The following is a 69,796-nucleotide window of genomic DNA, read 5'->3' as shown; positions in this document are numbered from 1 at the left end:
GTCAAGTGAGCCTACCTTAAGAGAGTTAGAGTTACTCCCGCCGTTCGGCCGCTTAAAGTGCCACGGGAGGCGTAGCAACGCGAGAGTGTGCGCTAAGTGCGAGAGGTGGTGTTTTTACTCGCCGCGTCCGCATGAGCGAGGCAAATACCCGCCACGGCGGCACCGGCAGCTTCCGAGCGTCTCCCCGAGCGCTCGGAAGTCCGTGCGGGGGGAAGATGAGAGCCGTGCGAGGTACCAGGTGGAGCCGGACGGTCACCGGCGCCGCTCGCCGTGCGCACCGGCCGCCAGAAGTCGAATGCGGCCCCGCGATCTCATACGCGGTGCTTGTAAAGTGCTGAACCGCTGGGCCGGGGCTATTTTTGGCCACTTGGCGCATGCGCACGGCCTTTCGGCGGTGCCGGGCGGCGTGTGCAAGTGCACCGGCCGCTGGAAGTCCAATGCAGCCCCGCGATCTCATCCGCTGTGCTTGTAAAGTGCCGAACCGCTGGGCCGGGGCCATTTTCGGCCACTTGGCGCCTGCGCACGGACTTTCGGCGGTGCCGGGCGGCGTGCGCGAGTGCACCGGCCGCTGGAAGTCGGATGCGGCCCCGCGATCTCATCCGCGGTGCTTGTAAAGTGCCGAACCGCTGGGCCGGGACTTTTTTCGGCCACTTGGCGCATGCCCACGGCCTTTCGGCGGTGCCGGGCGGCGTGCGCGAGTGCACCGGCCGCTGGAAGTCGAATGAACCTCCGCGATCTCATCCGCGGTGCTTACAAACAGCCGATCCGCTCGTCTTGGAGCTATTTCCGGCTACCCGGCGCGCGCTCACGGCCTCCCGGTGGTCCCGGTCGCCTCCACGAACCGTTAAAAAAAAATGTCAAGTGAGCCTACCTTAAGAGAGTTAGAGTTACTCCCGCCGTTCGGCCGCTTAAAGTGCCACGGGAGGCGTAGCAACGCGAGAGTGTGCGCTAAGTGCGAGAGGTGGTGTTTTTACTCGCCGCGTCCGCATGAGCGAGGCAATTACCCGCCACGGCGGCACCGGCAGCTTCCGAGCGTCTCCCCGAACGCTCGGAAGTCCGTTCGGGGGGAAGATGAGAGCCGTGCGAGGTACCAGGTGGAGCCGGACGGTCACCGGCGCCGCTCGCCGTGCGCGCCGGCCGCCAGAAGTCGAATGCGGCCCCGCGATCTCATACGCGGTGCTTGTAAAGTGCCGAACCGCTGGGCCGGGGCTATTTTCGGCCACTTGGCGCATGCGCACGGCCTTTCGGCGGTGCCGGGCGGCGTGTGCGAGTGCACCGGCCGCTGGAAGTCCAATGCGGCCCCGCAATCTCATCCGCTGTGCTTGTAAAGTGCCGAACCGCTGGGCCGGGGCCATTGTCGGCCACTTGGCGCATGCGCACGGACTTTCGGCGGTGCTGGGCGGCGTGCGCGAGTGCACCGGCCGCTGGAAGTCGGATGCGGCCCCGCGATCTCATCCGCGGTGCTTGTAAAGTGCCGAACCGCTGGGCCGGGACTTTTTTCGGCCACTTGGCGCATGCCCACGGCCTTTCGGCGGTGCCGGGCGGCGTGCGCGAGTGCACCGGCCGCTGGAAGTCGAATGAACCTCCGCGATCTCATCCGCGGTGCTTACAAACAGCCGATCCGCTCGTCTTGGAGCTATTTCCGGCTACCCGGCGCGCGCTCACGGCTTCCCGGTGGTCCCGGTCGCCTCCACGAACCGTTAAAAAAAATGTCAAGTGAGCCTACCTTAAGAGAGTTAGAGTTACTCCCGCCGTTCGGCCGCTTAAAGTGCCACGGGAGGCGTAGCAACGCGAGAGTGTGCGCTAAGTGCGAGAGGTGGTGTTTTTACTCGCCGCGTCCGCATGAGCGAGGCAATTACCCGCCACGGCGGCACCGGCAGCTTCCGAGCGTCTCCCCGAGCGCTCGGAAGTCCGTGCGGGGGGAAGATGAGAGCCGTGCGAGGTACCAGGTGGAGCCGGACGGTCACCGGCGCCGCTCGCCGTGCGCGCCGGCCGCCAGAAGTCGAATGCGGCCCCGCGATCTCATACGCGGTGCTTGTAAAGTGTCGAACCGCTGGGCCGGGGCCATTGTCGGCCACTTGGCGCATGCGCACGGACTTTCGGCGGTGCCGGGCGGCGTGCGCGAGTGCACCGGCCGCTGGAAGTGGGATGCGGCCCCGCGATCTCATCCGCGGTGCTTGTAAAGTGCCGAACCGCTGGGCCGGGACTTTTTTCGGCCACTTGGCGCATGCCCACGGCCTTTCGGCGGTGCCGGGCGGCGTGCGCGAGTGCACCGGCCGCTGGAAGTCGAATGAACCTCCGCGATCTCATCCGCGGTGCTTACAAACAGCCGATCCGCTCGTCTTGGAGCTATTTCCGGCTAATCGGCGCGCGCTCACGGCCTCCCGGTGGTCCCGGTCGCCTCCACGAACCGTTAAAAAAATGTCAAGTGAGCCTACCTTAAGAGAGTTAGAGTTACTCCCGCCGTTCGGCCGCTTAAAGTGCCACGGGAGGCGTAGCAACGCGAGAGTGTGCGCTAAGTGCGAGAGGTGGTGTTTTTACTCGCCGCGTCTGCATGAGCGAGGCAATTACCCGCCACGGCGGCACCGGCAGCTTCCGAGCGTCTCCCCGAGCGCTCGGAAGTCCGTGCGGGGGGAAGATGAGAGCCGTGCGAGGTACCAGGTGGAGCCGGACGGTCACCGGCGCCGCTCGCCGTGCGCGCCGGCCGCCAGAAGTCGAATGCGGCCCCGCGATCTCATACGCGGTGCTTGTAAAGTGCCGAACCGCTGGGCCGGGGCTATTTTCGGCCACTTGGCGCATGCGCACGGCCTTTCGGCGGTGCCGGGCGGCGTGTGCGAGTGCACCGGCCGCTGGAAGTCCAATGCGGCCCCGCGATCTCATCCGCTGTGCTTGTAAAGTGCCGAACCGCTGGGCCGGGGCCATTGTCGGCCACTTGGCGCCTGCGCACGGACTTTCGGCGGTGCCGGGCGGCGTGCGCGAGTGCACCGGCCGCTGGAAGTCGGATGCGGCCCCGCGATTTCATCCGCGGTGCTTGTAAAGTGCCGAACCGCTGGGCCGGGACTTTTTTCGGCCACTTAGCGCATGCCCACGGCCTTTCGGCGGTGCCGTGCGACGTGCGCGAGTGCACCGGCCGCTGGAAGTCGAATGAACCTCCGCGATCTCATCCGCGGTGCTTACAAACAGCCGATCCGCTCGTCTTGGAGCTATTTCCGGCTACCCGGCGCGCGCTCACGGCCTCCCGGTGGTCCCGGTCGCCTCCACGAACCGTTAAAAAAATGTCAAGTGAGCCTACCTTAAGAGAGTTAGAGTTACTCCCGCCGTTCGGCCGCTTAAAGTGCCACGGGAGGCGTAGCAACGCGAGAGTGTGCGCTAAGTGCGAGAGGTGGTGTTTTTACTCGCCGCGTCCGCATGAGCGAGGCAATTACCCGCCACGGCGGCACCGGCAGCTTCCGAGCGTCTCCCCGAGCGCTCGGAAGTCCGTGCGGGGGGAAGATGAGAGCCGTGCGAGGTACCAGGTGGAGCCGGACGGTCACCGGCGCCGCTCGCCGTGCGCGCCGGCCGCCAGAAGTCGAATGCGGCCCCGCGATCTCATACGCGGTGCTTGTAAAGTGCCGAACCGCTAGGCCGGGGCTATTTTCGGCCACTTGGCGCATGCGCACGGCCTTTCGGCGGTGCCGTGCGGCGTGTGCGAGTGCACCGGCCGCTGGAAGTCCAATGCGGCCCCGCGATCTCATCCGCTGTGGTTGTAAAGTGCCGAACCGCTGGGCCGGGGCCATTGTCGGCCACTTGGCGCATGCGCACGGACTTTCGGCGGTGCCGGGCGGCGTGCGCGAGTGCACCGGCCGCTGGAAGTCGGATGCGGCCCCGCGATCTCATCCGCGGTGCTTGTAAAGTGCCGAACAGCTGGGCCGGGACTTTTTTCGGCCACTTGGCGCATGCCCACGGCCTTTCGGCGGTTCCGGGCGGCGTGCGCGAGTGCACCGGCCGCTGGAAGTCGAATGAGCCTCCGCGATCTCATCCGCGGTGCTTACAAACAGCCGATCCGCTCGTCTTGGAGCTATTTCCGGCTACCCGGCGCGCGCTCACGGCCTCCCGGTGGTCCCGGTCGCCTCCACGAACCGTTAAAAAAATGTCAAGTGAGCCTACCTTAAGAGAGTTAGAGTTACTCCCGCCGTTCGGCCGCTTAAAGTGCCACGGGAGGCGTAGCAACGCGAGAGTGTGCGCTAAGTGCGAGAGGTGGTGTTTTTACTCGCTGCGTCCGCATGAGCGAGGCAATTACCCGCCACGGCGGCACCGGCAGCTTCCGAGCGTCTCCCCGAGCGCTCGGAAGTCCGTGCGGGGGGAAGATGAGAGCCGTGCGAGGTACCAGGTGGAGCCGGACGGTCACCGGCGCCGCTCGCCGTGCGCGCCGGCCGCCAAAAGTCGAATGCGGCCCCGCGATCTCATACGCAGTGCTTGTAAAGTGCCGAACCGCTGGGCCGGGGCTATTTTCGGCCACTTGGCGCATGCGCACGGCCTTTCGGCGGTGCCGGGCGGCGTGTGCGAGTGCACCGGCCGCTGGAAGTCCAATGCGGCCCCGCGATCTCATCCGCTGTGCTTGTAAAGTGCCGAACCGCTGGGCCGGGGCCATTTTCGGCCACTTGACGCATGCGCACGGACTTTCGGCGGTGCCGGGCGGCGTGCGCGAGTGCACCGGCCGCTGGAAGTCGGATGCGGCCCCGCGATCTCATCCGCGGTGCTTGTAAAGTGCCGAACCGCTGGGCCGGGACTTTTTTCGGCCACTTGGCGCATGCCCACGGCCTTTCGGCGGTGCCGGGCGGCGTGCGCGAGTGCACCGACCGCTGGAAGTCGAATGAGCCTCCGCGATCTCATCCGCGGTGCTTACAAACAGCCGATCCGCTCGTCTTGGAGCTATTTCCGGCTACCCGGCGCGCGCTCACGGCCTCCCGGTGGTCCCGGTCGCCTCCACGAACCGTTAAAAAAATGTCAAGTGAGCCTACCTTAAGAGAGTTAGAGTTACTCCCGCCGTTCGGCCGCTTAAAGTGCCACGGGAGGCGTAGCAACGCGAGAGTGTGCGCTATGTGCGAGAGGTGGTGTTTTTACTCGCCGCGTCCGCATGAGCGAGGCAATTACCCGCCACGGCGGCACCGGCAGCTTCCGAGCGTCTCCCCGAGCGCTCGGAAGTCCGTGCGGGGGGAAGATGAGAGCCGTGCGAGGTACCAGGTGGAGCCGGACGGTCACCGGCGCCGCTCGCCGTGCGCGCCGGCCGCCAGAAGTCGAATGCGGCCCCGCGATCTCATACGCGGTGCTTGTAAAGTGCCGAACCGCTGGGCCGGGGCTATTTTCGGCAACTTGGCGCATGCGCACGGCCTTTCGGCGGTGCCGGGCGGCGTGTGCGAGTGCACCGGCCGCTGGAAGTCCAATGCGGCCCCGCGATCTCATCCGCTGTGGTTGTAAAGTGCCGAACCGCTGGGCCGGGGCCATTGTCGGCCACTTGGCGCATGCGCACGGACTTTCGGCGGTGCCGGGCGGCGTGCACGAGTGCACCGGCCGCTGGAAGTCGGATGCGGCCCCGCGATCTCATCCGCGGTGCTTGTAAAGTGCCGAACAGCTGGGCCGGGACTTTTTTCGGCCACTTGGCGCATGCCCACGGCCTTTCGGCGGTTCCGGGCGGCGTGCGCGAGTGCACCGGCCGCTGGAAGTCGAATGAACCTCCGCGATCTCATCCGCGGTGCTTACAAACAGCCGATCCGCTCGTCTTGGAGCTATTTCCGGCTACCCGGCGCGCGCTCACGGCCTCCCGGTGGTCCCGGTCGCCTCCACGAACCGTTAAAAAAAATGTCAAGTGAGCCTACCTTAAGAGAGTTAGAGTTACTCCCGCCGTTCGGCCGCTTAAAGTGCCACGGGAGGCGTAGCAACGCGAGAGTGTGCGCTAAGTGCGAGAGGTGGTGTTTTTACTCGCCGCGTCCGCATGAGCGAGGCAATTACCCGCCACGGCGGCACCGGCAGCTTCCGAGCGTCTCCCCGAGCGCTCGGAAGTCCGTGCGGGGGGAAGATGAGAGCCGTGCGAGGTACCAGGTGGAGCCGGACGGTCACCGGCGCCGCTCGCCGTGCGCGCCGGCCGCCAGAAGTCGAATGCGGCCCCGCGATCTCATACGCGGTGCTTGTAAAGTGCCGAACCGCTGGGCCGGGGCTATTTTTGGCCACTTGGCGCATGCGCACGGCCTTTCGGCGGTGCCGGGCGGCGTGTGCGAGTGCACCGGCCGCTGGAAGTCCAATGCGGCCCCGCGATCTCATCCGCTGTGGTTGTAAAGTGCCGAACCGCTGGGCCGGGGCCATTGTCGGCCACTTGGCGCATGCGCACGGACTTTCGGCGGTGCCGGGCGGCGTGCGCGAGTGCACCGGCCGCTGGAAGTCGGATGCGGCCCCGCGATCTCATCCGCGGTGCTTGTAAAGTGCCGAACAGCTGGGCCGGGACTTTTTTCGGCCACTTGGCGCATGCCCACGGCCTTTCGGCGGTTCCGGGCGGCGTGCGCGAGTGCACCGGCCGCTGGAAGTCGAATGAACCTCCGCGATCTCATCCGCGGTGCTTACAAACAGCCGATCCGCTCGTCTTGGAGCTATTTCCGGCTACCCGGCGCGCGCTCACGGCCTCCCGGTGGTCCCGGTCGCCTCCACGAACCGTTAAAAAAAATGTCAAGTGAGCCTACCTTAAGAGAGTTAGAGTTACTCCCGCCGTTCGGCCGCTTAAAGTGCCACGGGAGGCGTAGCAACGCGAGAGTGTGCGCTAAGTGCGAGAGGTGGTGTTTTTACTCGCCGCGTCCGCATGAGCGAGGCAATTACCCGCCACGGCGGCACCGGCAGCTTCCGAGCGTCTCCCCGAGCGAAGAAGGCGTTCTCGTGCAAGGTCTCCACCCACTTCAAGGACAGCAAGGACGCACGTAGCCTTTGGCGGGGCATTCAGACCATCACGGACTACAAGCCCGCGCCGAGGAGCTGTGAGGGCGACGTCCGTCTGCTGAACGATCTGAACCGCTTCTTTGCTCGCTTCGACGCCCAGAACAGCACTTGCCCGCTGAAGACCACTCCCCCCCCCACACGAGCAGCCCCTGCGCCTCTCTGCCGACGGTGTGAGGAGGGCGCTTGCCGCTATTGACACCCGTAAGGCGGCGGGCCCTGACAACATCCCGGGTCGAGCGCTGAAGGACTGCGCTGGGGAGCTGTCGGGTGTCTTCACGGACATCTTTAACGTTTCCCTGCAGCAGGCCATCGTCCCCTCGTGTTTCAAGGCTGCCACCATCGTTCCTGTGCCGAAGAAACCTGCACCGTCCTGCTTCAATGACTACCGCCCTGTGGCACTGACGCCCATCATCATGAAGTGCTTTGAGCGGCTGGTCATGGAGCACATCAAGTCCGTTCTCCCCCCCACCATTGACCCTTTCCAGTTTGCGTACCGTGCCAAGCGGTCCTCTGAGGATGCCATCTGCTCTGCCCTCCACTCGGCCCTCACCCATCTGGAGAGAAAGGACTCATATGTGAGGTTGCTGTTTGTGGACTTCAGCTCTGCCTTCAACACCATTGTGCCGCAGCGACTCATCTGCAAACTCGACGAGCTGGGCCTCAGCACCTCCCTCTGCAACTGGATACTGGACTTCCTCTGTCAGAGGCCTCAGGTGGTGCGTGTTGGCGACAAAATCTCCGCCAGCATCACGCTGAGCACGGGGGCCCCCCAGGGCTGCGTGCTCAGTCCATTACTCTTCACCCTGCTGACGCATGACTGCACTGCGACCTACAGCGACAACCGCATAGTGAAGTTTGCTGACGACACGACTCTGGTGGGTCTCATCACAAAGGGCGACGAGACTCGGTACAGGTCGGAGGTTGACCTTCTGACCACGTGGTGCAGGGACAACAACCTCCTGCTAAACGTTAATAAGACCAAGGAAATCATTGTTGACTTCCGGAAGGGTCACACAACACACCTGCCGCTGATCATCGATGGTGCTGTGGTGGAGAGGGTGAGCTGCACCAAGTTCCTGGGGGTGCACATCAGTGAGGACCTCTCCTGGTCCGCAAACACCTCGTCACTGGCAAAGAAAGCTCAGCGCCGCCTGTACTTCCTGCGGAAGCTCAGGCGTGCATGTGCTCCTCAGGCAGTCCTGTCTACATTCTACCGTGGCACTATTGAGAGCGTCATCACCAGTTGCATCGCTGTCTGGGGTGGTAACTGCACTGAACAGAACTTGAAGGCCCTGCAGCGCATAGTGAATACGGCTGGTAAGATTATTGGTGCTTCGCTCCCCTCCCTGAAGGACATTTACACCTCCCATCTCGCCCGCAAGGCAACCTCGATTGCCAGAGATGTGAGTCACCCGGCTCACCCTTTGTTTGACCTCCTGCCCTCAGGGAAGAGGTACAGGAGCCTGCGCTCCCGCACCACCAGACTTGCCAACAGCTTCTTTCCCCAGGCTGTTAGGGCCCTGAACTCGCTACCCCCTTCTGCGTAGCGTGTGGCACTGTTGCGCTATTTTCAGGAATGTCTGCTGTACGCGCACTTGATCCTTTTTTTTCTGCTCCTCTTATTTATTTATTTATTGTTGTGTTATTTATTCATTATTTATTCAGCACGCTTTTGTTATACTTGTTACTTGTTTGTCTGTTGTGAGCCATGTCTTGTCACCGTGGGATAGGGGGGAACGAAATTTCGGTTTCTTTGTGTGTCTTTGGCATGTGGAGAAATTGACAATAAAGCTGACTTTGACTTTGACTTTGACTTTTTGGAAGTCCGTGCGGGGGGAAGATGAGAGCCGTGCGAGGTACCAGGTGGAGCCGGACGGTCACCGGCGCCGCTCGCCGTGCGCGCCGGCCGCCAGAAGTCGAATGCGGCCCCGCGATCTCATACGCGGTGCTTGTAAAGTGCCAAACCGCTGGGCCGGGGCTATTTTCGGCCACTTGGCGCATGCGCACGGCCTTTCGGCGGTGCCGGGCGGCGTGTGCGAGTGCACCGGCCGCTGGAAGTCCAATGCGGCCCCGCGATCTCATCCGCTGTGCTTGTAAAGTGCCGAACCGCTGGGCCGGGGCCATTTTCGGCCACTTGACGCATGCGCACGGACTTTCGGCGGTGCCGGGCGGCGTGCGCGAGTGCACCGGCCGCTGGAAGTCGGATGCGGCCCCGCGATCTCATCCGCGGTGCTTGTAAAGTGCCGAACCGCTGGGCCGGGACTTTTTTCGGCCACTTGGCGCATGCCCACGGCCTTTCGGCGGTGCCGGGCGGCGTGCGCGAGTGCACCGGCCGCTGGAAGTCGAATGAGCCTCCGCGATCTCATCCGCGGTGCTTACAAACAGCCGATCCGCTCGTCTTGGAGCTATTTCCGGCTACCCGGCGCGCGCTCACGGCCTCCCGGTGGTCCCGGTCGCCTCCACGAACCGTTAAAAAAATGTCAAGTGAGCCTACCTTAAGAGAGTTAGAGTTACTCCCGCCGTTCGGCCGCTTAAAGTGCCACGGGAGGCGTAGCAACGCGAGAGTGTGCGCTAAGTGCGAGAGGTGGTGTTTTTACTCGCCGCGTCCGCATGAGCGAGGCAATTACCCGCCACGGCGGCACCGGCAGCTTCCGAGCGTCTCCCCGAGCGCTCGGAAGTCCGTGCGGGGGGAAGATGAGAGCCGTGCGAGGTACCAGGTGGAGCCGGACGGTCACCGGCGCCGCTCGCCGTGCGCGCCGGCCGCCAGAAGTCGAATGCGGCCCCGCGATCTCATCCGCTGTGCTTGTAAAGTGCCGAACCGCTGGGCCGGGGCTATTTTTGGCCACTTGGCGCATGCGCACGGCCTTTCGGCGGTGCCGGGCGGCGTGTGCGAGTGCACCGGCCGCTGGAAGTCCAATGCAGCCCCGCGATCTCATCCGCTGTGCTTGTAAAGCGCCGAACCGCTGGGCCGGGGCCATTTTCGGCCACTTGGCGCCTGCGCACGGACTTTCGGCGGTGCTGGGCGGCGTGCGCGAGTGCACCGGCCGCTGGAAGTCGGATGCGGCCCCGCGATCTCATCCGCGGTGCTTGTAAAGTGCCGAACCGCTGGGCCGGGACTTTTTTCGGCCACTTGGCGCATGCCCACAACCTTTCGGCGGTGCCGGGCGGCGTGCGCGAGTGCACCGGCCGCTGGAAGTCCAATGCGGCCCCGCTATCTCATCCGCTGTGCCTGTAAAGTGCCGAACCGCTGGGCCGGGGCCATTTTCGGCCACTTGACGCATGCGCACGGACTTTCGGCGGTGCCGGGCGGCGTGCGCGAGTGCACCGGCCGCTGGAAGTCGGATGCGGCCCCGCGATCTCATCCGCGGTGCTTGTAAAGTGCCGAACCGCTGGGCCGGGACTTTTTTCGGCCACTTGGCGCATGCCCACGGCCTTTCGGCGGTGCCGGGCGGCGTGCGCGAGTGCACCGGCCGCTGGAAGTCGAATGAGCCTCCGCGATCTCATCCGCGGTGCTTACAAACAGCCGATCCGCTCGTCTTGGAGCTATTTCCGGCTAATCGGCGCGCGCTCACGGCCTCCCGGTGGTCCCGGTCGCCTCCACGAACCGTTAAAAAAATGTCAAGTGAGCCTACCTTAAGAGAGTTAGAGTTACTCCCGCCGTTCGGCCGCTTAAAGTGCCACGGGAGGCGTAGCAACGCGAGAGTGTGCGCTAAGTGCGAGAGGTGGTGTTTTTACTCGCCGCGTCCGCATGAGCGAGGCAATTACCCGCCACGGCGGCACCGGCAGCTTCCGAGCGTCTCCCCGAGCGCTCGGAAGTCCGTGCGGGGGGAAGATGAGAGCCGTGCGAGGTACCAGGTGGAGCCGGACGGTCACCGGCGCCGCTCGCCGTGCGCGCCGGCCGCCAAAAGTCGAATGCGGCCCCGCGATCTCATACGCAGTGCTTGTAAAGTGCCGAACCGCTGGGCCGGGGCTATTTTCGGCCACTTGGCGCATGCGCACGGCCTTTCGGCGGTGCCGGGCGGAGTGTGCGAGTGCACCGGCCGCTGGAAGTCCAATGCGGCCCCGCGATCTCATCCGCGGTGCTTACAAACAGCCGATCCGCTCGTCTTGGAGTTATTTCCGGCTACCCGGCGGGCGCTCACGGCCTCCCGGTGGTCCCGGTGTTTTGCTTGATTTGGTTCCCCCGTGAGATTTTGTTCCCCCTGCCGCGGGAGCGCGCACGCCTTGTTTGGAAAGCGAAAAACCGATGCCGTACGGCGTCGTACGGCGTGAGCACTATGTTGTTTTCAATAAAAACGTGAAGCATACAGTATACTTTGTCGGGATTTAAGTGACACAACAAAGACATCAATGTTGCACTTGGAGTGTGTGTTTAAGGAATGTGCTTGCAATGTGCTTGCTTTGCCTTCTCGGCATGATCCCGGTTTGACCTTTACCTTTGTCTTGCTACTGTGTTTTGTACGTAAACAGTCGGGAAAAAAAGCACCAAGTCCAGTTCACGTGTCTTTTTTTTTTTTTTTTTTTTTGCTTTCCGCTCATCGCTGCATGCAGACGCTCACGTAATTCTTGGATTGGATTTGTAAGACAATGACCTGGATAAATGCGCATTACGTTGGCCGTGATGTGATTTCCTGCCTGTATCGGTCTGGTGCGAACCGGTGTTGTGCTCGATTTTGGTTCCCCCGTGAGATTTTGTTCCTCCTGCCGCGGGAGCGCGCACGCCTTGTTTGGAAAGCGAAAAACCGATGCCGTACGGCGTCAGCACTATGTTGTTTTCAATAAAAACATGAAGAATTCACGTTTGCGTCAGTCAATTTTAATTTTTATAAAGGATTGTTCTCATTTGATGTCTTTAAATTCATCCGCGTTCTGCCATTGAAGCGGGGTGCATTCAAAGACCAGTCGTACAGACGGAACACTCCATCACTTACCAAAAAGTAACGATATAATTACGTGAGCTCTTTGCATAAACCTCGATGCAAAGAAACTCCTCCTTTTTGGTACCGTTACATGCTACAATGAGTATATATTACAAATGAGACTTTATTCTTAATTGTGATCATCATTCATCCATCCATTTTATTACTCAGGTCTTTTCAAAGCAAATTAATATTGTCTCATTTATTAATTTGCTTTAAAATGACAGCGCAATATAATTAAAAGCTGACACTCTAGCAATGTCAAACGTGTTCATTTAAGAAAAAGCCACACACGTTTTGTGATCAAATCTTTCATAACGAGAATGATTTCAGTGAATTGATTTGAATGAATAATTGAAGAAATTTCAGTTCTGAAGGCTCCTTTTATCCCAAGCAAAGTGAAAGGTGGTAGGATAAAAATTGTAACAGGAACGCTATAAAAAATGTCAAGCCGTGAATATTTGTGCCCCCCTCCCATTTTGAGAACGGTGAGTCCTGGACATCGACTGGCTTTTTTTTCGTCTTCCTGGGGGTCTGCTCAGGTAGTGTGGCAAATTTGAACAGGTTCTCTCATTCCTAGCCCAAGTTACAGGGGGGGGAACATATCCTCACGAGTGCCCCGTGAGGATATGTCCCCCCCTTATTTTGAGAACGGTGAATCCTAGACTCCGACTGTTTTTTTTTTTCTGTCTTCCTGGGGGTCTGCTCAGGTAGTGTGGCAAATTTGAACAGGTTCCCTCATTCCTAGCCCAAGTTACAGGGGGGGGACCTATCCTCACGGGTGCCCCGTGAGCATATGTTCCCCCCTTATTTTGAGAATGGTGAGTCCTCGACTCCAACTGTTTTTTTCTTACTATTTCTTTACTTTTTCTTACCGCGGCAGTGATACTGTTATTACTGGACTTTATCAATGTCTTTGGCCTTATTTTCGTCCAACAACTTTGTTTCTTTATCATATAACATACATAAAAAATAATGACTTTAAACTTTATTAAGAAAAAAAATGTTTTTTAAATAATAAAATAAAAAAATAAAAAAATGTAATTAAAAAAAAGCAAAATGGTCTTCAAGAAAGCTCCAAATATTTAGAATTTAATTTCTGTACATGCTGTACACAAAAAAGAGCCTTCGGTTGGAGGCTCCCCGACACATACAAGATGGAACCACCTGCATCACTTGTCACACTGAATCTGGTAAAGAAAAAAGCAAGATCATACAATGCAGCACAATTACAATAATTTACAACGCATGTGTAATTCAATATATTTCTTAATCATCACATGCATTAGTTAACAAGACCTGACATAATTACCCATCTGTTGTCTGTGTCATGTGTAGCTTCCCCACAAACAAAGCACAAGTCAGATAAACCATCTGTGAAAACAAAGACAGAAGAATTGCTATCGTACTTCCCTGTGTAAAACTTAACTGAGTTGTATATAGCATTGATAGCACAGTCAGGACCATTCTTTGGGTGGCAATAACATCTCTTGGGTGCATATTACTTACCAGTCTCTAATAGAAGTGTGGTGGCAATTTGCAGCCTGTACCTATTTATATCGTGTGCCTTTGCTGAGAAGTCTATTTCTTCATTTGAAAGAAGATGTTCTGCAAACTGAAAAAGACAATGTCAGGTGTTGACAGTGCATAAAGAATGCCTTAAATGTTTGCCATCTTTAGCCTATATATCGTACAAAAAATTCTACTGTCAGACAATAATTTGTTTTAGTCTTTTGTTGTATGAACTCTAAATTAGTTTTTTTGTTTTGAGTAATGTTTGTTTAAGTTTTTGCATAATTGAGTGATATGAGTTTTGTAAATATAGTCTGTAAATCAAATGCATACTTTCAAAGCAAAGGCACCACAAGAGGTTGAATCTTGTTGCCTGGGATGGGGACAGTGAACACAAGTCCACCTGGAAACATTGCACCCTTTGTTGCGCATGAACGCCCTGAAATATAAGAGCCAGCACATAAACACAAATTTCAAGTTTTATCCGTCAATTACATAATTTGTATTGATAAAAACAAAAACCTAGTCCACTTTCAAAAGAAAGCGCACATCTTCAGTTAAATGTTGATATCACAATAGAACTCTGACTTTTAGAAGCTGTGCTTACCGGGTTGATTCCAGGCATTTTTTAATGTCCATTTGAGACTCACCAAGAGGATCAAGCAATAAGGACGTTTTTTCTCCTGGCATGATTGCCTATATTTTAAACACAAACTATAAGGTTTTATTATTCATATGCATGAATTATCAAACATTTTGCACATAACTATATATTTTTTGCTGTAATGTTACTCCCTCTTGTGGTATTAAAAAATTTCTTTACCGCCAGCTTCCAATGATTATGCTCATTGACAATGCCAACAATAAGTTTGTATTCCACCGGGTTGATCTAAAAATAAACAGAAGAAAAAAATACGTCTGTCAATAATTTAAATAAAATGTGTAAAGAACAAAATTAATGCCAATTGAGTTTTTTAATAAAATTGTTATAATGTCTTAATAACGTTGTTGGGCCACTAATTGGCCCGGCAACAATATTACGACGTTTAACTTCTTAACTTCATTGATAATTTTGCAAGATATAATTCAATAAACAGTACTAATACAGACAAACCTTGAGTCTCTGACTCTGTCAGGAATGAGTTGAGCCAGGGCGACCAAATGCAGCTTGAACCAGGATTTATTGCAGGGAAAAGGAGTTGGAAGGGAGGCAGGTGGGGAACCGACGACACAGACGGGAGGGAGACTCACTGCCAGCAAAACAGACAGACTGACCGACATGAAGTCCCCTTGGACAAGGTTAAAATTCTGACCGTGAGCCTTCAGACAGACCGAGGGAAAACCAGATGACAAGAACAGGAACACTGGGCACGAACAGGAATGGACACAACAGTGTTAAGGATCGGACAGTACAGCCAAGTGCGTAACGACGGACTTTATTTGAAGGGGATGATGGGAACAGCTGGCGCTGGAGCGGCGATCGGGCTGGAGAGGACAACGGTTCTGCGAGGGTTTCGAGTAGTCAAGTGAGTCAATTCTCTCCGGGATTGATGAGCGAAGCAGCATCAAGGGACAGACTGGCACTCGGGTCTGCGCTGGCGGCGCTGATATAGCGCTGTCCATGAACCCGTGGCAGGTGACGGTGATCCCACTGACAGGGGGGCGTGGTCCCGTCGCAGGTGGCACCAGCACGTGACAGAACCCCCCCCACAAGGGACGGCTCCCGACGTCCCCAGGAACCGAAAATAACAAAACAAAAAAAACTAAAAGGAAGGCAATACCCCGGGTGGCCAGGTGGAGGGGTCAGCACACCGCTGAAACGTCCGACACCTCGCCAGACGCAGGATCGACGGGCGCGGGGGCAGAAGACCCCGGTACCAGTGGGCAAGACCACCCTGGACCCTCACCCCTGGTCCCCCCCGTCCCTCCTCGGGCGCCCGCGCCGAGGACCCGGTTGGTCCGGATGACAGCGATGGAACTCCGTGATGAGCGAACGGTCGAGTATCCAGCGGCTCGGAATCCAGGAGCGGTGCGCGTCGTCATAACCCTCCCAGTCCACGAGGTATTGTATTGTATTGTATATCCGGGAGCGGACAGCGTAAGCCGGGCCCCCATTGACGAGCTGGGGCGGCGGCGGCGGAACGGGCACGGGGCCAACGCGCTTTCATGGATGGGCCGCACACGGGACACGTGGAACGTGGGATCAACCTTCATGGAGTCTGGAAGGAGCAGACGGACTGCGGCCGGGCCAATCACCTTCTGGATAGGGAACGGTCCAACAAAGCGGGGCGCCAGTTTGCGGGATCCCGCTCGCAGCGGCAAATCCCGCGTCGAGAGCCACACACGCTGCCCCACTCTGTACTCCGGAGCCGGCGTCCGGTGCTTGTTCGCCTGGCGGGCGTAGCCTGAAACAGAGCGGAGAAGAGTGGCCCGGCCCCTCGCCCAGGCACGATGACAACGGCGGACACAAGCCTGGGCCGACGGGCACGCCGCACCACGCTCCTGGTGGGCGAACAAGGGTGGCTGGTACCCGAAGACGCAGTGGAAAGGCGAAAGTCCAGTGGCCGAGCTGGGAAGGGAATTGTGAGCGTACTCTACCCAGGGAAGCTGTTGGACCCACCCGCGCTGGTCTCCGGCGGCCATGCATCGGAGAGACCTGCCCAGTTCCTGGTTCAGGCGCTCCGCTTGACCGTTGGACTGAGGGTGAAACCCCGAGGAGAGGCTGGCCGTGGCGCCGAGGAGTCGGCAGAACTCCGTCCAGAAGGTGGAAGCGAATTGAGGTCCTCGGTCTGACACGATGTCTCGTGGGAGACCGTGGTGACCAAACACCTCCCGCACCATGATGGACGCTGTCTGCTTCGCAGATGGGAGCCTAGGCAGAGGGATGAAATGCGTCATCTTGCTAAAACGGTCTACCACCGTGAGGACCACCGTGTTTCCCTCTGAGGGGGGGGAGGCCCGTGACAAAGTCGATCGACAGGTGAGACCAGGGACGCTGGGGAACCGGCAAGGGTTGAAGCAGCCCGGCCGGAGGACGAGTAGGCGTCTTGTAGCGGTTACAGATTGAGCAGGCTCTGATGTAGTCGCTGGTGTCCACTTGCCAGGTGGGCCACCAGAAACGCTGTGCCACCACGTACCTCGTGCGTGCAGCGCCGGGATGACAGGCCAGGCGTGAGTCGTGCGCCCATTGCAGCACGGCCGATCGCAGGCCTTCAGGGACGAACAGGTGACCCTCCGGGCAGTTGCTGGGGCCGGGTTGATCGCGTGATGCGGCTTCCACTTGGCGTTCGATCTCCCATGTAAGAGCCGCCACCCGAACCGAGCTCGGGAGGATAGTGGGAGGCGGACCCTGTCCCTCCTCCCCACCAGGAAACAAACGCGACAGGGCGTCCGCCTTCGCATTACGGGAACCCGGTCTGTAGGAAAGAGAGAACTCAAACCGGTCAAAGAACAGAGCCCACCGTGCCTGTCTCGCGTTCAGTCTCTTGGCTGATCTCAGATACTCCAAGTTGCGGTGGTCGGTCCAGACAATGAACGGAGTGGTGGCGCCCTCCAGCCAATGTCGCCACTCCTCCAAGGCCAACTTGACGGCGAGGAGCTCCCGATTACCGATGTCATAGTTCCGTTCTGAGGCTGACAAACGGCGAGAAAAGAAGGCGCACGGGTGGAGACGATCGTCTTGGCGGCTGCGTTGAGACAACACCGCCCCGACACCCACGTTCGAGGCGTCCACTTCGACCACGAACTGTCTGTCGGGATCGGGAACTCTGAGGATGGGAGCGGATGTGAACCTCCTCTTAAGCTCCCGAAATGCCTGTTCTGCCCGTTCTGTCCATTTGTATGGAGAGGCGGGGCTGGTAAGGGCGGTGAGTGGCGCGGCCGCCGTGCTGTATCCACGGATGAAACGGCGATAAAAGTTCGCGAAACCTAAGAATTATTGCAGCCGCTTGCGTGTCTCGGGAACAGGCCATGACGTGACCGCCTCCACCTTCCCAGGGTCCATTTCGATGGATCCCTCACGCACCACGTAGCCGAGGAATTTGACAGAGGAGGTGTGGAACTCGCACTTCTCTGCCTTCACGTAGAGCGAATTCTCTAGGAGGCGTCGCAGCACCGCCCGAACATGCTTGATGTGCTCAGGAAGCGAGCGGGAGAAGATGAGGATGTCGTCCAAATAAACGAACACAAATTTGTCCAGCATGTCTCGTAACACGTCGTTTATCAGTGACTGGAAAACTGCTGGGGCGTTGGTGAGCCCAAACGGAACCACCAAGTACTCGTAGTGTCCGCTCGGGGTGTTGAAAGCCGTCTTCCACTCGTCTCCCTCCCGGATGCGGATCAGGTGATAGGCGTTGCGAAGATCCAGCTTGGTGAAGACGGTGGCACCCTGAAGGCTCTCAAAGGCGGAAGAAAGAAGAGGCAGAGGGTATCGGTTCTTTACGGTGATTGCGTTTATTCCCCGGTAGTCGATACACGGGCGGAGCGTGCCCTCCTTCTTCTTCACGAAGAAAAACCCCGCTCCCGCAGGTGAAGAGGACGGCCGTATGATGCCGGCTGCCAGGGACTCCCGGATGTACTCCTCCATAGCCCGGCGCTCAGGAGCGGACAGGGAGTAGACGCGCCCCTTGGGAGGGAAGGTGCCGGGCAACAGGTCGATGGCGCAATCGTAGGACAGGTGTGGAGGAAGAGAAGCGGCCCTGGCTTTACTAAAAACCTCCTTGAGTTCGTGATAAACTGCTGGGACATTGGAGATGTCGGGACTGTACCTGGGCGGGGCTCTGCCGAGTGGGCTGGTGGCCGCCTTCAGGCACACTCGATGGCAGCGTTCGCTCCACTGCCGTACAACCCCCACCTCCCAGTCCAGCACCGGGTTGTGCTGCCGCAACCAAGGGTGCCCCAGGATGAGCTGCTGTCCTGGGAGGGAAAGAAGAAAAAACTGGATGGTCTCGTGGTGATTGCCGGAGAGCAGTACCTTAACCGGTTCTGTAACGAAAGCCACCTCGCCAATCAGGCGGCCATCAATGGCACGCGCGGGAATGGGCGGGCTCAGAGGGAGGAAGCCGACACCCCACCGACGCGCCAGGCTAATGTCCATGATGTTCCCCTCCGCGCCGGAATCCACCAAGGCTGCCACGTTCTGGTCGCCCGCCGCAAGCTGGACACGTGCCTGCAGCGTGAGCGTGCTGGGACTGGGAGAGCCGGTGCTGGTCGAGCTCACGCGGATCCCCCGACGCCGCGTGAGCTCCGGCCTTTTAGCGGGCACCCCGCCACCCGATGGTCCCCCTCCCCACAGTAAAAACACAAGCCCAGCGAGAGGCGTCGACGGTGCTCCTCCGAGGAGACCCGAGCCCCTCCCAGATCCATGGGCTCGGTGGGTGGAGTGGTGGGCGGGTCCCCAGCAGACGGAGGAATGTGGCCACGCGGATTCCGCGGGGACCTCCTCTCCCGATCGCGCCGCCGCGTCCGGATCCGCCGGTCTACTCGGGCCGCCAAGTCCATCGCGCCCTTCAGGGTTCGCGGGCGATCGTAAGACACCAGTTCGTCCTTCATATAATCCGCGAGGCCGTTTAGGAACGTGCTAACGAGCGCTGGCTCGTTCCATCCGCTGCTGCCGGCCAACGTCTGGAATTTAAGGGCGTACTCCGCGACCGATCGGCTACCCTGACGCAGCGTCGCCAGTTCCTCGGCGGCGTCTTTGGCGGCGGATCCCCCGAACAGGAAGAGCAATTCCTCTGCGAAGGCGTCGAAGGAATCGCATGCCGGGGCCATCCGTTCATACTCTGCCAAACCCCATAGCCGCGCCTCGCCCGTGAGGTGGGTTAGAACGAAACCGACCTTGGCTGATTCTGACGCAAACGTGACGGGCTGGAGGCTGAACATTATGCGACAGTTGGTCACAAACGCCCTCACGTGCTTGGGATCGCCGTTGAACTTTTCGATGTTGCCGAGGCGGGGCTCCGGGACGTCCACGAGCCTCCTGGCCTCGGCAGACGGGCGGTGCGGGGGTGCCGTGACAGCCGGGGACGCAGCCACCGACAGTCTCTGGAGGGCTTGGGCCATCTCCTGCTGCTGCAGCTGTTGTTGCTGACCAACCTCGATCAGGTTCCGGATGTCGGCGGACAGGCTGCTGATGGCGGTCTCGGCTCGCTCCAGTCGGCCCAATGCCGTCTCGTCGTTCGCTGACTGCATCGTGTTGGCCAGTCTGTACTGTTAAGGATCGGACAGTACAGCCAAGTGCGTAACGACGGACTTTATTTGAAGGGGATGATGGGAACAGCTGGCGCTGGAGCGGCGATCGGGCTGGAGAGGACAACGATTCTGCGAGGGTTTCGAGTAGTCAAGTGAGTGAATTCTCTCCGGGATTGATGAGCGAAGCAGCATCAAGGAACAGACTGGCACTCGGGTCTGCGCTGGCGGCGCTGATATAGCGCTGTCCATGAACCCGTGGCAGGTGACGGTGATCCCACTGACAGGGGGGCGTGGTCCCGTCGCAGGTGGCACCAGCACGTGACAGAACCCCCCCCACAAGGGACGGCTCCCGACGTCCCCAGGAACCGAAAATAACAAAACAAAAAAAACTAAAAGGAAGGCAATACCCCGGGTGGCCAGGTGGAGGGGTCAGCACACCGCTGAAACGTCCGACACCTCGCCAGACGCAGGATCGACGGGCGCGGGGGCAGAAGACCCCGGTACCAGTGGGCAAGACCACCCTGGACCCTCACCCCTGGTCCCCCCCGTCCCTCCTCGGGCGCCCGCGCCGAGGACCCGGTTGGTCCGGATGACAGCGATGGAACTCCGTGATGAGCGAACGGTCGAGTATCCAGCGGCTCGGAATCCAGGAGCGGTGCGCGTCGTCATAACCCTCCCAGTCCACGAGGTATTGTATTGTATTGTATATCCGGGAGCGGACAGCGTAAGCCGGGCCCCCATTGACGAGCTGGGGCGGCGGCGGCGGAACGGGCACGGGGCCAACGCGCTTTCATGGATGGGCCGCACACGGGACACGTGGAACGTGGGATCAACCTTCATGGAGTCTGGAAGGAGCAGACGGACTGCGGCCGGGCCAATCACCTTCTGGATAGGGAACGGTCCAACAAAGCGGGGCGCCAGTTTGCGGGATCCCGCTCGCAGCGGCAAATCCCGCGTCGAGAGCCACACACGCTGCCCCACTCTGTACTCCGGAGCCGGCGTCCGGTGCTTGTTCGCCTGGCGGGCGTAGCCTGAAACAGAGCGGAGAAGAGTGGCCCGGCCCCTCGCCCAGGCACGATGACAACGGCGGACACAAGCCTGGGCCGACGGGCACGCCGCACCACGCTCCTGGTGGGCGAACAAGGGTGGCTGGTACCCGAAGACGCAGTGGAAAGGCGAAAGTCCAGTGGCCGAGCTGGGAAGGGAATTGTGAGCGTACTCTACCCAGGGAAGCTGTTGGACCCACCCGCGCTGGTCTCCGGCGGCCATGCATCGGAGAGACCTGCCCAGTTCCTGGTTCAGGCGCTCCGCTTGACCGTTGGACTGAGGGTGAAACCCCGAGGAGAGGCTGGCCGTGGCGCCGAGGAGTCGGCAGAACTCCGTCCAGAAGGTGGAAGCGAATTGAGGTCCTCGGTCTGACACGATGTCTCGTGGGAGACCGTGGTGACCAAACACCTCCCGCACCATGATGGACGCTGTCTGCTTCGCAGATGGGAGCCTAGGCAGAGGGATGAAATGCGTCATCTTGCTAAAACGGTCTACCACCGTGAGGACCACCGTGTTTCCCTCTGAGGGGGGGGAGGCCCGTGACAAAGTCGATCGACAGGTGAGACCAGGGACGCTGGGGAACCGGCAAGGGTTGAAGCAGCCCGGCCGGAGGACGAGTAGGCGTCTTGTAGCGGTTACAGATTGAGCAGGCTCTGATGTAGTCGCTGGTGTCCACTTGCCAGGTGGGCCACCAGAAACGCTGTGCCACCACGTACCTCGTGCGTGCAGCGCCGGGATGACAGGCCAGGCGTGAGTCGTGCGCCCATTGCAGCACGGCCGATCGCAGGCCTTCAGGGACGAACAGGCGACCCTCCGGGCAGTTGCTGGGGCCGGGTTGATCGCGTGATGCGGCTTCCACTTGGCGTTCGATCTCCCATGTAAGAGCCGCCACCCGAACCGAGCTCGGGAGGATAGTGGGAGGCGGACCCTGTCCCTCCTCCCCACCAGGAAACAAACGCGACAGGGCGTCCGCCTTCGCATTACGGGAACCCGGTCTGTAGGAAAGAGAGAACTCAAACCGGTCAAAGAACAGAGCCCACCGTGCCTGTCTCGCGTTCAGTCTCTTGGCTGATCTCAGATACTCCAAGTTGCGGTGGTCGGTCCAGACAATGAACGGAGTGGTGGCGCCCTCCAGCCAATGTCGCCACTCCTCCAAGGCCAACTTGACGGCGAGGAGCTCCCGATTACCGATGTCATAGTTCCGTTCTGAGGCTGACAAACGGCGAGAAAAGAAGGCGCACGGGTGGAGACGATCGTCTTGGCGGCTGCGTTGAGACAACACCGCCCCGACACCCACGTTCGAGGCGTCCACTTCGACCACGAACTGTCTGTCGGGATCGGGAACTCTGAGGATGGGAGCGGATGTGAACCTCCTCTTAAGCTCCCGAAATGCCTGTTCTGCCCGTTCTGTCCATTTGTATGGAGAGGCGGGGCTGGTAAGGGCGGTGAGTGGCGCGGCCGCCGTGCTGTATCCACGGATGAAACGGCGATAAAAGTTCGCGAAACCTAAGAATTATTGCAGCCGCTTGCGTGTCTCGGGAACAGGCCATGACGTGACCGCCTCCACCTTCCCAGGGTCCATTTCGATGGATCCCTCACGCACCACGTAGCCGAGGAATTTGACAGAGGAGGTGTGGAACTCGCACTTCTCTGCCTTCACGTAGAGCGAATTCTCTAGGAGGCGTCGCAGCACCGCCCGAACATGCTTGATGTGCTCAGGAAGCGAGCGGGAGAAGATGAGGATGTCGTCCAAATAAACGAACACAAATTTGTCCAGCATGTCTCGTAACACGTCGTTTATCAGTGACTGGAAAACTGCTGGGGCGTTGGTGAGCCCAAACGGAACCACCAAGTACTCGTAGTGTCCGCTCGGGGTGTTGAAAGCCGTCTTCCACTCGTCTCCCTCCCGGATGCGGATCAGGTGATAGGCGTTGCGAAGATCCAGCTTGGTGAAGACGGTGGCACCCTGAAGGCTCTCAAAGGCGGAAGAAAGAAGAGGCAGAGGGTATCGGTTCTTTACGGTGATTGCGTTTATTCCCCGGTAGTCGATACACGGGCGGAGCGTGCCCTCCCTCTTCTTCACGAAGAAAAACCCCGCTCCCGCAGGTGAAGAGGACGGCCGTATGATGCCGGCTGCCAGGGACTCCCGGATGTACTCCTCCATAGCCCGGCGCTCAGGAGCGGACAGGGAGTAGACGCGCCCCTTGGAAGGGAAGGTGCCGGGCAACAGGTCGATGGCGCAATCGTAGGACCGGTGTGGAGGAAGAGAAGCGGCCCTGGCTTTACTAAAAACCTCCTTGAGTTCGTGATAAACTGCTGGGACATTGGAGATGTCGGGACTGTACCTGGGCGGGGCTCTGCCGAGTGGGCTGGTGGCCGCCTTCAGGCACACTCGATGGCAGCGTTCGCTCCACTGCCGTACAACCCCCACCTCCCAGTCCAGCACCGGGTTGTGCTGCCGCAACCAAGGGTGCCCCAGGATGAGCTGCTGTCCTGGGAGGGAAAGAAGAAAAAACTGGATGGTCTCGTGGTGATTGCCGGAGAGCAGTACCTTAACCGGTTCTGTCACGAAAGCCACCTCGCCAATCAGGCGGCCATCAATGGCACGCGCGGGAATGGGCGGGCTCAGAGGGAGGAAGCCGACACCCCACCGACGCGCCAGGCTAATGTCCATGATGTTCCCCTCCGCGCCGGAATCCACCAAGGCTGCCACGTTCTGGTCGCCCCCCGCAAGCTGGACACGTGCCTGCAGCGTGAGCGTGCTGGGACTGGGAGAGCCGGTGCTGGTCGAGCTCACGCGGATCCCCCGACGCCTTTTAGCGGGCACCCCGCCACCCGATGGCCCCCCTCCCCACAGTAAAAACACAAGCCCCGCGAGAGGCGTCGACGGTGCTCCTCGGAGGAGACCCGAGCCCCTCCCAGATCCATGGGCTCGGCGGGTGGAGTGGTGGGCGGGTCCCCAACAGACGGAGGAATGTGGCCACGCGGATTCCGCGGGGACCTCCTCTCCCGATCGCGCCGCCGCGTCCGGATCCGCCGGTCTACTCGGGCCGCCAAGTCCATCGCGCCCTTCAGGGTTCGCGGGCGATCGTAAGACACCAGTTCGTTCTTCATATAATCCGCGAGGCCGTTTAGGAACTTGCTAACGAGCGCTGGCGCGTTCCATCCGCTGCTGCCGGCCAACGTCTGGAATTTAAGGGCGTACTCCGCGACCGATCGGCTACCCTGACGCAGCGTCGCCAGTTCCTCGGCGGCGTCTTCGGCGGCGGATCCCAGGTCGAACAGGAAGAGCAATTCCTCTGCGAAGGCGTCGAAGGAATCGCATGCCGGGGCCATCCGTTCATACTCTGCCAAACCCCATAGCCGCGCCTCGCCCGTGAGGTGGGTTAGAACGAAACCGACCTTGGCTGATTCTGACGCAAACGTGACGGGCTGGAGGCTGAACATTATGCGACAGTTGGTCACAAACGCCCTCACGTGCTTTGGATCGTTGTTGAACTTTTCGATGTTGCCGAGGCGGGGCTCCGGGACGTCCACGAGCCTCCTGGCCTCGGCAGACGGGCGGTGCGGGGGTGCCGTGACAGCCGGGGACGCAGCCACCGACAGTCTCTGGAGGGCTTGGGCCATCTCCTGCTGCTGCAGCTGTTGTTGCTGACCAACCTCGATCAGGTTCCGGATGTCGGCGGACAGGCTGCTGATGGCGGTCTCGGCTCGCTCCAGTCGGCCCAATGCCGTCTCGTCGTTCGCTGACTGCATCGTATTGGCCAGTCTGTACTGTTAAGGATCGGACAGTACAGCCAAGTGCGTAACGACGGACTTTATTTGAAGGGGATGATGGGAACAGCTGGCGCTGGAGCGGCGATCGGGCTGGAGAGGACAACGGTTCTGCGAGGGTTTCGAGTAGTCAAGTGAGTCAATTCTCTCCGGGATTGATGAGTGAAGCAGCATCAAGGGACAGAATGGCACTCGGGTCTGCGCTGGCGGCGCTGATATAGCGCTGTCCATGAACCCGTGGCAGGTGACGGTGATCCCACTGACAGGGGGGCGTGGTCCCGTCGCAGGTGGCACCAGCACGTGACAAACAGTAGACACAGACAGGGAGAAACACACGGGCAGGGCTTAAATACACAGGGTAACAAGAGGAAGCAGGTGACAGACATTACGGTAACGAAAGGGGTGTGGCCGAGCGAAGTGCAGGCCGAGCGTGCTGTGGCACGGGCGTGACAGACTCTTTCCATTCCATAAATTAGTCATTGCAAATGAGTCAATATAGGAAACCTTTTCCACGCTGATTTGGTTGCGTTTGTTCACCAACAACAGGAGGTACGCGTTAATAACCTGTAATTGAAACGGCAAACAAATTGAAACAGAAAATATTCTCCACCCCCCAAAATAAATACAGTGCTGCCAATTAAGACTTGAAACAAAACAGTCAAACCGAGAAACCTAAGTTTCAGATATGAAAACATAATTTTACCTCAGATTCCAGCTCAGATTTGGGTCCAACGTTCATAATGTCCCAAAAGAACAATTTGTACGCTCCGATTTTTGATAGGAGAACATGAACGTGCTTTCCCTTCCAGGCATCTTGAACGTCTGCCAAAAATAAGTCAGAACAATACCTCAAAATGCAATTGGAAATGTGTTTCATTCCATAGCAGCAAGTGGCACTTATAAAACACTTTGTTAGTACAAGACCTATGTGCCACACATCCATAATGTATGTTTTAATATGTTTACAGTTTTATCATGAATACATCTTACATTTGTCCACATTTTCCCTCCTTTGTCTAAAAGTCAAAGACAGTCGTGGTGGTGTTGCAGTATTAAGAGCAGGGGAAAAGGGAGCCGTGGCTGGAGGAGCTGTGGCTGAAGGAGCAGTGGCAGAGGGGGTGGTGACTGGGGGAGCCGAGGCTAGAGGAGCAGTGGCAGTGGGAGCGGTGCTTGGAGGAGCTGCGGCTGGTGGAGCAGTGGGAGAGGGAGCGGTCGTTGGAGGAGCTGCGGCGGGAGGAGCAGTGGGAGAGGGGGCAGTGGCTGGAGGAGATGAGGCTGGAGGAGCAGTGGCAGAGGGAGCGGTGCTTGGAGGAGCTGCAGCTGGTGGAGCAGTGGGAGAGGAAGCGGTGGTTGGAGGAGCTGCGGCGGGAGGAGCAGTGGCTGGAGGAGCAGTGGCTGGAAGTGCTGAGGCTGGTGGGGATGGTGACTGTGTCATCCAAGAGGATGCTCCTTTTTTGTTTTCATACCTATGAGGCACTCTTTGTTTATTTTCTTTGTATGGTTTTAGGTGGTCAATGTTTATTTTGGGGACCAAGGCTCCATTCTCATCCTGGAGGTCAGCTGTCTTACCCTCAATCGCCACAATTTTGTATGGCCCCAAAAAATTGGGGTTCAATTTTCCTCCCTTTCTTTGTTGAGACCTGATATTTTGTCTTAGAACAAGATCTCCTATGTGTACAGTTGGTGTGGTCCCTGAGATTGTTTTTGGGTGCCTTGTTTTTTCCTGCACTTTTCTAATGTGCTCTCTAACTTGCTCAAATAGTTGGTCTTGTTCGTTATGGTTTTGTGCCATAACTTCCATCTGTCACGTCTCGCCCCCAACTGCTCCACTATGTGTCTGTTGTCTTGGTTTCTGTCTGTGTGCTCGCCCCTCCCCTCCTGTGTGCCCATGATCAGTGTGATTGTTCCCACCTGCCTCTCGTTACCTGTCTTGTATAAAAGTCCTGTCTGCCCCTCTCTCCCTGTCGGATCATTGGTTTTGGTTTTGGTTTTGGTTGCTGTCGTTCGGTGTTGTCGTCCTGTCTTGGTGCCGTCATGTCCTGCTGTCTTCTTGTTCCACGTCCCGGTCAGTCAGTCAAGTTATTGTTTAAGTCATGTCAGTTTACCGAGTCTGTATTTTGAGTTGCTTCAATAAACCCTGGTCCAAGCTGCACTTGGTCGTCCTGCTCCATGCTCCACCCGACCGTGACAGAATGATCCGACCATCACAACGACCAGCGCTTGGACCCCCCTCCACCACCAGCTCCCGCTGCGACGCCCGATCGTCGTCCGAGCTTGTTCCAGCGCCATGGGCTTGCAGCTGCCATCGGATCTTGCTCCAGCGACGCCGGACTCACGGCCGCCATCGGAGTTCCTCCCGGCACCATTGCCTCTGCGACCGTCGTCGGACTTCGCTGCCGCGACGCCGGACTCACGGCCGCCATCGGAATTCCCCCCCCGGCGTCATCAGACTCACGGCCGCCATCGGGCTCCACCCCAGCGTCGCAGGACCCGCGAACGTCGCCAGACATCCAAGCCAGCTGCGTCGGACCCGCGATCGTCCCTGGCTCCACTCCCACTGCTGCGGCGCGTGATGGCTCTTGCCGCCGCGCAGAGCCCCGCCTTCCGAATGTCGCCGATCACTGTACGGACTTTGTGAGTGGCCGCCGATCGCGGTACAGACTTCCCAAGTCGCCGCCCCAGTGCGGTTGTGTTTCCCCGAGTTTCCGCGGAGTGCGGTTCTGTTTCCCCAAGTCGCCACCCGTGTGCGGTTGTGTTCCCCAAGTCGCTGCCCGAGCGCGGTTCTGTTCCCCGAAGTCGCCGCCCGAGTGCGGTTCTGTTCCCCAAGTCACCGCCAGAGTGCGGCTCTGTCCCCTAGGTCACCACCAGAGTGCGGCTCTGTCCCCTAGGGCGCCGCCGGAGTGCGGCTCTGTCCCCTAGGTCGCCACCAGAGTGCGGATCTGTCCCCGCAGTCGCCGCCCGAGTGCGGTTCTGTCCCCGAAGTCACCACCCGAGTGCGGATCTGTCCCCGCAGTCGCCGCCCGAGTGCGGATCTGTCCCCGCAGTTGCCGCCCGAGTGCGGTTCTGTCCCCGAAGTCGCCGCCCGAGTGCGGTTCTGTCCCCGAAGTCGCCGCCGGAGTGCGGTTCTGTCCCCGAAGTCGCCGCCGGAGTGCGGTTCGGTTCCCCAAGTCGTCGCCCGAGTGCGGTTCGGTTCCCCAAGTCGCCGCCCGAGTGCGGTGCGGTTCGGTTCCACAAGTCGCCGCCCGAGTGCGGTGCGGTTCGGTTCCCCAAGTCGCCGCCCGAGTGCGGTGCGGTTCGGTTCCCCAAGTCGCCGCCCGAGTGCGGTGCGGTTCGGTTCCCCAAGTCGCCGCCCGAGTGCGGTGCGGTTCGGTTCCCCAAGTCGCCGCCCGAGTGCGGTGCGGTTCCCCTAGTTTTTTTTTTTTTTTTGGGACGTCGGGAGACGTCCCTTGTGGGGGGGGTTCTGTCACGTCTCGCCCCCAACTGCTCCACTATGTGTCTGTTGTCTTGGTTTCTGTCTGTGTGCTCGCCCCTCCCCTCCTGTGTGCCCATGATCAGTGTGATTGTTCCCACCTGCCTCTCGTTACCTGTCTTGTATAAAAGTCCTGTCTGCCCCTCTCTCCCTGTCGGATCATTGGTTTTGGTTTTGGTTTTGGTTGCTGTCGTTCGGTGTTGTCGTCTTGTCTTGGTGCCGTCATGTCCTGCTGTCTTCTTGTTCCACGTCCCGGTCAGTCAGTCAAGTTATTGTTTAAGTCATGTCAGTTTACCGAGTCTGTATTTTGAGTTGCTTCAATAAACCCTGGTCCAAGCTGCACTTGGTCGTCCTGCTCCATGCTCCACCCGACCGTGACACCATCCCCACCACATCCTCCACAGTGCCATCAACCTTCAGAAAAGGCAAACATTTGCTGTCATGATTAAAGTGTCAACAAGTGTTAGTTTTATATTTGTGTTTTACAATTAAGATGTACCTAAACAAATTCAACAAGCAAATTGTCCTTGATCGTATAAAAACTTCTCCATGATACTGTATATCCTTGTAATGGATCATGGATCTTGATGTGCCAAAATCTTACCTCGTAGTGTTCTGGCACTTGAATGGGGTAGCGTGCCTCTCTGCCGAACATTAGAAAGTAAGGCTAGTACTTTGTTGTCATTTGTTTTTTGGTCCGCAAACCAAACATAACTGCATCCAAATATTCATCCCGCCTTTCTGGATGCTGACAAACCACTTTGCTCAGAGCTCTAAAAAACAAAATCAGTTTTAAAATTGCGCTGGTGACAGTGTTGTTGTTTTTTTATTAATTTTGGAGAATTGTATATAAATGACTCCAATGACAATTTTTCAACCAAAATGTGTTTTTTCTGACCTAACAGTTTTTATAGTGCATGTTATTTACTTTGAAAGTGCCTTGAAAACAAAAACAAACTCATGAGCGACATCATAACAAGAAATTGTCAAAGATTAATGTGGGTAAATGAAATATACTCACCTTTGAATTGTTCCATTTAATTTTTCCACCAACCCATTAGTTTGAGGGTGGTATGGTGAGCAAAGGCTTCTTTTTATGTCAAGCATTTCACATACTCTCTTGTTGATCTGCAGTTGCCAGGGGAAAGAATAAGTAATTGAGTTGGGCAATTTTGCAGTGAAATAGTGTTTGAGAATGTGAGCTTAACAGCATCACTACACTGGCTTTGCATCACAAATACACAGAAGGAAAATACAACACCCACAAGTGCAACAGTCACAAAACACGGACAAAATACAATGAGCAGTAAGAAACTTTTTATTTTTTATTTTACTCCAGCTATTTTATGAAGTTCGACATCCTTTCGTTGCTTTCATTGGCCACACAAAATAAAGTTGCAGGCCAGATATGCCCTCAGGGACTTGTATTTGACAGCTATGATGAAGATAATTTCTGCCAAACACTGTATGTAGTACTTACTGCATTGACAAATTCTTTGCCTTGATCTGTCAAGATCCTTTTTGGCGACTCAAATTGGTAGACGAATTTTAGGATACAGGCGGTAACATCAGCAGCAGACTTCGACCTCAATGGATAGGCTTGAGGCCATTTCGTGAAATAATCGACCATCACGCAAATATATTGGTATCCATCTTTTGTCTGAGCCAGTTTGCCAATGAGGTCCATGCCCAAGAGTTCAAATGGCTGAGACACCTAATAAATAAATATTTATAAAAACAAATTGTGTTAAACTGATGTTGCTGAGAAAAATAGTTATATAAAGTATGCCACATACAAAATACTATATACACCTTGGGTCAAAATAGAGAACATTATTTGGATTAACTGACCTGTATAGGCATGACCTCTGTTGGGCTTTTTATTGATATGCCGGCTGCCTGACATTCGGTGTACTGGGACACCTGACAATGGCAAGTTTTGTGGAAAAGTAGTCATTGTTAATAAATGCATGCAAACAGAAGGGGAAGATCTTAGATAATCATTTTGAATTGTTTGCAAAAGATACAAAGGAATAGTTTCATTCATTATGTTTGCAGGCTTAAAAAAATGAACAAATAAGTATACTCTTTTTGTATTGTTTACATACCCACTCATTAATGTCAACAGACATCGCTTGCCAGTAATATCTCAGAGAGATGCTGTGTTTTGTTTTATTTTGCCCGGCGTGTGCCCCTGCCGGGCTGGCATGAAAACTCTTAAAAATTTCATTTGCCTCTTCAGCACCACAGACAACCTTCACTTGGACTGCCTGGCCTGTGCCTTTTTGGCGGCAATAATACAGCTCCCCTCCTGAGTCGAAGTAAAAATAAAACGTTGAATTAGCACCATACTTGTGGTAATTCATGAAGTACTCACTCAATACACCTAATTGCAAATTTGCTACTTGGACAAAAAAAAAAAAAAACAGTTTCATAATATATCAAATGTTCACTCAATGGGTCTACAACCAAATATGTTACTTTAGTTTGATAATTTATCAAATATTTACTCAATAGATCTACAAATAGTTACTTGAAAAAAAACATTAGCTTGAGTTGCACTCAACAAATTCAACAATTTCCTTCATAGTGAGGTGTGTTGCGTTCAACATTTTATAAGTCAATTATTTGTGTTATAGAGTAATTACTCTAAAACTTAAGTTTCTGACGTTAGTGTAGAAATTAGCAAGTTCTGCAATGTGAATTTTTGGTGCGTCTCTGGATCTAATTTGCTTGATTTATGTACGTTGTGTATCTTACCCTCAACGTCGTAAAAAGAAGCTTTTCTTCTCAATACGTACTTCTCCTTCTTCGTAATACCATTTGGGTATTCACGTTTTGTTTTGTAGGCAATAATTTGTTCGTAAATAGTTGGGTCCATCGTGCGGCAGCGTATTGTTGTCAGAAAACAAATGGCGAAATGACGTGAAGTGCGCACTTACAAAGTGGGGTAAAATGGGTGCTTCGGTGACAAGTTTGAATTCAAGACAATATTGTTTGACCAACAAAGAAAAGAAAACATTATTATCTATTTGTTTATTTATTTATTTAACATCCAATATTGTAAAGTTATCAGTGCACAAATCATTTATTTACATTTACACCGTTTTAAATGGGGGGGAACATATTCTCACAGGGCACCCATGAGGATATGTTCCCCCCCTGTAACTTGGGCTACAGACTCAAGGTCTGTCTGTATTAGTACTGTTTATTGAATTATCCATCCATCCATCCATCTTCTTCCGCTTATCCGGGGTCGGGTCGCGGGGGCAGCAGCTTTAGGAGGGACTCCCAGACTTCCCTCTCCCCAGCCACTTCATCCAGCTTATCCCGGGGGATCCCAAGGCGTTCCCAGGCCAGCTGAGAGACATAGTCTCTCCAGCGCGTCCTGGGTCGTCCCCGGGGTCTCCTACCGGTGGGACATGCCCGGAACACCTCCCCAGGGAGGCGTCCAAGAGGCATCCTGATAAGATGCCCGAGCCACCTCATCTGGCTCCTCTCAACGTGGAGGAGTAGCGACTCTACTCCGAGTCTCTCCCGGATGACCGAGCTTCTCACCCTATCTCTAAGGGAGAGCCCGGACATCCTGCGGAGAAAACTCATTTCGGCCGCTTGTATCCGAGATCTCGTTCTTTCGGTCACGACCCATAGCTCGTGACCATAGGTGAGGGTAGGAGCGTAAATCGACCGGTAAATTGAGAGCTTTGCCTTTTGGCTCAGCTCTCTCTTCACCACAACGGACCGGTACAGGGTCCGCATTACTGCCGACGCTGCACCGATCCGCCTGTCGATCTCACGCTCCATCCTCCCCTCACTCGTGAACAAGACTCCAAGATACTTGAACTCCTCCACTTGGGGCAGGATCTCATCCCCGATCCGGAGAGAGCATTCCACCCTTTTCCGATCGAGGACCATGGACTCGGATTTGGAGGTGCTGACCCTCATCCCGACCGCTTCACACTCGGCTGCGAACCGTTCCAGCGAGAGCTGGAGATCACGGCCTGAAGAAGCCAGGATCCTCGAGGGTGCATGGGAGTTCGCCCAACCAGTCCACATGTGTTTTGTGGACTTGGAGAAGGCGTTCGACCGTGTCCCTCGGGAGGTTCTGTGGAGGGTGCTTCGGGAGTACGTGGTGCCGAGCCAACTGATAAGGGCGGTTCGGTCCCTGTATCACCGATGCCAGAGTCTGGTCCGCATTTCCGGCAGTAAGTCGGATTCGTTCCCAGTGAGGGTTGGACTCCGCCAAGGCTGCCCTTTGTCACCGATTCTGTTCATAATTTTTATGGACAGAATTTCTAGGCAATTATATCTTGCAAAATTATCAATGAAGTTAAGAAGTTAAATGTCTTAATATTGTTGTCGGGCCAATTAGTGGCCCAACAACGTTATTAAGACATTATAACAATTTTATTAAAAAACTCAATTGGCATTAATTTTGTTCTTTACACATTTTATTGAAATTATTGACAGACGTGCACTGATAACTTTACAATATTGGATGTTAAATAAATAAATAAACAAATAGATAATAATGTTTTTTAATAAAGTTTAAAGTCATTATTTTTGATGTATGTTATATGATAAAGAAACAAAGTTGTTTGACCAAAATAAGGCCAAAGACATTGATAAAGTGCAGTAATAACAGTATCACTGCACAAATCATCATAAAAAAACAGTTGGAGTCTAGGACTCACCGTTCTCAAAATAAGGGGGGGTTAGGGTGCCCCGTGAGGATATGTCCCCCCCCTGTAACTTGGGCTAGGAATGAGGGAACCTGTTCAAATTTGCCACACTACCTGAGCAGACCCCCAAGAAGACAGGAAAAAAAAAACAGTCGGAGTCTAGGACTCACCGTTCTCAAAATAAGGGGGGGGGGGGGGACATATCCTCACGGGTGCCCTGTGAGTGTCACGTGCTGGTGCCACCTGCGACGGGACCACGCCCCCCTGTCAGTGGGATCACCGTCACCTGCCACGGGTTCATGGACAGCGCTATATCAGCGCCGCCAGCGCAGACCCGAGTGCCAGTCTGTTCCTTGATGCTGCTTCGCTCATCAATCCCGGAGAGAATTCACTCACTTGACTACTCGAAACCCTCGCAGAATCGTTGTCCTCTCCAGCCCGATCGCCGCTCCAGCGCCAGCTGTTCCCATCATCCCCTTCAAATAAAGTCCGTCGTTACGCACTTGGCTGTACTGTCCGATCCTTAACAGTACAGACTGGCCAACACGATGCAGTCAGCGAACGACGAGACGGCATTGGGCCGACTGGAGCGAGCCGAGACCGCCATCAGCAGCCTGTCCGCCGACATCCGGAACCTGATCGAGGTTGGTCAGCAACAACAGCTGCAGCAGCAGGAGATGGCCCAAGCCCTCCAGAGACTGTCGGTGGCTGCGTCCCCGGCTGTCACGGCACCCCCGCACCGCCCGTCTGCCGAGGCCAGGAGGCTCGTGGACGTCCCGGAGCCCCGCCTCGGCAACATCGAAAAGTTCAACGGCGATCCCAAGCACGTGAGGGCGTTTGTGACCAACTGTCGCATAATGTTCAGCCTCCAGCCCGTCACGTTTGCGTCAGAATCAGCCAAGGTCGGTTTCGTTCTAACCCACCTCACGGGCGAGGCGCGGCTATGGGGTTTGGCAGAGTATGAACGGATGGCCCCGGCATGCGATTCCTTCGACGCCTTCGCAGAGGAATTGCTCTTCCTGTTCGGGGGATCCGCCGCCAAAGACGCCGCCGAGGAACTGGCGACGCTGCGTCAGGGTAGCCGATCGGTCGCGGAGTACGCCCTTAAATTCCAGACGTTGGCCGGCAGCAGCGGATGGAACGAGCCAGCGCTCGTTAGCACGTTCCTAAACGGCCTCGCGGATTATATGAAGGACGAACTGGTGTCTTACGATCGCCCGCGAACCCTGAAGGGCGCGATGGACTTGGCGGCCCGAGTAGACCGGCGGATCCGGACGCGGCGGCGCGATCGGGAGAGGAGGTCCCCGCGGAATCCGCGTGGCCACATTCCTCCGTCTGCTGGGGACCCGCCCACCACTCCACCCACCGAGCCCATGGATCTGGGAGGGGCTCGGGTCTCCTCGGAGGAGCACCGTCGACGCCTCTCGCTGGGCTTGTGTTTTTACTGTGGGGAGGGGGACCATCGGGTGGCGGGGTGCCCGCTAAAAGGCCGGAGCTCACGCGGCGTCGGGGGATCCGCGTGAGCTCGACCAGCACCGGCTCTCCCAGTCCCAGCACGCTCACGCTGCAGGCACGTGTCCAGCTTGCGGCGGGCGACCAGAACGTGGCAGCCTTGGTGGATTCCGGCGCGGAGGGGAACATCATGGACATTAGCCTGGCGCGTCGGTGGGGTGTCGGCTTCCTCCCTCTGAGCCCGCCCATTCCCGCGCGTGCCATTGATGGCCGCCTGATTGGCGAGGTGGCTTTCGTTACAGAACCGGTTAAGGTACTGCTCTCCGGCAATCACCACGAGACCATCCAGTTTTTTCTTCTTTCCCTCCCAGGACAGCAGCTCATCCTGGGGCACCCTTGGTTGCGGCAGCACAACCCGGTGCTGGACTGGGAGGTGGGGGTTGTACGGCAGTGGAGCGAACGCTGCCATCGAGTGTGCCTGAAGGCGGCCACCAGCCCACTCGGCAGAGCCCCGCCCAGGTACAGTCCCGACATCTCCAATGTCCCAGCAGTTTATCACGAACTCAAGGAGGTTTTTAGTAAAGCCAGGGCCGCTTCTCTTCCTCCACACCTGTCCTACGATTGCGCCATCGACCTGTTGCCCGGCACCTTCCCTCCCAAGGGGCGCGTCTACTCCCTGTCCGCTCCTGAGCGCCGGGCTATGGAGGAGTACATCCGGGAGTCCCTGGCAGCCGGCATCATACGGCCGTCCTCTTCACCTGCGGGAGCGGGGTTTTTCTTCGTGAAGAAGAAGGAGGGCACGCTCCGCCCGTGTATCGACTACCGGGGAATAAACGCAATCACCGTAAAGAACCGATACCCTCTGCCTCTTCTTTCTTCCGCCTTTGAGAGCCTTCAGGGTGCCACCATCTTCACCAAGCTAGATCTTCGCAACGCCTACCACCTGATCCGCATCCGGGAGGGAGACGAGTGGAAGACGGCTTTCAACACCCCGAGCGGACACTACGAGTACTTGGTGGTTCCGTTTGGGCTCACCAACGCCCCAGCAGTTTTCCAGTCACTGATAAACGACGTGTTACGAGACATGCTGGACAAATTTGTGTTCGTTTATTTGGACGACATCCTCATCTTCTCCCGCTCGCTTCCTGAGCACATCAAGCATGTTCGGGCGGTGCTGCGACGCCTCCTAGAGAATTCGCTCTACGTGAAGGCAGAGAAGTGCGAGTTCCACACCTCCTCTGTCAAATTCCTCGGCTACGTGGTACGTGAGGGATCCATCGAAATGGACCCTGGGAAGGTGGAGGCGGTCACGTCATGGCCTGTTCCCGAGACACGCAAGCGGCTGCAACAATTCTTAGGTTTCGCGAACTTTTATCGCCGTTTTATCCGTGGATACAGCACGGCGGCCGCGCCACTCACCGCCCTTACCAGCCCCGCCTCTCCATACAAATGGACAGAACGGACAGAACAGGCATTTCAGGAGCTTAAGAGGAGGTTCACATCCGCTCCCATCCTCAGAGTTCCCGATCCCGACAGACAGTTCGTGGTCGAAGTGGACGCCTCGAACGTGGGTGTCGGGGCGGTGTTGTCTCAACGCAGCCGCCAAGACGATCGTCTCCACCCGTGCGCCTTCTTTTCTCGCCGTTTGTCAGCCTCAGAACGGAACTATGACATCGGTAATCGGGAGCTCCTCGCCGTCAAGTTGGCTTTGGAGGAGTGGCGACATTGGCTGGAGGGCGCCACCACTCCGTTCATTGTCTGGACCGACCACCGCAACTTGGAGTATCTGAGATCGGCCAAGAGACTGAACGCGAGACAGGCACGGTGGGCTCTGTTCTTTGACCGGTTTGAGTTCTCTCTTTCCTACAGACCGGGTTCCCGTACGCGAAGGCGGACGCCCTGTCGCGTTTGTTTCCTGGTGGGGAGGAGGGACAGGGTCCGCCTCCCACTATCCTCCCGAGCTCGGTTCGGGTGGCGGCTCTTACATGGGAGCTCGAACGCCAAGTGGAAGCCGCATCACGCGATCAACCCGGCCCCAGCAACTGCCCGGAGGGTCGCCTGTTCGTCCCTGAAGGCCTGCGATCGGCCGTGCTGCAATGGGCGCACGACTCACGCCTGGCCTGTCATCCCGGCGCTGCACGCACGAGGTACGTGGTGGCACAGCGTTTCTGGTGGCCCACCTGGCAAGTGGACACCAGCGACTACATCAGAGCCTGCTCAATCTGTAACCGCTACAAGACGCCTACTCGTCCTCCGGCCGGGCTGCTTCAACCCTTGCCGGTTCCCCAGCGTCCCTGGTCTCACCTGTCGATCGACTTTGTCACGGGCCTCCCCCCCCTCAGAGGGAAACACGGTGGTCCTCACGGTGGTAGACCGTTTTAGCAAGATGATGCATTTCATCCCTCTGCCTAGGCTCCCATCTGCGAAGCAGACAGCGTCCATCATGGTGCGGGAGGTGTTTCGTCACCACGGTCTCCCACGAGACATCGTGTCAGACCGAGGACCTCAATTCGCTTCCACCTTCTGGACGGAGTTCTGCCGACTCCTCGGCGCCACGGCCAGCCTCTCCTCGGGGTTTCACCCTCAGTCCAACGGTCAAGCGGAGCGCCTGAACCAGGAACTGGGCAGGTCTCTCCGATGCATGGCCGCCGGAGACCAGCGCGGGTGGGTCCAACAGCTTCCCTGGGTAGAGTACGCTCACAATTCCCTTCCCAGCTCGGCCACGGGACTTTCGCCTTTCCACTGCGTCTTCGGGTACCAGCCACCCTTGTTCGCCCACCAGGAGCGTGGTGCGGCGTGCCCGTCGGCCCAGGCTTGTGTCCGCCGTTGTCATCGTGCCTGGGCGAGGGGCCGGGCCACTCTTCTCCGCTCTGTTTCAGGCTACGCCTGCCAGGCGAACAAGCACCGGACGCCGGCTCCGGAGTACAGAGTGGGGCAGCGTGTGTGGCTCTCGACGCGGGATTTGCCGCTGCGAGCGGGATCCCGCAAACTGGCGCCCCGCTTTGTTGGACCGTTCCCTATCCAGAGGGTGATTGGCCCGGCCGCAGTCCGTCTGCTCCTTCCAGACTCCATGAAGGTTCATCCCACGTTCCACGTGTCCCGTGTGCGGCCCATCCATGAAAGCGCGTTAGCGCCGGCGCCCGTTCCGCCGCCGCCGCCCCAGCTCGTCGATGGGGGCCCGGCTTACGCTGTCCGCTCCCTGCTCCGATCGCGGCGGCGTGGTCGGGGCCTACAATACCTCGTGGACTGGGAGGGTTATGACGACGCGCACCGCTCCTGGATTCCGAGCCGCTGGATACTCGACCGTTCGCTCATCACGGAGTTCCATCGCTGTCATCCGGACCAACCGGGTCCTCGGCGCGGGCGCCCGAGGAGGGACGGGGGGGACCAGGGGTGAGGGTCCAGGGTGGTCTCGCCCACTGGTACCATGGGCCTTCTGCCCCCGCGCCCGTCGATCCTGCGTCTGGCGAGGTGTCGGACGTTTCAGCGGTGTGCTGACCCCTCCACCTGGCCACCCGGGGTATTGCCTTCCTTTTAGGTTTTTTTGTTTTGTTATTTTCGGTTCCTGGGGACGTCGGGAGCCGTCCCTTGTGGGGGGGGTTCTGTCACGTGCTGGTGCCACCTGCGACGGGACCACGCCCCCCTGTCAGTGGGATCACCGTCACCTGCCACGGGTTCATGGACAGCGCTATATCAGCGCCGCCAGCGCAGACCCGAGTGCCAGTCTGTCCCTTGATGCTGCTTCGCTCATCAATCCCGGAGAGAATTGACTCACTTGACTACTCGAAACCCTCGCAGAATCGTTGTCCTCTCCAGCCCGATCGCCGCTCCAGCGCCAGCTGTTCCCATCATCCCCTTCAAATAAAGTCCGTCGTTACGCACTTGGCTGTACTGTCCGATCCTTAACATGTGAGGATATGTTCCCCCCCTGTAACTTGGGCTAGGAATGAGGGAACCTGTTAAAATTTGCCACACTACCTGAGCAGACCCCCAGGAAGACAGAAAAAAAAACAGTTGGAGTCTAGGACTCACCGTTCTCAAAATAAGGGGGGGAACATATCCTCACGGGGCACCCGTGAGGATATGTTTCCCCCCTGTAACTTGGGCTAGGAATGAGGGAACCTGTTCAAATTTGCCACACTACCTGAGCAGACCCCCAGGAAGACGGAAAAAAAGCCAGTCGATGTCCAGGACTCACTGTTCTCAAAATGGGAGGGGGGCACAAATATTCACGGCTTGACATTTTTTATAGCGTTCCTGTTACAATTTTTATCCTACCACCTTTCACTTTGCTTGGGATAAAAGGAGCCTTCAGAACTGAAATTTCTTCAATTATTCATTCAAATCAATTCACTCAAATCAAAAGATTTGATCACAAAATGTGTGTGGCTTTTTCTTAAATGAACACGTTTGACATTGCTAGAGTGTCAGCTTTTAATTATATTGCGCTGTCATTTTAAAGCAAATTAATAAATGCAACAATATTAATTTGCTTTGAAAAGACCTGAGTAATAAAATGGATGGATGAATGATGATCACAATTAAGAATAAAGTCTCATTTGTAATATATACTCATTGTAGCATGTAACGGTACCCAAAAGGAGGAGTTTCTTTGCATCGAGGTTTATGCAAAGAGCTCACGTAATTATATCGTTACTTTTTGGTAAGTGAGTGAGTGTTCCGTCTGTACGACTGGTCTTTGATCGCACCCCGATTCAATGGCAGAACGCGGATGAATTTAAAGACATCAAATGAGAATAATCCTTTATAAAAATTAAAATTGACTGACGCAAACGTGAATTCTTCATGTTTTTATTGAAAATAACATAGTGCTGACGCCGTACGGCATCGGTTTTTCGCTTTCCAAACAAGGCGTGCGCGCTCCCGCGGCAGGAGGAACAAAATCTCACGGGGGAACCAAAATCGAGCACAACACCGGTTCGCACCAGACCGATACAGGCAGGAAATCACATCACGGCCAACGTAATGCGCATTTATCCAGGTCATTGTCTTACAAATCCAATCCAAGAATTACGTGAGCGTCTGCATGCAGCGATGAGCGGAAAGCAAAAAAAAAAAAAAAAAAAAGACACGTGAACTGGACTTGGTGCTTTTTTTCCCGACTGTTTACGTACAAAACACAGTAGCAAGACAAAGGTAAAGGTCAAACCGGGATCATGCCGAGAAGGCAAAGCAAGCACATTGCAAGCACATTCCTTAAACACACACTCCAAGTGCAACATTGATGTCTTTGTTGTGTCACTTAAATCCCGACAAAGTATACTGTATGCTTTTGTTTGCTGTTATTTGGTCATATGCACAAAACAATACAAAATAAAAAGTACAGTAAAGCCTCGGTTTTCGACCACAATCCGTTTCCAGAAGGCGGTTCGAGAAGCGAATCGGTCGAATTCCGAGTCTATTTTTCCCAATACAAATAATGGAAAAAAATGTAATCCGTTCCAAGAGAAAAAAAAAAAAATCCCGCATTTTTTAATCGGAAACCCTAACCCTAGTTTGAAAGCCAAGTTAGAAACCCTAATCTTAGAAACCCTAAAAGTAGTTTGAAACCCTCGTTGGAAACCCTAACCCTAGTTTTAAGTGGACCAAATTGCGCAGGGAGCTCAATTTTGTCCGTTCGCGCAACTGCAGCGCACCGTCGAACGCGCAACCGTAGCGTGACGCGGACCGCGCAACTGCCCAGCGCTGGTCGCATTATTGTGACAGTGCGGTCGCTAAAATTTAGAAAATATTTTTAAAGTCCTGATGAATGTACTTTCCAAAATTTAAGTGAACCTCAGTGCGCAGGGAGCTTAATTTGGTCCGATCGCGCAACCGTAGCGCGCCGGCCGGGCGCTCACTGTCCCATTGCTTTAGGAGCGTCTTTGTGTTTTAGTACGGCTTTACTGCTCCCACTTGCTTTCTTTGGAGGCATGATTAGTGGTTAATACAATTCTCAAAGTAACGAAAATACAATAACAACGGAGTCATTCGGCATCCGGGCCGCGCGGTCGGGTTTTCTCGGGTCCTGCCGGCGAATCTCGTGAAGTTGGACCGCCGAATTTTGTTCGACAACCGAAGCAAAAAAATCTCGATTTTTTTTTTTTATCGAATTCCGATTTGTTTGAGAACCGGGACGTTCGAAAACCGAGGCTTGACTGTATTCGCTTAATGAAGTACATCAAACGTTACATTTCAATTTCCCCACTTTGATTTCATCAAATAAATGTATCAGACTCTATCCATCCATTTTCTACTACAGTGAATTGTAAAATGACCACCAGAGGATGCTGTAGTCTGAAACAATACTCTTGCAACCACTATGGTCGCGACGGCTGGTACATAAAAGAGGCTATTTGAAATGGGACGTTTGATGTACTTAATCGGATGAGCATACTTTTTATTTTTGCATTGGTGTTGTGCATATCGCTTAATAGTAACTCAATGGAACCAAAACATGTTGTATATAGACAAAAGCATATAGACAATATAATTTATCATTTTTTTTATATGACACACCAAAGATGAAGAGTCTGAGCTATTGCACTGCCGCAGAGAGGATGTGGAAGAAAGGAATGTGCATGGCTTGGCCCTTCCCCCGCATCTTCCACGGTAGTATTGACTTGGCCAGCAAAATCCCGTTTTGGCCGGTTTGACCTTTACGATCTTCCGTAGCTACTGTGTTCTGGGCGTCAACAGAAGAAACAAAGCTCGTACGCCTGTTTTTTTTTCTTCCCACTCCTGTTTTTTTTTTTCTTCACACTCATTTGCATGCAAATGCTTTCACAATAAAACATTGTGTAAAGTTCTTGGGTTGACACATTTCCGACAACACCCTAGACAAACGCGCATCATGTTGACGTTGTTTTTGATGTCCTGCCCGGAGATGTCGTCGATTCTTTCAGCAAATCCTGGCCTGGCCGCAAAGTCTAGTCTGAACCGGTTTTGGAGGAGGAGCGCCCGCCGGAGACTTCCCGCACTGATTGACGCCTTAACGCTGCGCGCCCTCAACTCGGCTCGGCCTTCTTGTGACGCTACCCCATCTCATTGGTCCGAATAGCATCACCACGCCCACACTTTTCGCGTACTGTTAACCAAGGACGCCGACTCCTGCTGCTTGTGATTGGTTGACAGACTCCCCATCATATTTATTTTGGGACCATCCCTGCACGAGGGGGAGCGGAGTTGTATACATCGAGCTGTCGGGGTTGCCTACGCTACAGTTTAGCGGCGTGCACCTTTCAGCACCAGTACAGTGTGGATAGCAGCCCGCCGAAAACGGGGATTAGCTCGGAAGGGGTATCCGTCGAATGTGCCATCAACTTCACCGCTCGGCTTAGGCTCCGTAAAATATCGTGTGGTAAGCGTTTTCCGTGCCACAAGGCCGTCGCTCAGTTTTAAGGATAAGTTTATGTGGACAGTAATTGCGATCTCGGCCTTGCTGAATGGCTGCAAATGAAGGGAAACAAAGGTGATATAGAGTCTTCGTCCTAGCTGGCTAGTGGTGGCTACTCGCGCCAGCTCTCCATTGTGTGAGCATCCCGGTGCTATTTTTCACAGCTGCCCAACCCCCGGCGTCCCTTACTCTCCTCCCTCCCCACCAGCGCAGCTCTTTTGGACTCACTTTTATTTGGGGTGGGGGGGAGATCACGAGCCTTCCGTAATGTGCTCCCGTCTTTGGTTTGTGACCGACCGACGTATCAGCCAGGAATACCCCCAAATTCAGATCCTCCGGGCATTGAAGGAGCGTTGCGTGGAGGAGGATGTGGAATTCCGTTCCCTTCTCATGGATCAGATTGTCCTTACCATCAGCGAGGGACAGCTGGGTAAGTGCAATTAAAACACAGCATTGTTGCACAAACAGTACTATTCAGTTGGGATTGTTTCAAGCGTTACTTCAGACTCTGCTCGATGCTAATAGCTAACAGTTGTCAGGGGCGTAGCCAGAAAATTTCAGAGGGGTGGCCAGGAGGATGAAGCAAAACCTCATCTAGGGGTGGCCATATTCACACACATATACGTCATTTGAATTCTTGTAACCCTTTCAGTAACCATGAAGCCACCATTCATCATACACGGTTTAATGAGATATACTGCACACATACACATAACCTTGCATATGCAGCAACAAATGTCTATGCGGGAACACGAAACAACTTTCGCGCATTGAAAATATATTCTTAAAATTGTTTTCCAGTCGCACGTTTTTTTTTGTGTTGACCAATTTTAGTGGTTGGTACAACCAGTTGGTAGACTTTTTATTCAAGCCCCTGTTGGTATGTGTGAAATGTGGCACTGGGGTGGTCTGATAACCAATGACTTCTCAGCCATCTGGTTTGTTTGGTATTGTGTGAAAGTAAGATTCTGGTTGAGGTTAACCGCCAGAATTAAATGTTCTTTTCTTAAAGAAATGACACCTCAATGATTTCTCAGCCATCTGGTGTGTTTGCAATTGTGTGAAAGTAAGATTCTGGTTGAGGTTGACCGCCAGAATTAAATGCTCTTTTCTTAAAGCAGATTCTATCAAAGTTTGTATTCAGATCAATTGTACAATGTAACTTCACTCTTTAGATATGCAGTTACTTTCAATTAATTGGGATAGTATCAACGAGTCTAAAAATACTGCATCCATGTGAAAATGGCAGACAGTTCACAGGTATCTTCCCGAAATGTGGGGGTAGCTAGAGAGTGACAAGAGGTGGCCTTGGCCACCCTTGACCAGCACATAGCTCCGCTACTGACGGGTGTTGTCTGTTGGGAGGGCTTCACAGGCTTGCCTTGTATGCCTACTAGCAAGGAAGCGGAATGAAAGCAAATCTGTGACCGCCTAACCTACTTTTCCCTGCACCTCGTCACCAAGGGGATGCTGGGTGTAGTTAATAAGGTTTCTTCTGGCCACGACTCGGAACAAAGGCCTTTATTAATCAAATCAGAGTGAAGTGTAATTTTGCAGTGCGTCGTGTTGTTGAAATTCACTGTGCTTTATGGTTGTGCTGGGAGAAGGGACGGAAACAAGATTCTTTGCCCTCCATGACCACAGCTGACTGAAGCATCCATCCATCCATCCATCCATCCATCCATCCATCCATCCATCCATCCATCCATCCATCCATCCATCCATCCATCCATCCATCCATCCATCCATCCATCCATCCATCCATCCATCCATCCATCCATCCATCCATCCATCCATCCATCCATCCATCCATCCATCCATCCATCCATCCATCCATCCATCCATCCATCCATCCATCCATCCATCCATCCATCCTTATAGAACAGTGATTTTCAAACAGAGCCTGCGAACAGTAATTCGTAACAAATTGTTGTTCTTTGGGCCTGTTAAAAACCCTGGTATTTAGGTCCCCTTTGTTCAAAGGTAATCTGAATGGGTTTTGTCTAATGGATTGGCTCGATTCTTGAAAATGTGTTGTTCAACACCAAATATGGATTCTGAAATCAGATTAGATTGAACTGACTTTTAAGGCATACAGTTAAAATTATAGAGGACTTCATACTGTTAAAGTAAGAATTAAATAAGAACTGATGTAGTTGGGGCATGCAAAGCACCTCAATTACTATTTTTTTTCAAGGTTTGAATTTTAAGCTCGAATTTGAAGCGCATTGAATGTATTTTTGCTTTTTGTTGTTTTTGTGCGGCAGATTTGACCTTGCTGCTAAAAAGATATTGAAATGTAGTTGTATTTTCTGTGCTTTTTGTTTCTCCAACATACATTCAGCGACCCCATGATGGCCATTTTTTTAAAACACCATACGTAGATTTTAGTGTGATATTAAGTCAAATTTATAGCACTCATTTCCTGGATCTGTAATGTTACAACGTTTGCATTTGTAACAGGCTGATATTATGCAAGTTGCTTTGAGCAAATGGAATAAACTAAAAATGAATTATGTAATCCCAGATAGCAAAAAAATAACTGGATTTCAAAATCCGGATGATTTTGATCCAAATGCATGTGTCCATTGTATTATGAAACCACATTTCTGAGCACTGACTTAATTGTGCTCTATCATGTGATGGTGACACTAGAATCCCAACCAACAGAGTCAAACGGAATTCATCAGCACAGTGCAAAGTGGATTTAGTGTCACCGAATGAGGATTGTGAATGTGTCTCAATTAACACATTATTGGTGTCTGCCAATGACACTTAGGACAAGATGTTGAACGGAACATGGTCAAAATAGGTCTACAAAATATGTGCTCGATGTTTAGCCAAAGTCTGGCTAGCTACGAGACACAAATGCTTCTGTATACTTGTTTGCAATGGTTAAGAAAGTGTAATAGTGAGTGTTTAAAAGTTTTACAGCATTCCAGTGTTTTGTTTGTTTATTTTAACACCTGTATGAGAGTTTTACTTTATGATTTAATGAAATAATACAGTGGCCTCCTTATTATTACGCTTGCCAGGCAGCAGAGAATTGATTGAAACATTTCCTATACAGTTAAGTAATAAAAGACCTACCTGGGAACAGTTTAATCTGGAACCTGATTTTCTATAGGAAAAATAGTTTTGAAAGCTGAACAAATCAAAAGTTTGTGTTCCACCTTTTGGGGTTGTAGTTTATACACAATCAGTGGCGGTTCTACACTGAATTACTCCCTTGGCAAAACTATTTCCGAGCGCAATATATATTTTTAAAGTTGTTTATAATGTAAATTAATCAAGCAACAAGCCCCTGTACTGCTTTCCACAATTCAACCCATCCTAATCTGCTAAAACTTGGTATCCGTTTAGGTTTGGTCACAATGCAGTCAGTGATAACACTCAAGGTTTTATCTGTCATTGGCCACATTTTCAATTTCACTTTGCCTATTAATCGTTTAAATTTAATGCCAGGAGGGCTCATGAAAATGCACATGTACTTAAAGTTTCACCTTTTTGGTGATGAATGATCTTCCTGAAGTCAAACGCAGACAAACCCAGTATTCAACAGTGCGAGAGGCATTTCACATCTCGTGATTTGTTTACAGGGCCATTCGAGGATAGGTCCTGCGAGGAATTGATGACAAATGCATCACCCTTATGTCGTCAAATGACAGACTGGAATGAATATTAACACCAACCAACATGCAACGGTTTTGTTTCGTGAAGATCATTTTGTTTCTCTTCTGATCAGAAGCCCCCAATGCCACCACAATGTGAATGTTATCCTGTCACATACCTGCTGTATTAAGTGTCACGCAATAGGCCTGAATCAGACTGGCAACTATGTTTTTGCCACCATGTGTTTGTTAATTAGCAGGGCTCTCTGAATTTGAACACGTGAAATGTTGTAAAATATCCCAAACATGACCAATAATCTACGTAATAGCTCTCCTCAATTTGCTGTCTCATGGTTGTCTGCTATGTGTGTTGACACGTTTCAATGTTATTGTCTGGTGTTTTTACACTTCACATTAGTGATATGCTTGTTTTATGATTTAAGTTGTAGGAACTGATTCTATTCTCCACATTACTGTTAAGTTTGAAATTCAACCAAGAGCTAAACCACAATGAAACTGTGTTTGAACATTTTATTCAGCATTTGTATGTTTTGACGAAGAAATTATTTTAGTTTTTTTTTTTTTTTTAATTACTCAACCTTTGATGCGCTCTTACGCACATTTTGACTTACTTTACTCCACCGCGGCACTCTGTTTCATTAAGAAATACCCAACAGTGATGGATATTAAGTACAAACCAGGAGTGCACAACAAATGACATGCAACACAGCATGAAGCAAGACCTTGTAACTGTCTGCAAGTCATTTATTGAAAGCTGCAACCAGAGTTGTTGGCTTTTTCATAAGACATCCCATCTGCATCACAGCATTGGGATGTTTGAGGATTCATAAGATCTGGCAAGTTGGAAGTTCTGCAATCTGCACATTTTTGCATAAAAGTCCATTTAAGAGCAATCCGAACTTGTGGTATTAGCTTGTGTACAAAGTACTGTGTATTCAAAACATAACGACAATGCATATGATTTATATTTTTTGTCTTTTCCACACAGAGACTTACTGATGGTTGTACTGCACTGTTAAAAGAGTGAACCTGTGCAGACTTTAAAAGTAGGCAGTATGTGGTATGTGTTGGCTTTCTTGGAAAAACAGTGTCCACTTTTGTCTCCCACAATCCAACAGAATGAAAGGGAAAGATAGCGGGAGGGCTTTGTGGGTATTTGGAGTATTGCAATGGAATGCGCAGAGTGCTTGTTATGTTGCAAATGGAACAACATTTCAATGCTGTTCTTTGGACCACATCAACATACCAATAAAATAAAACATTCCCATGACTAAAAGCACAACATAATTTTAGAGTTATCACTCAAAGTTGGTTGACCATTACATGTATGAATCCATCAAATGTTTTCCAGTAATCACATAGCACCCATTGCCGTTCAAATGATCCCTCACATGAATAATAATAATAAGACTTAATCAATGCCTTAATGGTCTCGACACTGTCCTTTGTAAATGATGAAAAGCACAGTAAACACAGAACGGTGTCTGTCCGACACCATGATACCACCTCTCTACACTTCCCACTGTAGCACTACCCGCATTGCTCTGTGTGTGCCAGTACAATCGGAGCAGTGTGTGAGCATATTGAATAGAGTCGACCATGAATCCTTTTGCTTGTGTACAGAGATTTTGTGAAGGAGGGCGGGGGGGGGGGGGGGGGGGGGGGCTGTTTTTATGGCTTACACACACTTTCACATGCAACACTAGTCCCCTCCCGTGTATTAGGACCTCAAGACATCCTTGACTTTTCCTGGCTGCTGCCTTCCTATTACTCTCAATACACTGACTGTGCACACAGTCCCACAATGGGTAAACTACAGTTACAAAAACAAAGTAGATAGTAGCAGCACCCTAGAATTCCATAATCGTATCCAATAAACAAAAGTACCATTGTCCATGCAGTACTTAGAATGAGAGCGCATATGGCAACTGTACGTAACTAATAAATATGATAAATGCAGATGTAAATGGCAAACTATAAAATAAAAAAAATACAAGCACCATGTCAAGATAGTAGCAGCCTCTGTTGCCCCTGCAGAATTTGTCCGCAGAAGGCCTCTTTTATGTTTTATCTGAAGGAACTCACTTCCCTTTTGTACATTAAGCTGACACAATCATGAAACATCTGTTAACCATACAGGAAGCCTTTCTTAAATTATTAATTTGTTATACAAGTGTACAAAGAAGTCAACCTTGATAAATCACAAAACTAATATACAATAAAATTACTGAACTGAATAACATAACAGACACTTACAAAATTGGAGAGATGAGAACTTAATCAACAGAAGTTTTAAGTAAAATTCTTCAAATGAGTTATCTGCATATCTTTTATTATTTTCAGTATTTTTATTAACATTTGATTAAGATGGTGATTCCTTCCTTCAGAGGAGTTTCAGAATGTTGTGGAATTCATTCCAAGCCATTCAGATTTTTTTTTTGTTGGCTAATGACTCTTATCACCTCGTCGAGTGTCACCCCATCTGTTATGTCACATCATATTCCCTAACCTAACATCTGTCTGTATGCGGTTCCTTCTATTCTTCTAAATTCATTCACTACCATCACTGAAAAGAGCCCCCATTATGTGGGATTTCTTTGTTGACACCAACCCAAATAGTCACCCCTAGTGCATGCCTACATTTTTTTCATAGTCCGACGTGTGATGTGTAACACAATAGAGTTTGTGTTCACTGTGTGGCTGTCACAGTTAACCAGCTCTCTTGTTAGGCCAGACGGTCAGTTTGAATCTCTGAATGCTTTTGCCGACCTGAACGAACAAATGGAAACATACCGACACGCGTCAGGACTTCACTCAAAAACTTTCTGCCCCCACAAGCAGAGGATCCGGCAGCACAACAGGATAGATGATGATGAAGGACAGCCTGTCGCTAATCATATCATCAGCCACGGCCGGCTCCAAACAGCTTAAGACTGCCAGCCTTGTAATTGAGTGTCGCTTCTTTGTCCTTAAGCCTGCCAACTGGCAGCTAGAGTTGTGTGACAGGGAGGACTGTGGAGTGTTCACATACTGCTTCTGCCAGAAAAAAAAGGTCACATTTTCCACCAGGAGGTGATGCCTTCCGCAATACTTCACCAGCACCAAACACGACTCTCTCTCTCTGTCTCTCTGTCTCTGTCTCTCTCTGTCTTAAACGTGGCAAGTTTAAGAGAAGCCAAAGCAGCTGTTGACTGATGTCTGTGCTTCCATGGCCCGAACCACACTGGCAGAACCTCAAGTGTTGAGCTTCACTTGTAAAAATGCACGCAGATTTTTTTTTTCCCATCAAATGACTATAGCTCATCTCTTACCCTGCAGGCCTGCAAGTGGACCAGGAAACAGTGACATCGTATCCACAGGTGGTGGTGGTGCGGGTGCCCACGCCATGGGTGCAGTCCGACAGCGACATCACCGTTCTGCGCCACCTGGAGAAGATGGGCTGTCGGCTGATCAACCGTCCTCAGGCCATACTCAACTGTGTCAACAAGTTCTGGACCTTTCAAGAGCTGGCTGGCCACGGCATACCTCTGCCTGACACCTTCTCCTACGGTAAGCACAACACGAGTTTTGAAACAGGAGCTCGCAAGAGGCCAGTGCTTCTTGAACTTTTCACACAAAGTACCCATAACAATAAGCCTAAATGTTTCTCAAAATAGAGAGCACTTGTATCCCTACGGTTGCAATATAAAAAAAAAGACATTTTTAAAGAATAAAGTTCAAATTTTATGTGGAAAAAATATAAAATTGCATTTAAATAAAATCATGATAGTACAAATTATATGACAAAGTTGTGAGAAAAACAACATCCAAGGTTTACAGGGGTAAATTTGAAATGTGAGAAAAGAAATGCCCAAAACTAGACAGAACACAATAAATATGAAACATTTTTAAAGATGAAAAAGAAAATTAATCAAAATACAACACTGGAATGAATGAACCCTTATATCAGACAGAATCGTGCTTTCTTAATGTTTTTTACTTTACATTCATTTATAAGGGGGGGTAAAATGAAGCCAACAGCACGAGTCCCACATTTCCTTGGATTAAATAAAATTACAAGAGCACAACACTGATTGAAGCCGGAAGAGAGTGAGAGAACGAGGGTGATGTTTGGCCTGCATTCCATTGGTCTCTCTTCGGTGTAGTCCAGGCAATCCATGCAGAGTGGATACAGAGCTTATGCAACAGTCCTGCTGCCTGACCCCATGTCCGCTCATGATTTTTCGAAACAAAATAAGCCTCCCCTCGCTCCTCCCCTCCTCGTGTTCTCCCTGCTTACTCCCTCTCTCGCGCTCCGTCTCTCTGGTGGAAAGCATGTGAATCAGTGAGTCTGGAAAAAAACATGTGACTGAGTGGATCACATCTGTTCCCTTCAATGGATGCCAGATTTGAGCAGTCAGCCATGTGAAAACAAGGAGAGAATTATACACTGGGTCTCTACTATGTTCAGTCATATTTATCATTATACTTATATTCCTAATGTTAACACGTTTTGTCTTGACTCATTTTAGCCTTACAACAGGAGCATATGAACTGAAAGCCGTTTTTGCCTGCTCCATCAACAGCTCACATCCAATCTTATTCATCTTGCAGCGGCACGACATTGCCGTTTTGAGTCAGTTTTGTTGTCATGGCGACGTGTACCCACCATCCCCCCCGCCTCTTCACAATCAAAGAATGCTCCTTTTAACACATTACATTCCCGTTTAATCCCGTGGCGCTTGTGCGTTTACCTGCATGTGGGTCTTTCTCAGGTGGACATGACAACTTCCGAAAGATGATTGATGAAGCCGAGCCGCTGGGCTACCCAGTGGTGGTGAAGAACGCACGTGGACACCGAGGTAAGACTGATTGCTTGATGCCTCGCTTTAATCAGCTTGTTCAACAAAGGTAGCTAACTTCAGCCTGGGATGAGTAGATGCTCCAACAAAGATGGAACAGAAGTATACCTCTTATTTCTGCTTGGTTTACCGTTATACAGTTTTCCTTAATTTACCCAACGAGGCGGTTGGGGGGCAAAGTTTGCTATGTATGTATGTATGTTTTCAAGGTCTGCTGACCACTTTGCCCTTTGGCATTTAGTATAGTTATTGACACTTGACTGGCTCTGACATTGTGTGCAACAACAATGGGCAGTGGCTGGACAAGCCAGCCGTTGTGGTGTATTGTTAGACTGAACAACCGTTAGTCAGAAGTTTAGAATCCAACTTTTTCTTTTTGTTGCATTTGTTGTCCTTCCCCTCTGGTTGACTGTTGACGATAGCTGGACTTACCTCTATACTGGAAAAACAAAAATTGTTTGAATGTTGTCATTGGACCTTGCATAACATTATTAAGTAGGACATAAAATGTGCATGGGCAATATGCACGCTCGCACACACACACACACACGCGCGCGCGCGCGCGCACGCACGCACGCACGCACACACCGCGTATTTGTCATATAATTAATGCTATTGGGCCGCTCCCCAGTTTCTTGTGATACGTACCACAGGAAGCAAAACAGAATGAAAATGGACACTACAACTGACTTGGTGGTCACGCAGTGTGCCATCTTATTAATAGTGCGTTCGCTTATTCAATCTAACAGCCACTTTGCTCAATGGAAATACATATTTCATTGTAAAATAAAGAGCATAGTACATTCCACGGCAGGCATAAACATGCTTCAAATGTATGTGCTAATGACAAGAGCATTTAGCCAAAATGCTTTGATGGGAGATGAGGTGATGGAGACACCTCAGCAAAGTGGAGCTTCCTATTTTTTTTTAAAGAGCAATATAAAAGCAAGCCAGTAAAAGGAGAGAGATTTCTGCTTTGTGCTTCAAGTTTTTCAAGGGCCTCTTTGACCAAATGTCCCATACAATGCTGGCGAATATTTGCTCCTCGTTCTTCAGTCTGTCGAAATTCTTCCTGCTTGACAAGTTCACCCTCAAGCATGGTTGTGATTTCTTGCTTGTCTTCTTTCCTACACGCAAAGTGCACCATCATGCCTTTCGCTGTGAGTTGTGCTAGCCGAGGAGTGCCTTGTCATCGTATTTGGATTGACACTTAGACACCATGTACACATGCATGCACACGCATATGATTTGTCCCTGCTTTCAGATGGTGGGTCAGAGGCCCAGGCACGAAGAAGTGCTAATTAAAACGGACTTTTTCTTGCCTCAGTGAGAAGCATTTGTTTGTCCCCTAAGAAAAGCACACTAACCAGGTTTTAGAGAAGGGGAACTGGCAAAAGGCTTGGTCAACAAATTTAGTGAAAAGAGTTTGAAGAAGAAATATCCCCACCATTCAAGTTCCTTAAAAGTCTAATCACTTGTGTCTCAATACCAAATGTTTATTTATGCTTAATAAAAAATGTCATTGCACCTTGTCGTCTTTTCTTTCCCCTCTCCAGGCAAGGCTGTGTTCTTGGCACGGGACAAACACCACCTGACAGACCTGTGCCACTTGATCCGCCATGACACCCCCTACTTGTTTCAGGAGTATGTCAAAGAGTCACATGGCCGTGACGTACGTGTGGTCCTGGTAGGCGGGCGGGTCATCGGCTCCATGCTGCGCTGCTCCACTGACGGACGTATGCAGAGCAACTGCTCCCTAGGTAGGCATTCAAATCACGCTTCCCAAATAGTCCAGCTGCTATTCATTCTTGTGAAAGGAATTGAGATTCACATGCAGTACCTCAAGTTTCCTTTGGGACCGCCCACTCTACCATCACTGGTTAAAGTCGGTTTCCAAGTGTTGCGGAAGTGAGTGAAGAGTCAAATCTTGGATTCAGAAAGGACAATGCAAAATCACTCGCGGTCATGAAAGACTAGAGCAGTTTAATAGCAACCCTTGGGTGCTTGAGGATATTTGGATGTTTGCCCAACAAATTCAAAGCCTCGCGGGAGGCATTCCAGAGTCAGCGTCAGACCTGCTTTTACTGTACCGTCAGAGCTCATGGCCAGGCTTGTGTCTTGTTATTGGTTCTGTGCATTCATTTCAAGTTCTGAGAATCTCATCCGTGTCAGTTGTCCGATGTAGTGGTGTCCACTTCATGGACTTGTGACCGGGACAGCTGCTGTAATGAGAATCAACGCATCCAAGACCGAGGCTATGTTTCTCGTACACAAAGCAACACTCAGTGGCTTTGGAGTGGCCTTCAACCTCAAGTGTAGGAGTTTGAAGCATCACGGCTTACTGGTGCTCGAGGCATTCTGTGATAATGACTTCTCCACATGCCACAAATCCACCTCATCAGCCTGAATTGTAGTGCTCCCCAAACTAGAAAAACAGCTGAAGTCAAGCAGGAGAGATTGAAGACAATTCATGTGTTGACGGTTCGACGTTGTGCCTTTGCCAGAGATGTGCTGCTACGCTGAATGTTCTCCAGGAAAATGATTCGACATGCATGCTCATCTCCTATTAGTAGGGCCAACAACAAAAGTTAGCAATGCACTGTTTTTGATTCTGGTATTTCCTCAGCAGATATGAAATGTGGCTACGCTTCTAATTCACTGGGTTCTCTTGGGATTCTAAATTGTAATGTAGTTCTGGAAGAGGTGGGCACTACTTACATATGGCCTTCAAATGAAATCTTTATGTATGGAAAAGAATATCAAAATATTTCATGTGGTCTGTTTTTTAGCGTGAATTGAACTCGTCACTTTTTTAAAAAAGGGTCGCAAAAGTCACTCCTCGCAATTTTATTTGGATTAATCGTAAAAATTAACTGTTCGCACAGCCCTTTTTTTTTTTTTATTTACTATGAGGTCACTGCCCTTCTGACAATTGTTGCGGCTTGGTGAATGTTGAGATGAATTGTTTTTTTTCTTTTTTCAGTGACTGCATCAGTGCTGGATCTAATTAGTATTTACCAACCAGCTCTAATCATCAAGAAAATAAGAAAATAGTTGTACCATTTTTTTTAATTTTTGTACCAAGCATGACGATACATCTGCTCGATAACATTTATTTGGAAGCACTGCCAGATCAACAAGGCTGGCTTGAACCTACCCACAAGATGCTGGCGAACTCGCTCCTAGCTATTTCCACTGTCAGAGCGAGGGGAGTTTTGAGTCCAGTTGGAGTCCTAATGCACTGTGGCATATTTGGGGCATTCATCATCAGATGATTATTGTTTATGTAAGGCATTTTGTTGACTGTAGTGTATCGGATTTAGTGACATTAAATTGAAGTTCTAAATGACCCTACATATCCTTTTTATCAATCCTCTTGTCTCATGGTGTAGTGTACACAGTGGAATCTTAATATTAAAAAAATAAATTCTCGTTGACTTTCAATTTGATGGGAAAGATTTTATCGGTTCCAGTGAAATTTTAATCTGTTCCTGGGTGACCTTTACTAAACTTATGTATGCATAGCCGTTTTTATTGAGCACCTCACGAATGAAGTCAACAATGTGTGTTTGCTGTCATCAAGGTGGCGTGGGGATGATGTGTCCACTCAGCGAGCAGGGCAAGCAGCTGGCCACCGAGGTATCAAACATCCTGGGCATGGACGTATGCGGCATCGACCTCCTGCAGCTCAGCAACGGCTCCTTTGTGGTGTGCGAGGCCAACGCCAACGTGGGCTTCATCGCCTTCGACCAGGCGTGCGGCATGGACGTGGCGGGCATCGTCGCCGACTACGCCCTCTCCATGCTCCCCAACCGCCTCACCCGCAAGATGTCTCTGCTGTCGGTGGTGTCGAGCACCAGCGAGACCAGCAGCGAGCCCGAGGTGTGCCCTGTGCCCGCCGTTGGGGGCTCCTTGCCCGAGGCCGTGTGCAACATGAGCGTGGGCTCCACTTCCAGTGAGAGCGACCCTGAGCTGGCCGAGCCCTCCCAGTCGCCCCCCTGTCAAGCCTCCGGCTCGGTCCTCCCCGACCCGGCCTACAACTTCAACACGCTGCTCGCTAATGAGATCAAGCTATTAACTGAGTGAGATGCGAGCCGCCTCTACGCACCAGCACACACACAACACATGGAAACACACACACGGACACACACACACACACACACACACACACACACACACACACACATACACATTCCTTTTCTTAACACATGGGGTTGAATCCAAACAGAAATTCTTCCTCATACTAACTCCCTCCAAAAGATCTGAGGCTGCTCCCCTGACTCCCCGTCAGTCCTAAGGGCTAATTCAAGTATTCTCTCTGCTTCCGCTTGGTTATAACACCCCAATGGGCTTAGCGTTCGGGTTCACCTAAGCCCTGCAGGTTTTACGGGGGTGTTCCTTCTTCGATGCGCATTAGATATGGTGGAATTTAGACTCTAGTTTTGGGGTGAAAAGGTACAGCGAACTAGACATGACATGGGTAGATAAAAAGACGAAAAAATATAAATTTTAGCAACAACATGCTGCATTCATTTGCGTAATTATATGACAAAATATTTTTAAGAATTAAAAGCAAACAAGGGTTGCTGGTTATTAAATGTATTACATGTGTGCAAATGGCTGCATACATGATTTGCAGGTCAAAGTTTGGTGTGACGAACCAGTCAGAGGACGGAAAAATGCTAACATTACTGTGGGCCAGTTAAGTGGTCCTGTGAGACACAATTGAAATGTAATCAGTTCAAGAAACAGTCTCTTTGCTAATATAATTCGAGTTATATCAGCGAGAAGTATAGATTCTGAAGGTGGATAAGGTTGACATGACAGCACACAGAGGCTAAAATCTGATTGGGCAAAAAATTTCTATACTATACATACAGTATTGAGAGCAGTGTAGGTCCGATCCTCTACGAGTGTTTGAGCCAGCAGAGAGGGCCTTGCTGTGCCCTGAAACTAAATTAAAAAAAATTTGGCTCCAAATGAACATTTTCTGAACACGTTATATCTACTGTGGCCAAAATAGAAGGCCGCCCTACGTTATGTCTGGGGCTCCGTAGATGACAACTTCGCGCCAAGCTTATTTTCCACTCGTGTTCAGTTTAACACAAAATCGAATGCAGACACAAAAAGTTGCAAGTGGACTTAAGAGCTATTCACATGGTATGTAAAGCCCAAGACGCAATAAGCATTTAACGCTTATGTCCAAGTCGCTTCAAGGAATACATGAAGTCCTCTTGCCTGTTGCAAGTCAGAAAACATTTGCAGAGCTTTGTTTTTGCGTGGTGTCTTTAATTAGCCATGCCAGCAGCAGCCGTCTGCCAAGTTTGAAAAAATTCCCTCATGTCTAGCACTTTATGACGAACAGATGCATTTGTTTTCCGTTATTGTCCGTTGAAGAAAAAATATACCTCAAAAAAGTGACCTGTCACTGCCACAGAATGACACGTACACAAAAAATACAACACATATCAAGCAGGATGCTGCACCTCTCACACCTGCTGGTTTTCCCTTTTTTGTGCTTTGGTAAATGTTACCTTTGGTGGTCATTGCTGTTGTTGGAAAAACTGTCAATTTCAATATCCTTTTTTTTGGTAATTTACAAAATGCAGCGTATGCAACAAACACAAAATAGCATATACTTTTCAATCTTGTAGGACGATTTCAGGGATTTCAATAGCATATTGCTGTCATCCAGGCAGCTGTCCCCAGCGATGATCGATTTTTAACTTTGTTCCACTAACGTAGCCCTTGGTGGTGACATTGTGTGTTTTGTTGATAACTCAGGGAAGCAGCCTGGATCTAACCTTCAAATACCAGACATATCTAAAAAGCATGACACAAAAACAGAACGCAGGCAACAAAGAGGAAAAAGTATCATAAGATGTGGTTGATACATGGACTTTTTCCCCTTGCTACTTCTGTATTGCTCATTGTTTTATTCCTAATTTATGCTATTTTTAAAGACAAATGGTTTGTGTGCGCTAATTAATGTGTAAAAACAGAACGAAAAATGAAATCGCTGTGAAGCCTGATTTTTTTTTTTCCCCTTTTTTTCGTGGGCGGAAGTGTGTTGAGTGTAGCCAAAGGTAAGAACGAGACATCTCGCGAGACATCAGGAAAAGCAGAAGCTGGCTGCTTTCAGTGCATCTCTACTCTCTCTCTGTCTCTCTCTCTCTCTGTCTCTCTCTCTCTCTGTCTCTCTCTCTCTCTCTGTCTCTCTCTCTCTCTCTCTCTCTCTCTCTCTCTCTCTCTCTCTCTCTCTCTCTCTCTCTCTCTCTCTCTCTCTCTCTCTCTCTCTCTCTCTCTCTCTCTCTCTCTCGCACGCACGCACGCACGCACACACACTCACACACTCACATACTCGCACACACTCTACTGTGACATCATCCATGAAGTCACATCGGCAGTGTCAGCACACATACTTATGAGTCAACTCTCTCTACTTGTTGTCGTCCTCTTGATTTGGATTTGTAATGTTGCCTATATCATTCCACATTGTTTACATCAATGTTATCACAGCCTTTATCGACAAGTCTGCAAATCATATCACCATATCATCATAATGGTAAAATGATTCATGGGCTGGCTCAAGTTCGTTATTTTGTTGAATGCTGGACATGAGCAAAAGGCATCTTTTAAATCCCATACAAGCAATAAAGACAATGTATTGTTGAAAATTTTACTTTGAAAGCATATACTAGTATTTTATTTTTAAAACCTTATGAGAAATTGAGGATGAACAAAAATGAAAGCAAATTTCAATATGGCAATTACACAAAAAGGTTTACTGATATCTTTGCATGGATCTCTTTTTAGTAAAGTCCTGCCCTTGTGATTAAGTTCTAGGGGGGACAGAAGAGTACAGAATGCAAACACGTGTACCGTCACACCCCAAGTAATAAGACAGACTCCTGTCAAAATGATGTCTTTTCTCATAGAAAGGCCTACACCGATTTGAGATGCACATTGAATGTGTCGTGTGAGTATTACATCCCACGTAATACGCAAAATTACTTATGGCGCGCTGCTCATAATCTCGAAACATTTTTCTGTACCGTGACTCACCCTTAATGGGTATAGAGCCACCTGTGGATATCTACTTCTAACTAGCACTTATTTGAGTAAGATTGACAAATTATGATTTGTTCCAATTGGTCAAATTGTTGACGGTGCAAATTTTAAATAAATTAGATTTAATTTTGTTGATCATTTTTTGGGGGGGGCTTAGATGTTTTCTTTTTAATTGAGTAGCAGGCCGCACTGGCTGTATTTTCCCTACCACTGCTTTAAATTATGCTACACATGATCAGGTTCATTTAGAATGGTGCAAAGCATTGCTTACTCTCAAGCATCAATGCAATGAATGTTTCCAAATGTTAAAAACTGTTAAATTAGAAAACATTTTTATGCGTAAGGTCTTTCTGATGTCTCTTACAGACATGTTCTTGTCAGTTCCAGCAGATAAATAGAACTTGATTGGAACTCAAAATGTGGCCAGTTTGTGAATCATTTAGGGTACGGTCAGGACACGGTCTAGGTATTGCAGAGTACGAGGTTAACTATTCCATGCCAACAGATGCTTATGTGTATTTGGCACAAACACACAAGAAAAGAGAAAATAAAAAAGGGAATATGAAGAAATTTGTTGTTTTATTGCCTCCTCCAATGAATCCGAATGCCAAAAAACATGCTGTATAATGAAGTACTAATAAGAGTACATAGTGGCAGGATGATTACATGTAAATAATTGGAACGAATCAAAAGCCGTCTGGAGTTTAACTTTTTGCTTTACAACAATGCAATGTTTATGCTTTCGTGACAGGCTGGAGCTCTGTGTTGGTGTGTAACGTCTAGAAAAACTGACTTAGTAAGATAAGATAAAGGTCATTTGATGTTGGAAAGTGCTACACTGGTACGAGATGTGAAGCAAAAGCCCTCATCGTTACTTTCTGTCCATCATTCTGAAAGTGTTCAACAAAAGGTTCCCGAAGGTTGTTCACAAATGTTCCAAATGGTGTAAATAATTCCCTCGTGCTTTTACATTTTTTTTTTCAGATGAAAATAAAGACAAGTCATTATTCAGAACCAAAAGATGTGTTTCCCTTGTACTTTCACTTTACTTACTGTTAAAATACAAATATTTTGAAACTATGTAGTGAAGTAACTTTACACCTTTTATTTCAATATCACATATTTGGAACATATTTTTAGTCTCACCATATATTATAAGTAAAAAGTAGATGAATCAAGTCACCTTTGAATCAGTCATGATTGAAACTTGCCAATTTCACCCAGCAAAATACGTTTTCTTTTGAACTTATAATACAGTTTCATAATAGTAAGTACTGTACATATTTGGCTGTTACAATATGGCCGGTTCTCTGAAAGTGTGGTCCATTAGTGTGATGAGAGCCGAAAAATAAATTTATTCAAAACCAGGTCCAAATGTATACTGTACTATATGCTTTCAATCAAAACTTCTGGCTGCATGCTAAAAATTATATGTATGTTGAACGACCAATGAGGAAAGACAATGATGGTCCTAAAAAGGGATGGTTACCTCATAATGATAGGGTGGGCAACAATATCAAGGACACATGCAAAATGCCAAAGGCGATCAACACAAATACAATACAGATGACTCTTTATAAAATAACTTTATGTCGACAATAAAACCATGTAAAAAATGTCATCATTCATGCAACCACTTATTACACACTCTAGTTAGCACAGAGCATTCAAATGGTATAAAAAGAAGAAAACATTTATTTTAAGAGACATATTGTACTATGTGTGAAAATAAACGGTAAACATTAATGAACTAGTTTGGGGAGGTAAAACACCAAACCAGACATTGAACAAATATATCGGGACTCTTGACAATATCAGTTCTTATTGGGCCGGATTAAAGAACAGAGTGGATCAGTTGTGACCCTCGGGCCATATTTTGCTCACCCCTTGTGTAGAGGTTAGACGGAGGTCAGCTGCGGGTCTTTACCCAGCAGCTGCAGCAGGGCCCGGATGGGCTCTGTCAGGTCATGATTCTGAATCAGCTGGCTCGCTTCCAGTGCCATTCGTCCAAATTCCAGTGCCTGTCACACACAAGCAGCAACAGCGTCACACTATAGAAAAGGAAAGCAGATTTATAATAACTACAATCTGACTTTAGTCAGCCCACATTTTTCCTCCTGGACGCCACAACCTGCTAAGCTATTTATTTACTATGACTTTTTTTTATTTATGTACAGGATGTGTGATACAAATTACAATCTCCCAATGAGAAATTTAATGTACATTGTTGTGTATATTTTATGTCACACAACACACAGAGAACTGGATGGATGGACGGACAGATGGACAGACGGACGGATGGAGAGCAGGAAGGAGCAAGAGATAGATTGATTTAAAAAAGTAAATGGAACTTAATTCTCATCACTTTTCACGAGACTGTACTTTTCAAATGACAGCTCCTGCACCACAGCCCGCAAACAGACAAACAGAGGCAAGATGTGACCATGGCGTCCCAAGTTCCACGTGGACGAAAGTTGTGATCACCCAAAAGAAGGACAGTGGTCATTATAGCACAGCAGCCTCTCTGTTTTTCCAAAGTAGATCAGTGCGGATGAGCAGTAAGGGACACTAGAAGGTATATATATATATATATATATATATATATATATATATATATATATATATATATATATATATATATATATATATACACGTATATATATGCTTGTTTTGTGTTATGAGCTGAAATTTGAAGTATGAGCAAGTTTTGGGTAGCTTGAGGAAAGTGAAAAAACAATGGAACGATTAAAGTACTGTATTGTCCTCACATTTGGGCTAAGGAGTAATCCAGTTCGCATTGATGTCTGCTAAGGACAAAACAAAATGTTTATGCTTAAATATAATACCTTTAAAGCACCCTAAATTCTCAGTTAAGTGCACTAAACCAAAGTGTGTAATAGCCAACAAACAAACATTGGTGTTGTATACGTGCAGCTGGCATCTATCCTAGTGTGTATCTGTGCCAGACACTACTTAAGCTTAATGGAAATTAGAGATGTAGATGAAGTTTACTAAGGCGTCAAAGTCAGCTGTACTTCCAACATATGCTGGGATCAATTGACGGCCTCATTGAGCGGACGAACAATTTTCGTCTTGATTCACTGATTCCCTTAAATCGCTACACTTACACAATACCATGGAAGCCAATACAAAAGCTAATCTGATTTCAACAAATTACAATATTGTGGTTAAGTTAAATTTTGGCTGTTGAATTTTAGAAAAGAAATTCACATGATCTTGGCACATATATATATATATTTTTTTATGAAATGTTAGGACTTTCTCAAATTCATGTAAGGTTATTTTCTTTAACTCATTTAACTTGCAAATAAATGTAGGTGTAATGGCCTGTGAAATAAATTACAATATTATAGGCAAGCAACTTTACCAGAACGATGAAAATAATAAAAAAAATCAATCAATTTTAGAAAAGAAATTCACATGATCTTGGCACATATATATTTTTTTATGAAATGTTAGGACTTTCTCAAATTCATGTAAGGTAAGTTTCTTTAACTCATTTAACTTGCAAATAAATGTATGTGTAATGGCCTGTGAAATAAATTACAGTATTATAGGCAAGCAACTTTCCCAGAACGATGAAAATAATATAAAATCAACAAATGAGCTGTATCTAAGCACAGATATCCGGCTTGTTTTCGTATAACCCAGTGTGCATGACGCAGTGGAGCTACCAGTAAATCCCTGCTTCATCTTTAAAGCTTTAACAATCACAGATAATCTCACACAGAGACAGCCGACGAACGGAAGAAGTACGCCTGGAGGTAAATAGGGCACTGTGTCATGGTGTTAGTGGTATACTGATTCCTGCTACTCTTGGCAGGTCACTCACCTTGACTGCATCCCCACCCAGAAAGGAGAGCATGGCCAGGGCATGGGCCACCAGAGCCTCAATACCGGGTTCCTTTCGGGTTTCGTCCTGCTCAAAGGCTAAAATGGACCTGAGCATCTTGTCCACTTCCACTTTCTGACCTTCATCTAGTTAAAGGGCGATAAAAGACACTCTTTAGCATTGTTGTACAACATGACTGTATAATGGCACCATTCGATTTGTAGTTGAGCTGGAGACCATTCAAGCTTTGGGCCCTGGACGAGTCATCAGACAACACAAATAATTTAGAAGCCTTCCCCACCACCGATAACATGTACAATTGGGAAATAGGAAACGTATTTCGGGGGGGAACTGTTTGGGAAATCCTGCTCTGGTGTGAAGCATCCACAGGCAAATTGCATGACAGCTAACAAGCTTAGTGTCATATGTAGGGCAGCAGCTGCGATACAGGCTAGTAGTGCGGATGCCGCACAGCCAAAGATGTGTCAGCGGCGATCTCCTACCATGCGTGCTGTAAAGCTGAGATTTAGCCTTCCGGTTGCACAGCAATACAGCTCAGCTAAATTTAGCCCCGTTGACCTTCTTTTTCAGTGATACATCAATGAAGCTGTTTTATCACGAGGAGTGTCGCTATTGTGATGTCATATGGCCAATTTGATTAATTGTGCATGGTTCCAATTTGAAGTGTTCTCAACAACAAGTGAAGTAATATGTGTTTTTAGCCTTTTTGCATCACATAGCAACATTGGAAGATGCTTTTATTTCTTAAATATATGGATTTTATATTTAATACAGAGCAGTTTCATCTACACAATCCATTCAAAACCACACTGGAGCCAATCCCAGTTGACTTTGGACGAGAGGCGGTTGACACCCTGGACTGGTCGCTACTAGATTGTAGGGCACACATAGACAAACAACCATTCACACTCACATTCAAATACTATATGAACAATTAAAGTCTTCAATGAGCCTGCAGTGCATGTTCTGGGGATGCGAAAGAAAGCCCAAGACTTGCTAACTACTTGACCACCATGCTGCCCTCTATTAATAAAATTCGATAGCTCTTTTGAAGTAATTTTCTTTGGGTGTTTCCGTCTGACGTCATGTTTCTGCCTCGAGCTTGTCAGGACTGACCCATGTGAACTTTGTCTATCATCGAGTGACAATACAGCCGTGGGATGTCCAAGCGGTCCCGCTGGTTTTCATTGTTGAGTCTGTGAGGTAGCCAGATTAGTTTGTAATGTTTAATATTGACTTGTCGATATTTGGTATTAGTGTAGAGTGGCAATTAGAGGAAAAATTGGACTTAAAAAATCGTATCCACTAGAAAGTGTCGATTTCCTGTTTCAGAGGGCAGGAGTAAAGATACTACTGGACAAGATGTGAGTATTTTAATGTTATCTTGACACACCAAAGGCGGGCTCCAGCATGTCATGGTTCTTCTGCATATTTTGGATGTGACTCTGCAGGAGTTTGGCCAGGTGGGAGTGCCAGGTTTCTGCCACCTAAGGAAAAATATTGCAATTGAACAGAATTTGATCACACTGGTAACAGCATCACTGCTGGCTTATATGACTCACCTCTGTGTACAAGGAATGAACAATAGCCGGTTGCCCCAGTTTGACAAACACAGCAGCCATGAGAAAGTAAGCTCCACATATCACAGTGCTATCTAGACCGTACTCCTCACTAGCAAAATATATCTGAAAATATATTCGACGGAAAGCCTCATGTGAAAATGTTGAAAGTACGCATCGACAGAGTTTCCTCGTGACGACACGTACATCGTTGGCAAAGTGAAAAAGAGCTGCCTCAAAGTGACCCGTAGCCGTGTGGAGGCAGCCCATGCTCCTGTGCAGTCGGTGGTGAACCGCATAGCCACATTCGGGGCTCTTCAAAACCGCCCACTCCGCCTGGGACAGCAGCTCTGCCACCAGGGCCAGATTATTCATGCCTGCAAGACACAATCACACAAATACCAATGTGGCGCACAAGTGAATGGACGGGTTGGGGGCAGCGTTCCTCACCCATATTAGCATCAGCCAACAGCAGGTAAGCCGGCACCAGCTGGACCGTGTTGGGTCCATACACGTCGGTTGAGCAGCGCAGGCAGGCCTGGGCGGCAGGCACAGCCTCTTGGTGCTTCCCCTCAGAGAGCTTGCTCTCTGCCACCAACCGGCAAATCTCTATCAGCTCTTTCTGCGCAAGAGTTACAATTCAAATTCATTTTGCGTGTTCTATGTTGCTTTTACAGCAGCCCGTAGGGAAAAGCAGGAAACTAATTTCTGGCAGAAAGTGCTATCTTTCATGGCCTAGGGATGTAATATTTTTACTCGGCATCAGATCTCATTTCTAGGTGCATGTTAGGGCCTCACCGTTTTGAGTAGATTTTCAATGCGGCCAGCTCGTTGCATACTAAAAAGCGATGGGGTGCGAATGGGAATGAGCAACTGACAAATCCTCTTGTGGATACCTATCCAGTCAGATTGCTGGTGGTCTGCATCGCTGCCAGGTGAAGGAAGAATCGCAGGTTAGTGTTTGACAACAACTTGTTCAAGGGGTTATTTGTAGTTTGTGGTTGTTTTTAGAAACCACAACCGGAGAGATTGAAGATCAGAACTGGAAGATGTGATCGACGAGGTGTCAATGATTTGTGATTTGTGCACTCGGAACCTCGGCACCTTAACTCTTCAAATTTACTGATACCAACTTGATCACGGCTATGTTCATTTAATGGAGAATTTCCCCTCCCCCCCACACACACACAATTTTCAGGGTTTTAAAAATATTTAAAAAGTAAATTACAGTACACTTTACACACCCTATTTCTCGATGTAATGAACAAATATTTAGACCCCGTGACATGCAAGTGAACGCCTGACCCAACGGTATGTACAAAATTCGGTCCCATGACAGCTGTTAACAAAACATTAACCTGATTGTTTGATTCATTCCTGATAGAAGTCCCAACTATTTGTGCACAGGCTTTGCAAGGATCCCTAGGTGTGAGTCATTGATTCATTTTCGGATGTATCATCATACTAAATTGCATGCTTTTGCCCAACGGCTGCTGTAATTTTCTTCAGGCTGCTGCAACTGGGTTTTGGCGTCTTGTGTTCCTTTCCACTCAAGGAGCACATGGGACTGCGGTTTCTGTGCCGGAGACAGGAGAAGATGGCAGCAGGCAAAATACTTTGGCCACGTCGCATCCAAAAGTAACTCTTAAGGAGGACACTTGAAATATAACTTAAATATATAATTGTGGAAAACTTCTGCATCAATGAGGAGTTCACCTTTGGTAATCAAACTATGAGAAACGTCAAGATGCAGCAGCACAGTTCTACACCACAACAAACTATCTCTACAGGAAATATGGATAATTCATAACAGTTCTAGTCAAAATTGAATACTATGTTTGCAAATGCAGCATTTGCTGACAGGACTCAAGACTGTGCAGATGTCATCCATCTCTGGTACTTCCACTGACTAGGTATGAAATTTTAGAGAATTTTTCAAAGTTGTAAAGACCAAAGGTTTGGGATACTGACAAGCCCGAGGCACAAATGGAAAAGTAATTACAGCTGATCTGTCATTTTCTAGCTAAATATAAAAACAATGCTTGACTATAAAGCATTTCACCACGGCGTGTAGTTGAGAGTGGGGACCTCACTAAACTGTGTGCACGCAGACAGATGAAGAATCATCTTTATTTGTCATGGCTGCACAAATACACAAAATCTGACATGTGGGTGTGACTGATTGTTTGTTTCGTTGTGTGCCTTGCAACTGGCTGGCGACCAATTCAGGGTGCCGCAGCACCCCAGCAACCCTGAACAGGATAAATGGTGGTGAAAATGGATGGAAATGGATGACCTCTGGCTTTGACCCATTACAGTCGTGAGCACAGCAAAGACAAGTTGTTAGTGGCACTCAGGTGCCCATTCTGTACTTGTACACAAGTACTCAGTGGGAGCACTTTTGCTTATTAAAAGTATAAGGATGCGCTGGAGGGCAACAGGGGTGGAGCAACGTTAAAAGGGGCCTATTGAGTTTCTCAGTAAACCTTGAAAAATATGATGCAATCCATCCATCCATTGAATCATCGAGCAAATTATACTATAAGGACTTGATTTCAAATAATATATTCAGCTAAGCTGAATAAACATAAAGTAACATAAAGCTCAGAGAGGCGAGAAGTCACATGAATAACAAAAAATGTTCCAATTTCATTTTCATTCTGGCAACAACTATCAAGTGATGTTATAGCCTCCACGTGAGCAACACTGCTACCTAGCGGTCACAGCCCTTATGTGCCTTCTGAATTTGTCATGGAACACGTTGCTGCAACCTATTTACAATTTGCACGTATTTGCCATTCGTTATTTGTATTTTCAGAAAGGTCAACTTGTACCTCACTAAATTTCCTAACTAGAATGTTTACTTTTACTTTGGTGTATGCATGACCAGCATATAAAGCTTAAGCTACAAACACAGAACTGAATAATACCGTCTTAAACTATGACACTTAAATAAACTAATTAAATACAGATACAAGTAAAGTATTATAAAAACAAGATTTTATTTATATTCATGTGTAATGTCAGAAAATAACTTTTGATATTAAAGTACATCAGATGTCAGAAACAAAAATTACTCTGTAGTATTCTGCAAAGTGACTTTAACCAGTTATTGTTAAGATACTAAGTATCTGATACTTGTAACTCAAGTGTTGCATTATACACTACTGCGTGTAATGCTTGTGATGATGTTCGGATGGTTGTTTCTCTTACCAGTAATAGGTGACTCGACACCTGCCGCATTGCAAGTAAGCTCTTTTTTGACACAGTTCACACAACTTTTCGGTTCCTTTAGGCAACGCCAGGGGGATGATTTCGGTCGATGGTAGATCGTCTTGCGCTCTGGACTCCATTATTCATTCAGGACCCAAATACACGGGCGCACGCCGATAATTACAGGACCCCCGTGTTCAAATGTTATTATCCAAAATGAATCCAGGAAACGAAAACTTATTGGTATTGTTTCGTATTTGTAGGATGCAGTTTTTTACTGCTTCAATGAATCCACTACGCTCTCACGCGTGTGACGTCATAACATTACGCGTGTTCTTTGTTGTGTGTTTGAACAGGTCACCATTGGGCGCGTTGTCTGAGGTCGTCATGGTAACGATCAACACTCCTCCACACACTTGGGCCACTGGTTTGCCTGATTAGGTTCTGCCAACTACTCCTACTTTTGTATTCTTTCTCTACTAGAAACTACTGTTTTTCCTTGTACTATTTTCTTCAATTACAACAAAAGGTATCTTCGACTACTCCAACTACGGCACTACCACTGCTACTTTTTAAATTTTTGGTGTAACTACCACTCCTACTACTACTACTACTACTACTACTACTACTACTACTACTACTACTACTAGTACTTCTACGCCTACTACTACTGCTACTACTACTACTACTTCTTCTACTACTACTACTACTACTACTACTACTACTACTACTAGCAATACTATTTTCTTCTATTAGTACTTTCTTATTTTAACACAAGAACACGGAAAAATTGGACTGTAAAAGTTTAAATTAAAAAAATCACAATTTTGGGGAGTTGAGTCTAACTGTTAACAAGGTATTCCGAGGTCGGTTCAATTTTTCGCGCTAATTGGGTTGTTTTTAACTCAGTATTTTTAAGCGTGTGGGTCACTACAAGTTATATAATGTAATAGTTCTTGTAATTATATCAAAATGTGGTTTGGGCTTTTTTTAGGCTGTACCTAGTAACAGACCCTCAAAAGAAAGCACTTGTACTCGTTTCTTTGACTGACATTTAATACTATAACAAAAAAATTCTACAGGTACAAAAATAGATATCTGCATGCATTTTCCTAAAGAGTGTGCTACATATTTGATATTTTTCACATTGGTGTATGTTCAACAATAAAAAACATTCAGGAAAAAAAATAGCATTTTAGCATGCAAGCCTGTCTTCTGCTATATCGTGAGTAAATGTTGAGGATTTAATCCCTTGCTAACAAAATAGATTCTTGGGGTTATGATTGTGTTCACTTTGAAGAAACAAAATTCCAGTGACCAAAGAACAGAAGCAAGGAATATAAATTTGTGCTAAGCCTATTAATATTTTCCATCACTGTGGACATTGTGTTGTTTTGCGCGATCACTCTTTCTTGCGCAGGTGGACATAAATGATGCCGCTGCAGAGCAGGAGGGGCACACACACCCAGGCTAGGATGAAGCAGTAGCCAAAGTGTCCCGAAGTCAGTTCTCTGCTGTCCTGGAGGATTTCCTTGTTGTGTAATGTGTAGATGAGTGCTGCAGACAAGGCTGTCAGGCCTGAATACAGACATTGAATAAATTATGTTTCTTTTCTCTTCAAACTTTGAGTCCCATCTAAAGATGTATGAGATGAAAAGCTATAGAAAGCTTTTAACTTCATTGTACGCTGTTGCTGTGGCAATGCGCTGTTTGCTAAGGAAACACTGATTTTGAGCGTCTAAATATGCATGAAAATGCATGAAATGTTGGTAATCTGGTAGAAAAATCTATATTTTAGATTCTAATTTCCCCAAAATTCTAAATCTAAAGTCTAAATCTGGACAGAAACTCGTGAAACTGCACACGCATCAGGCGTGGCATTTTTAAAATATATTTTAGAGTGTTGTTGTCCTATGTGCCAGCACCCCAACATGTCAGACCCACCCCATTGAGGCTAGGGTTGCGAGGGTCCTTTGTAGCTGCTCACAGCTGTAGTTGTTCTATTCCCTATTCTTACTGTTGTCCACTTTGTGCATGTGGCACACGCCAGCTTTCAAAATGGATGCATGTTTCATCTAAAAAATAGGTAACGCCTCCACATTTACCTGCAAACACTTGACACAGTCCAGTAAAGTAAAAGAGTCCACCCTTGGACATGGTAAAAAGTTGACCCAGAAAAACCAAGAAGGAAACCGAGGAGAAGACCACTGAGAGGACCATCAAGACCTGAACTGCATGAAGCCACTCTGCGAAACACAAATATAAGTTTATTCATTTTCTTTTTTTTTTGTAAATCACTTTTTAACAAAATCAAGACAATATATATTTGTTACCAGTTTCTTTGGAGGACGCACATAACCAAGTTCCTGAGAAGTTGTCGTACCGACAGTTGTACCACAGATCCGAGTTCTCCATCCCGTCCCACACCCACCAGGACTTTGAAAGAAAATATTTGCCACGTTTTACAAAGCTCAATGCATCAACACTTTTTGACATTGTGGCCTACCTTCTCCATAGTCGAGATGAACAGCATGGCCAGGGTGATGAGATGCAGCAGAGTCACAAACATGAGCAGGAAGGCCATTTTGTTTTTGTCTGTTAACAATACAGAGTCAACGAGAACAACCAGAGAAATGCATTCGGCATACCGTGTGTGTGTGTGACCAAACCTGTTGGTTTTGCAGTAAATATTCGTTTGGGGACTCCCCTGTTTTCGAAAAACTGAAACTGGAAAATGTGAAGAGATGAACATAAAGAGGTTTTTGTGTGGGAACATGCATGAAACAGTGAAATCACTCATTGCTGTAACTTCAAGCTGAGTGGAGTTGGAGTATGAGTTGGCCAACCTGTGGCGGGGTACTAGAACGCTACACGAGGCCAAAATATTTACCCAGTTCACCCACCACCCACCCCTCTGTGTGGAGTTTGAGTGGTTACATTTAATTAAATTAAACCTGGACATAAATGACTTTGGTTTTCTTTGCCCAAAACAAAATAAAAAGTAGAAGAAAAAAAGAATTTGTCACTGGATGAAATTGTTTGTGCAGATCTTTATCATAGGAGAGGCCCCTCTGAGTGGGTGGTGGGTGAAATTATGTCATTACACTAATTTTATCCATCAAAGAAGGAGGAATGGAAGGTGATAATTTGGATAAAATGAACAGAAACAAAGTACTGCAATGAAACAGCATTCCTTGAAAATAAACTGAAGGTAATCTATAAATGATTGTCAAAAGTTTAATTGTGGGGGAGAGCACATTATTGGTATTTGAACGACATACAGTATCTTATTACTACAAAGTATTGACATAATGTAATTTAATTTATGTAATTTAGTTTCTAAAATATTCAGTGAGTTACACACAGCTGTCCATAAAATGCCTTAAAAAACAAATCTGCCTCCTTACCCTGATTATTGCTCTTGCTCTGATCCAGACCTCGAGAGCAGCTTCTTTGCTGTGATTTTGTGTCCAGTAGGTGGTCTTCTCCTTTCTGGGCTTGTCACGCCCCTTTTCGTTTCCCACTCACTCCATCCAAACTTTCCAAGGCCAACGCCCATTTCCTCTGTGCACAACAGAGCTCTATTTTTCTCCGCCTCGAGATACACCACAGGACAACTCCACCTTCCACTAAAAAAGCTCCCAGCTGGACACACCCTTCGGCAATAGACAGCATGTAGAAATGACACAAAAACACAAGGGGTGATTTATAAAAGTCTCCAGTGTGCATCATGCGGAATCTATTTCCTGTATATTTTGCGACATCTGGTTCATAAGACCAATGGTTGTACACATACCTCACTCTGTGACCCACATTTTGCCATGACCTATGTAAATACAAGTCAATCCAAGCAAATATATTTTTTAATTTTTGAAAAATGCATGTACTGTCATTTTAAATCATAAATAGATTAACAAATTAGATAATTAATTAATACATTTATTCTGCAAAGTACATTAAAGAGAAAGGCTGCAATTATTTTTGGGGTCGCGTCTGACTCATGAAATCCAATTATGAAATTTGTAAAAAAATACTAGCAACCAAAGCATGGCATTAGCACTGTTAACAAGCCAAGTTCAGCCATGGCTGTTGTGTTGGTACCATGACTTGTTCATAACAAATTGTTAAAATTGATTGGTTTGAAGTTTTATATTTAGAAACGTACAGTCAATTAAAAAAGAAGTGAGCAGAAATGTTGTGAATTTT

The 69,796-nt window shown here is 50.0% G+C and overlaps 3 protein-coding genes and 3 long non-coding RNA genes across 9 annotated transcripts; 2 read left to right on the top strand and 4 right to left on the bottom strand.

Annotated features, from left to right (window-relative positions):
* Positions 1 to 12,974: 12,974 nt before the first annotated feature.
* LOC125988241 (uncharacterized) lies at positions 12,975 to 15,439 on the bottom strand. Of its 2 annotated transcripts, XR_007488263.2 has the most exons (6): positions 14,215 to 15,439; positions 13,999 to 14,087; positions 13,725 to 13,830; positions 13,389 to 13,494; positions 13,192 to 13,253; positions 12,975 to 13,069 (listed from the first exon to the last, which is right to left on the bottom strand). It is a non-coding gene; the product is annotated as an uncharacterized lncRNA (long non-coding RNA). The 2 variants fall into 2 exon arrangements; XR_007488262.2 differs by having other exon boundaries at positions 13,999 to 15,439.
* A 12,162-nt stretch (positions 15,440 to 27,601) lies between these two features.
* On the bottom strand, positions 27,602 to 29,778 carry LOC125989114 (uncharacterized). The gene is made up of 5 exons (XR_007488605.2): positions 29,722 to 29,778; positions 29,351 to 29,584; positions 28,892 to 28,998; positions 28,475 to 28,643; positions 27,602 to 28,284 (listed from the first exon to the last, which is right to left on the bottom strand). It is a non-coding gene; the product is annotated as an uncharacterized lncRNA (long non-coding RNA).
* An 11,046-nt stretch (positions 29,779 to 40,824) lies between these two features.
* Positions 40,825 to 56,555, top strand: rimkla (ribosomal modification protein rimK-like family member A). Its single transcript, XM_049752901.2, has 5 exons — positions 40,825 to 41,830; positions 48,351 to 48,581; positions 49,787 to 49,873; positions 51,430 to 51,633; positions 53,457 to 56,555. Exons 1-5 carry the CDS (start codon positions 41,668 to 41,670, stop codon positions 53,957 to 53,959), a joined length of 1,188 nt encoding a protein of 395 aa, XP_049608858.1. The 5' UTR covers positions 40,825 to 41,667; the 3' UTR covers positions 53,960 to 56,555.
* A 1,115-nt stretch (positions 56,556 to 57,670) lies between these two features.
* On the bottom strand, positions 57,671 to 65,907 carry zmynd12 (zinc finger, MYND-type containing 12). 3 transcript variants are annotated; one of them, XM_049752904.2, is made up of 8 exons: positions 65,591 to 65,907; positions 63,176 to 63,305; positions 62,828 to 62,999; positions 62,585 to 62,754; positions 62,381 to 62,503; positions 62,212 to 62,305; positions 60,798 to 60,943; positions 57,671 to 58,965 (listed from the first exon to the last, which is right to left on the bottom strand). In XM_049752904.2, exons 1-8 carry the CDS (start codon positions 65,728 to 65,730, stop codon positions 58,843 to 58,845), a joined length of 1,098 nt encoding a protein of 365 aa, XP_049608861.1. In that variant the 5' UTR covers positions 65,731 to 65,907; the 3' UTR covers positions 57,671 to 58,842. The 3 variants fall into 3 exon arrangements, with proteins under 3 accessions (XP_049608861.1, XP_049608860.1, XP_049608862.1); XM_049752903.2 differs by having other exon boundaries at positions 62,381 to 62,754; XM_049752905.2 differs by lacking the exon at positions 65,591 to 65,907 and adding an exon at positions 63,736 to 64,041 and having other exon boundaries at positions 62,381 to 62,754.
* A 71-nt stretch (positions 65,908 to 65,978) lies between these two features.
* On the top strand, positions 65,979 to 67,212 carry LOC125988096 (uncharacterized). Its single transcript, XR_007488218.1, has 2 exons — positions 65,979 to 66,119; positions 67,011 to 67,212. It is a non-coding gene; the product is annotated as an uncharacterized lncRNA (long non-coding RNA).
* Positions 66,629 to 69,155, bottom strand: emp3b (epithelial membrane protein 3b (MAM blood group)). The gene is made up of 6 exons (XM_049752906.2): positions 68,998 to 69,155; positions 68,260 to 68,317; positions 68,097 to 68,185; positions 67,924 to 68,026; positions 67,696 to 67,836; positions 66,629 to 67,168 (listed from the first exon to the last, which is right to left on the bottom strand). Exons 3-6 carry the CDS (start codon positions 68,172 to 68,174, stop codon positions 66,993 to 66,995), a joined length of 498 nt encoding a protein of 165 aa, XP_049608863.1. The 5' UTR covers positions 68,175 to 68,185; positions 68,260 to 68,317; positions 68,998 to 69,155; the 3' UTR covers positions 66,629 to 66,992.
* Positions 69,156 to 69,796: the final 641 nt, after the last annotated feature.

Source organism: Syngnathus scovelli, chromosome 2, assembly GCF_024217435.2.
Source record: "Syngnathus scovelli strain Florida chromosome 2, RoL_Ssco_1.2, whole genome shotgun sequence".
Lineage (NCBI taxonomy): Eukaryota > Metazoa > Chordata > Actinopteri > Syngnathiformes > Syngnathidae > Syngnathus > Syngnathus scovelli.
The sequence above is the reverse complement of the archived record's forward strand: the minus strand, read 5'-3'. Positions and strand labels throughout refer to the sequence as shown.

Bases quoted from the DNA above. Each gene is read 5' to 3' on its own strand.
- emp3b (XM_049752906.2), bottom strand. From the start codon at position 68,174: ATGGCCTTCCTGCTCATGTTTGTGACTCTGCTGCATCTCATCACCCTG. The intron at 67,837-67,923 runs GTAACAAATATA...TGTGTTTCGCAG, and splicing joins TGCGTCCTCCAAAGAAACTG to AGTGGCTTCATGCAGTTCAG. The intron at 67,169-67,695 runs GTAAATGTGGAG...GTCTGTATTCAG, and splicing joins ACTGTGTCAAGTGTTTGCAG to GCCTGACAGCCTTGTCTGCA.
- zmynd12 (XM_049752903.2), bottom strand. From the start codon at position 65,730: ATGGAGTCCAGAGCGCAAGACGATCTACCATCGACCGAAATCATCCCC. The intron at 63,000-63,175 runs GTGAGGCCCTAA...ACTCTTGCGCAG, and splicing joins TTGAAAATCTACTCAAAACG to AAAGAGCTGATAGAGATTTG. The intron at 60,944-62,211 runs GTGTGTCAAGAT...CCCTTTAACTAG, and splicing joins CATGCTGGAGCCCGCCTTTG to ATGAAGGTCAGAAAGTGGAA.
- rimkla (XM_049752901.2), top strand. From the start codon at position 41,668: ATGTGCTCCCGTCTTTGGTTTGTGACCGACCGACGTATCAGCCAGGAA. The intron at 49,874-51,429 runs GTAAGACTGATT...TCCCCTCTCCAG, and splicing joins GAACGCACGTGGACACCGAG to GCAAGGCTGTGTTCTTGGCA. The intron at 51,634-53,456 runs GTAGGCATTCAA...GCTGTCATCAAG, and splicing joins GCAGAGCAACTGCTCCCTAG to GTGGCGTGGGGATGATGTGT.